Genomic DNA, 72,089 nt, shown 5'->3' with positions numbered 1-72,089 from the left:
TCATTTCAAAAAAAAACATGTATATAATATTATTGAGAGTTCATGGAATGTATTATAATATATTTTTTCTAAGGCCTCTAAATTATAAATTCTTGAATTGGTTGCTTTTAGACTATAGGAATTGGAAAACCCTATAAAATGTAGATTTTTCTATAAACTTTTTAATGTGATCAGCAATTCTAGCACAACACACCCTCTAGTACCACGTGTGCTAGGGAAAGATTGAACCTTGTGATGTTGCTCCTACAAGAGGAAGTTCACAATATTTGAATTGTTATCTTAGAAGAATACAACTAAATATTTTATATTAAAAAGTCAATTCTCTAATGTGACTTATCAAGGTAAATCTTAATATTTCAACATGAGGGCCTCTTTGAACTTAGCTTCAATTTATTGAAGAGTGGAGGGTTTATTCTTTGGTATCCCATTTGTTGTCACCTAATATCTTCCATGTGCTTTATAGTGACCCATTATTATGATTATGATCTTGTTATTCCACTTCACCTCTTGAACTTCAAATGCAATTTCGACAGTATGGACAACCTCATCTCCACCATATGCTCACAAAAATTCTCATTTTCCACCAATTAACACCAAATGCCTCCCACAGATTGATCCAAAGCCTAATTAGTGCACATTCACAAGCATGCAATGAAATTGGTAATGAAAGTCCTCCCCCCAAAAGAGATCAAAATAAATCTTTGCAAAGTCAATTTGTTTTAATTTGCCTAATGAACCTTAAGAAAATTGATGGATATATATTGATTTTGACTTTTGAACTTTAAGTCTAGTTATGATTTAGTTTGAGGATTTCATAAGTGAAGATAATAAATAATCATCCAAAGAATTTTTCCTTGTAAAGTTGCAGCATAAACAAGGTATATGAATTGCTATGAAAAATGTTACACAACTAGTTGTTGAACCATGCACCTCATTTGCAAGAAATAATCAAAATATGACAAGCCTTAAAAAAAAATAGTTAGTATTTTTCTTCTTTTCCTTGAAGATAGACATGACTTGCCACTAATAAACAAATTTCTCACAAACAAGGTAGACCATCTAATTTAAACTTTGTTTGCGGGTCATATGTACAAATAAAATAAGAAATGAAAAAAGAAACTACTCACTAAGGAAACTCCAAAATGAGTGCATTCTCACAATGTCTGAAAGATAGGGTGGGTCCCTTTCAGTGCGGTTGAATTGACTTTCTCAAAAAAATTGTATAAATAGAGGTTTTTGGCTTATTTTTTAATATACTTGTCGTGAGTGCATACCATTCCATTGTACAATATTCCCTGCATTTAACAATGATGATTACTAATTTAAAAAACACTTGGTGTTTTACTAATTTAAAAAACAGCCTGGGTTGGCCTAGTGGTGGATAACTTGTGCTCTTGAAAGAGAGGTCACAAGTTCAAATCTCACAAGGGGGTAAGGTATGTACGCTTCGTTTGTAGTGTGCAGTTAGGTACCTCCCACAAGGAGTACGAGGTAGTCCCATAGTGCTCTAACCCATCTGTGGACTCATACACAATGGTTGGCATCGTGGACTATAAAAGATTATTTCCTTTCCTTTTTCCTTATTCATGCCTACAAGAATGAATCTCCAACAAAAGATGAAACTTCCATGCTGAACCCTAAATCCTAGATGGGTATCTATGGCTTATCATTGTATAGTCATATGAAGAATAGAAGAGTTTAAACAATCATATAAACAGTTCAAAACCTTGGGTGAAGCCATAAAGAGCAGGCAAGTCCAATGGAGGAGGCCAGCAATATTAAATATGTAAATTACTTATGAAAAATAGCTATATTTCTGTTTAAAATCCCCATATAATATCTTAGATTTGAGTATGTATATTTTTCACTCGGGACTAAAGCAATTCGCCATGTAAATACTAGTTCGTGTGTAATGTAGTACAGACAAATAAAAAACAATCTGTAATAGCAATGGTCAATTGAACTTTTCATAAGGAGCTATCACAGACAGATCGAAAACATTCTTTTAAGGAGATCTCGTCAAACATCAATCGATTGAGTTTTTTAAAGATGTAAATTTGCTCATAATAGTCTCAGTTTTTAATTCTTTTAACCTATATATTTTTATAAACGGTTAAATGTGTCTGAGTTGAAGTAATATTAGAATGGGTGATTTCTAGAAAGGTTCAATATTTCATATTTTTGAACATCACCTAGATGAAATAAGTGCTAAGTGTTCCATTCATTCTCATAATAGATGGGTTCTTGTGAATCACTACTAATGTAACATGTGTTAATGAGTTAAATCTTGATAACAATATCACAATTGAACTTGCTTTGAAAAATATCTCCTACTTATCATATAAGTTTTTATTTTAATATTAATAAATGTTTAATACAATATTTTTAAATAATAGTTTAATATGATTTTCTTGTAAAAAATAATAAGAATATATTATACTAAAATGTTAACAAATTATTTTGTATTGAAAATCAAACTAAAAAAGTATAGTGTGAAAGAAAATTTATGCATAACAATATTATCGACAAATATAAGATAAAAACTTTATCAAGATTGTTGGTTCTTTTTAATTTAAAAGAAAAAACATAATAATTTTGTTATTTTTCTTAACATTTATTTTTGAAAAAAATGTAAAAACTTAATCATCTTCCTCAATAATTCATAAAAATGTTTCATGAAGAATACATAATAAATATAACCTTGGCACACTACAAACCTCCAAACTAAAGGGGAAATCTTCAAACTAAAACCATATGTAACATTCATATCATAATATTTATACATGAACCTGATTATTTTGGGAAAATGTTGAGACCCAATTAATTATATATAACAAATTTCTTTCAATTTAAAGGTACATAATGCATGCACACAAAAGAAATGAAATCATAAAAATAAACTAAATTTTGAATAAATAAAAGTGGGTATGAAAGAAATGAAATGCATAGTAAGATTAGGGGAATTATAGCTCATAAGCCTCATCATAATATAAAAAAAATTAGAAAATTCATAAACTTCATACCAAAATTATTACTGTTAAATGATGTGTGAGGGGTAAAAAATAAAAACTTGGTGATTAAGGTATTGGAAGACTTAAATACAATATACATTTGCACAATATTAAATAGAAAATGATAAGAATATTATTGAGAGTTGATGTGAGAATGTTTTTCAATATGGCTTTTATAAAGCCTTTCAAATATATTTTTTTGAACTAATATTGTTTGGGAATATAACTAATTATCTTTTTAAAATATAAACAAGTCACTAAGGTTACTTTATGAAAGCAAGCATTAATATTCCAACAACCCCCTTAAAGCTTACATTCTACATAACCAAGTATGTTGATTAAAACAAACAAACGCATATTCTTTAGAATCTTTTTCTTTAAGAAAACTAATCCTAAACCAAGTGTAACACTATCAAGCTACCATGTAACCCTTGAAAAGTTGTAGCTCTCAAGTTAGATTCCTATGTTCTTGGATTACCATCTTCTTAGACTCTTGAATCATAAATCTCCCAAATTGTAGGACAATAATCCATTACTCTATCAAGTTGTTTAATGGCCTTTTGAATGGTATAATTCTCCAAATTTATACTCTTGAACTACCTAGGCAATAATTCATATTGATTTCACTAGATTCCTACCTATCTTCAAAAAATAAACTTCAAATATGTGGATTTTTCAATTATGTCTGCATATTATTCTCTTACAAAGAGTTCTATCTCTAAGAAAGAAGTTGATTTGATATGATAAAAAAAAACTAACCTTAGATGCTTCCAACCTCCTATATGAACATGTTATACTTTATCTATTTAACTTTTCAAGTAATTATTTGGGGTTTTCATTAGGTGTAACAAAGATAGCCCTAAAAGTCTAAGCATTAGAATATATGATAAAACAATTATTTTCACTAGATGTGCTTTCATACATAAAACTCTTTTATAACTTAAAGTATAAAATAAATTAAATTTGTTTATCTTCAATTGTATTACACACATGACAATGACATTAATAATATAAATACTTCTTAATTGAAAATATTTTTCATTGTTGTTAAATTTTCTACCTTATATCTCCAAAACAATGCACATAAAGGACTAATCTTATATAAAAGAAAACTTAGCAATCATCTTTGTAACAAACTATATATTGGTTTTCTTTGTACTTAAAAAACACTGAACCACATTTTATCACCAACAATATTAGAATGAGTAAAACATATATTTTGACCCTTTTCTTTGGTTGCTTTAGAATCTAAAGATTATTATGAAAACTTTTTCCAAATAAAAAATTAATCAATCAAAAGTATTGACATGTTAGTCTAGTATATATTTATTCATTACAAATAATTATTAATCTTTGTATATAATTTTAAATGAATCTCTTGACAAATTTAGTGTTTGGAAATTTCTATTTTAGTTTGTATCTACTCGGGGGCTCAAGTTATATCTTTCATATCAGTCCCTTGTCTGCCTTTGTACATCATGTCAAACCCTAGGATTGAATTTCTCACTCCACACAACTATCACACATGGAAGCTCAAAATGGCCCAAATGTTGCAATCTCGAGGTCTTTGGCAAATGTTGGATCCTGACCAACCCGAATTCACTAAGGCATTTGAGCAGTTTGTTCATAGAAACAAAATGGATGAGGCAAAAGGACTCATCAATCTTCATGTGTCAGATAATTTGTTATTTCATATTGCTGAGTGTACAACACCTAAAGAAGTATGGGATAAGCTCGTTGAGTTGTATGGTAAGGTCAACCAATTATGAGTCTTGCAACTTAAAGCTAATGTCACTTCTCTCACTCTAGATGCATTTCCCTCTATTCAGGATTTTCTTGCACGGTTTAAGTCAATGTTGTCTCAGTTGAAAGGATGTGGTCATGCCAAACAAGATAAGGAGTGTATTTTCTTGATTTTGTCTAAGCTTAGAGGTCCTTTCCAAGTGTTTGTCTCGACCTTCTATTCTACTATGGATGCTATGGGAGATAACCATAAAATGCCTTCTTTTGAGGTTTTTTGTGATCATTCGACTAGGGAGCAAGCCAACTTTATTCAAATAGATGCTAATCCTAAGAGTCATGCTTTGATGGCTCAAACTCCTAAGGGCAAGGGTAAGTATAAGAAGAAGCTCAATACAGTTTCATATTCAAGTGGTGAGACTCCATCCACACCGAAGGTGAAGAATGATCAACAGACTAAACCTCCTCCTCCTCACTTAGAAGAATCATCTTCTAAGTATAAGAAGAAAATGGAGAATTATTCCTTTCGTGGAAAGCCCAGACATAATGATGCACAATATTCTGCAAGGCTAGTAGCATTGGAAGAATCTATGAGGAAGCACAATCTTGCCATGCCTAAGTCTTCTTCTTTGGGTAAAGGGAAAGCTCTCTCAACTAAGGCTTCATCCTCTACTAGTTCCAGTTGGATTCTTGATTTTGGTGCTTTTCACCATATGACTCACACTATCGATCTTCTTGATTCTCTTTCTAATAGTCCTACTTCACATATTGTTGTTGGGAACTCTTCTCAAATTCCAGTTTTGGGGACAAGCTTAGTTCAAATGCAAGATGGTATCATTGATGACGTTCTCCTTGTTCCTGATATTTGACAGAATATTCTTTCCATCTACCAAATTTGCAATCATGTTGATGGAAGGATCGTTGAGTTCTCTCCTATAGAGGTGATTATTCAAGAGATGCAAGATCCTAACAAAGTCATTGCTATAGGCATAGTTGATCATGCATCTCGTTTGTATAGCTTTGATGGATTTGAGTCTTCATCGGGATCATCCCCTATTTCTCATGGAGATTTTGTGAGAAAGCTTTGGCACAAATGGTTTGGGTACCTGAACTATAGATATCTTCAGCAAATGAGCAAAAAAAATTTGGTGATTGGTCTTCCACGGATCTCTTGTTTAGATGGAGTTTGTCAAGGTTGTGTCTTTGGAAAACATCATAGAGATCCCTTTCCTAAGGGTATGGCCACACGTGCTTCGGCACTCCTTGAGTTGGTGCATAGTGACCTTATTTCATTTCCCACTTCTTCATTTTTTAGGGGCTAAGTATGTGCTCACCTTTATTGATGACTTTTATAGGGGCACATGGGTATACTTTTTGAAGTACTAGGATGAGGTTCTTTGACATTTCATGACCTTCCTTGCATTTGTGGAGAAGTAGTCAGGACATTCCATTTTAAAGATTCGCACAGATAATTGGGGAGAGTATGACAATCAGGCATTCCAATAATTTTGTCGTGCTCGAGGTATTCTTCATCAACACACAGTTCCATACACTCATCAATAGAATGGTGTGGCTGAGTAGAAGAATAGACCCTTACGAGAGATGCACAATTGTATGATTCACTCTAGATCCATGGCTCTAGCTTTTTGTGCACAGATTGTTAATTGTGTCAATTACATTCAGAATCGTATGCCTCGCAAGGAATTTTTGAATATGACTCCCGAGAGGCTTGGTCTCATGTCTAGCCAAAGGTTTCCTCCTTTAGATTATTTGTCAATGATGTATGGACATTCTTTCGAGATGGTTGATGCAAAGCAATGGAGAAGAAGAGTCAGTGGTTCATCTTTGTTGTCTATTGTAAGGATGTGAAGGGTTATCGATTATTTAATCATGTCACTTGAGAGGTACATTTTCATCATGATGTTCACTTTGATGATTCCTTCACTTTGATGGATTTGCCATCACAAACCTCTCCCTCCCTTCTTCCTAGTTCTTATTTAGATGATGTTTTTCTTACAAAGGATGATGATGATGATGCTAACACTCTTGATGATGGTATTGATGTAGTTGTTGACATTACTCCTTCTTATCCTTCTCCTCCACCTACACCTAGTCAACCCTTATGGGCTTGTATAGTTGTTGAGGATGTTGGTTCTCTTGTAGGTGATTCCACAAATACTCGTTGCACTCGCTCCCAAACTTTAGGTATCAATCTATTGATCCATGCAATTTCTACTAATCCTCAAAAGTTTTCAAATGATTTTGGTATTCCAACATGGGATAGTGCTATGGCTGAGGAGTATTCTTCTTTAATGAAGAATCACACTTGGGATTTGGTTCCTCTTCCTAAGGGAAGAAAATTGGTTTAGTGCAAATGGGTGTATCATGTTCTAAATTTATAGTTGATGGTTCTATTGATAAGTATAAGGCTTGTCTAGTGGATAAGGGCTCTTCTCATTTTGAGGGTGTTGACTAATCTGAAACCTTTTCTCCTGTCACCAAGATGAATTCCATTTGTCTTGTACTTTCTATTTTTGCATCTAAGGGTTGGTCAATATATCAAATGGATGTGAAGAGTGCTTTCCTCCACAATGATCTTCAAGAGGAGATCTATATGGAGTAGCCACCAAGCTTTGTGCAAGACTCTTAACTTGTTTGCAACCTTCAACATTCATTATATAGTCTCAAACAAGCTCCTAGAGCTTGGTATGAGAAGATAGACAATTTTTTGCTTGCTTCTGGATTCCCAAGATGTCACTCTGATCCTACAATTTATATTTAGTGACATGGGGGGGGGATCTTCACATTCTTGTTAATTTTAATGTGGAGACTTGATTTTCACAGGGAGTTCTCCTACCGTGATTGAGGATATTCAGAAATCTTTGATGGAGCATTTTGATATGACTGATCTTGGTTTATTGCACTATTTTCTTGGTCTTCAAATTCATCAGTCGTCTGACGGTATCTCTATTTTCTAGCAGAAGTACGCTCTTAATTTTCTTCAAAGATTTGGGATGACTTATTGCAAGCCCACCCCTACTCCTTTTCAATCAGTTGGTCTTGTGTCTTGGTTCTCTCAAGATCCTCATGAAAGTCATTGGAAGGCAACCAAGAAAATCATGTGGTACATTCAAGGCACTACATAGTTTGGCATTCACCACGCATCAAGTGATACTACAATTGTGGGCTTCACTAACTTAGATTGGGTTGGTGATATTGATGATAAAAAATCTACCTCTGGATTTATTTTTTGTCTTGGTTTTGGTCTGGTTGCTTGGTCTTGCAAGAAGAAAATTGCTATTTCATTATCATCCACTGAGGCGGAGTATGGAGGAGTCATCTTGGCTAGTCAAGAGGTTATTTGGCATCGCCAATTAATGGTTGAGTTTGGCTTTCCTATTAATCATCCCACTACTCTTTGGTTTGATAATCAAAGTGCCATACATATTTCTTGCGACCCTATGGAGCATCAGTGCACGAAGCATATTGAGATCCACATGCATTTCATTCAATAACTCATTCAAGATGGTATATTTTCATTGGAGTATTTGCCTATGGAGCAACACCTTGTAGACATATTCATTAAACCTTTGGCATCTCCTCGCTATCTTCAGTTGTGACCAATGTTAGGGGTGAAGGAAGAAGTCCTTGGGGGGTCCTGAGGAGTTCTCCTTCCTTCCTTTCCTTTTTCCATTTAGCATTTCATTTCTCTCTTTTGGAGAGGATTTTTCTCCCACGGGGTTTTTCTCCTTTTCTTCGGTTATGAGAGATTGTATTTCATTGCATTATAGTTGTAAATGGGTACCCAATATGGCAATGTTGCCAAAACCCATAATGCATCTCTTACATATTTCTCCCTAAGTTGTACTTAAGGGGGGTGTTAGTGTACACATTCATAATGTGCAACCTCATTAACTAAACTTAGGTGAACATTTAATGTTTTTTTTTCTTTCGATAGCCACTCTAGCTGCTTTGTGTTGATCCTATATTGACATCGTGATCCCACACTCCCCTTTGGATACCATGCTCATTTATGTTAGAAATATAGGATATTGTGAGTGTAATCTCATCTCTTATTCAGCAATGTAAATCATTTTGTTTGGTTTGTGAAGGTGCATTCGCAGGTCAGGCTCCTGGCTTTTCTATCAATATCATATTGAAAAGATTATATAAATACTACATTTACATAGTATTAAATAGAAGATGACAGTAATATTATTGAGAGTTGATATGAGAATGTATTACAATATATATAAATATATAATAAAGCCTCTCAAATATAACTTCTTGAATTATTATCTTAGAAGAATATAAGTAATTATTTTATAAAATAAACAAACTAGTAATTTGGCCTATTAAGATAAACCTTAATACCTCAATATGAGATTAGCCTCTTTGAACATAGCTTCAATTTCTTGAAGATTGGAGAAGTTGCTCTTTCCTATCTTCATTAGTTGTCACTTTAATCTCTTAGGTGTGCTTTGTATGACTCATCATTATGATTGTGATTGTTACTCTATTTAACCACTTGAACTTTAAATTAAATTTCCAGAACAAGGACAACCTAATCTCCACACGTTCACCATATCCATGCTTGCAAAATTTCTATTTTCAAGTAATTGACACCAAATTGCTCCCACAAATTGAACTAGAACCTAATTAACACACATTCGCAAGTATGAAAAGAAATGAATCATGAAAGTCCTTCCCCCCCAAAAAAATGCCCAACAGTATAGAAGAGATCAAAATAAAGCATGGCAAGATCAATTTTTATAATTTTCCCTACAAAACTTGAGAAAATTAATGGATACATAGTGGTTTTGACTTTTTAACTTTGACTTTTGGTAAGATTTAGTTTGAGGATTTTACAAGAGAAAATAACAAATAACCATCCAAGGAATTTTGCTTTGTTAGGCATGTATGTAAAATACGACAACATAAACAAGGCACGTGAACTTCTTTGAAAAGTATCATGCAACTACTTGTTGAAGCATGCATCTTGTGGACCATTAAATTTATGCGCAGTTTGTGGGTTATCTGCACAAATAAAATAAGCAAAGAACAACAACTCACTAAGGAAACTCAGAAACCAGTACATTCCTTTGAGCGGCGGTCGAATTGACATTCTCGGAAACAGTTGTAAAATAGGAGATTCCTTTGCTCATTTTTTAATATGCTTGCCCCAAGTGCGCACCATTCCATCGTAGATTGGTCGCTGTTCAGCAACAAGCAGACAGATGCGTTAACATTCATGATTACTAAATTAAAAAATACTTGGTATTTAACTTTGCCTTTCATTCATGCCGACAACAAACAATCTCCCACAAAGCGAGCCATTTTAAATCCTCCATGCCTACCCATTTTAAGCCCAATGAGATTGTTGCAGGGTTGATCAAAATGAGTAGTTGTTGTTGTGTTGTCATTGATGTTAACATTCTTTGGTTGTCATTAGTGACGGTTTGGTATAATTGATATTGAGTTTCCCGTGCTGTTGTGCTGAGATATTTTTTCTACATATATTCTATAATGTACATCTATTCATGCAATTTGGGTATGTTTTTAAGAAGTGTTTAGAGATGCTAGATTTGAGATTTGGTCCTCCAAATTGGAGTGCTAAGGAATTTGTGTTCACTAGTGTATGTGACAGTGCTTGACAATGTTCTCATGTGAAATGTATGCTCCACATTTATCTGCGTTATGGTTTATAGTGTTCTAATTTTGGAGATGAGGTGATAATTTCCTTAGCTTAATTCTATTTAGTTGGCATGTGTTCTTGGGTTTCGAAAGCGTGGCTTCAAATTTCGATGGTGTTTTACTCTAGGTTTGGTAGACCTCGGGTGTTTATACTTCACATTATTGCTCTGATGATTATTGATTGTTATATAATGTGTTTGATGTTTATTTTGGTCTCAGTTAAGATCTATTGTGGTCCACTTTACATTCTTCTCCACTGCAGGAATGTTTAGTGCTGACCTAATTTGAATTGTGTTCAGTTAAAAATCTTACTCAATCTTGGGATATTTTGCATATGTGAGGATGGTATAAATAAAGGATAATTGGTTGAGTATGGTAATGCATGACAGAAGAGAGAAAATGTGTGTAGTGAAAGAAAGTTAAATGAGATGAAGGTGTGTGAAAGAGGATCTATCTCCTTGATCAGTTGATGAGTGTTGTTTGACTTGGTGAAAAGTGTTGAGCAGTGTGTACTTTCATATGTTAGCTACCATAACTAGTGAGCCAAAGGTATCTACAAATCTTACAATTGCATAGGTGCATCAATGATGGATTCTTTCTCTTTTATCCTTCATTTGGGCAGTGAGCCTTTCTTTCTTTCCTTCAGTCACTAAGTCTTTCTTTGTAAAAGTCACCTTAACTAGTGTCACCCTAACAATTGTTCATATATTAAGAATAGCATTCTCCATGCTTTTTTTTTCCTAACAAGGTTTATCATGTAAAATCTGGTGTTTCATTATGTATGGTGTGTATGCTTTTCATTTTCTTTCATGCTCATATCTTTCCGTGGATTAACTGATAAAGTTAAGTTGTTGAGGATTTGATTTAATGAAAAGATTTTAAGATTTGTTCTTACAATTGATTCTCCTCCCCCCTCTCAGTTGTATTATGTGTTAGAACAGTCAATAGGTATATCTCCAAGTTTTGAAATTGCGTCATTATAGAGATGTATGCACCAAAAAATACAAGATGGGCCAAACAACGCAACAATGTTTGTGTGATGCTAGTTATTTATTATTATATTTATTTATCTCTTGTAAGTGAAGGGAAACTAATCTTTGTAGCTTAACACATAGTTAGTAGTCAAATTTGACATGGAAAGAGCTCATACCGAGCTAACCCATGCATTATGGAAGCAATGATAACCTTCTTTATTAATCAAAGATTATACAGCATACTTGCCTTGCAAGCGCATAGTCCAACAAAAAGGACTTACAACCTTCTTATTCACCCATACACTATTACATTCCTCTTTCATGTGCTTTTTATATATTTTCTTAAATTACATAATTAGAGATGTGGTGATGTTATTTGAAGTTATTGAGAACGTTCGTTGATGAAATTATGGAATAAATGATATAAATTCTATCAATTAAAGCTTTGTTATATGGATAACTAGTATGGCAAAAAGATTACTAACTACCTTTGTATTTCTAAGTGGATGCAAGAGATTTTATCACCGCAAAGAAGGGAGGGAGAGTATCATCAAGGAGAGCCTGGACACAAACATGGGAAGAGGTCAAAGTTGTCACAGTTGCCAAGATCCTTGAGATAAGTAACCTTGTTAGGGTTTGATTGGTTACCCTAGAGTTGTAGGGTGAAGTTAGTAATATATGTGTGTGTGTGTGTGTGTGTGTGTGCGCGCGCGCGCGCGTGTGCATGCATTTATCAATTGGTTTGGATGAGATAAGGTCAATATAGGCTTAAAATGATTCAAAAGGAGACACAATAAAGCAAGGTCCCAAAAAGGAGTATGAAATTTTAATGGGATTCAATGTACAACACTACAAAATACAACATGTGGGATGGTATGGAGTAGAAAACTAGTCTATGAACTTATTTTCTCTTACCAAAAGAACTATATCAAAACTAAAAATTACCAAATCAAGCAACTCAACCCCACAAGTGGACCAAGGAAAGTATAACTTGTTAGACTAATAGGTCAATCGCCTAATTAAATACTTAATCATCTTTAAAATTAGGTAGATTCCATTTTACTTTATTCACTTTAGGTAAAATTATGATTTTTCTAAATTATTAGATTCAGCTAATTATTCATCATGGTTGATCATTGTAGAGGATGAGGACACTTATCATGGTCTAATTTAATCTGCACCTATGGTATTGGATCTAGGGTTAGAATAAATGCATGGAAATGGTATTCAAAAAGGGGATTTGGAGTGGCCATTTTATTGAATAAAATCACCTAAAACTAAACTTGGATGAGTAATTTGAGATTCATGCAATCAAAATTTGAGGGTACAAGAAAAAACAAGTGTTGTACTCTAAATCTAGTTTCTAAACTACTAAAGTTTTTCAAAAACAATCAAAGATTAAGAGGATGAAATGTTCCATAAACACAAAAGTGTTCCTTTTTTAATTTAAAATATAACACAATATTTGGTTGTTGCCCCTCTATTTTTTCTTTTGCATTTAGTATTTTGAAAAAATTCTTTACTGGAAATATATTTAAGAATAATTATTACAAGTTGTATTTTCTTTTATAATTTTTAATTGTACACATACACATACACATACACATACACATACACATACACGTACTTTATTGAAACATTCTTTCACTAATCTTCTGTCAAGCCACAATGCCTTGCTATAAGTGCAACATCCATAATGTCTTGGACAAGCTGAAAACACAATTGTAAAACTTTGATAGTGGAGCATTCTCTTGCCTCGTAAAATTACAAACTTCTTATGACATTCTCCACTATAAACAGAGGTTAATAACATGCCAATAAATTTCCATTTTCTTAACTTGTGAGCACATTTGTTTTTTTAATCTTCACAATGAGAATTAGAAAGATCAAAAGCTGGCTCGTGATTTGCAGTGAATAAAAAATTTAATCACTGTTTAAATTCTAAACCCTCCACTCAAGCATGAGTACGAATGCATTTCACTAGTACAAAAATTACTTCTTGACAGGCAGGGTGAACCATTAAAATTAAGCCCAGTTTGTGGGTCATCTGCACAAATAAAATAAACAATGGAAAATCAACAACTCACTAAGGGAGTGCATTCTGACAATGTCGGAAAGAAGAGGGCGAGGCCCTTTCATCGGCGGTCGAATTGACATTCTCGGAAGCAGTTGTAAAATAGGAGATTCCTTTGCTCATTTTTTAATATGCTTGTCATGAGTGCGCACCATTGTTCAGCCATGAGCAAATAGATAGGAACAATATTCCTTGCATTTAACATTCATACTTTACTCATGATTGATAAATTAAAAAATACTTGGTGTTCTCTGTTGTTCACCAAATCTGGTTAACCCAAGTACACCTGCATTCCTTCTATGAAATGGCCAATTTCGATCTATGAAACACATCAGGGCTTGGACAACATAACATAGGACCCTAATTGATCCTCCTACACTTCAGGTTCTGCTAGACCTAGGGGGGATACCCTTTTGATGCACTGAATCAAACTCATTTGCTCACCATGACAGCATCAATGAAGCAGATAAACCATTCCACAAGCTCAACAAACTAGATAACACATACAGATTGGCTAGATCTGTATAAACCACTGATGAAAACAAAGCTTGGAATGAAAATAACACACCCCTAAACATAAAGGGAAATAGATTTGTCTTTATATTTGAATTAATCTGAAACTATCCCCAAATCTTTCAAAGACCAGTGCCTTGTTCATTGGGCAATAGAGCCACACAAAGAATTGCAAATGTGCATCCTAGTTACAAATTGGTTTTCCTTACAAGATATCCCTGCATTAATACTTTATACTAATGCATTACTCAATTTATTCACAAAATTATCAGATCTGGGACACATTCCATTGTTTATGACTGATTATGGAATTTAAACTCTTCACGAAAGAATGCCTACAAACAATCATACAATCTCCTTGAGATGACAAATTATAGCCTCCTTGAGGATTCAATTCATAACAATGAAATACATGCACAGAGACAATATTATGGGAAATTTACTCATGCCTGACACAAGTAAATCCTGCAACTAAAAAACCACATCTACAACACTGCACTGTAACCTCTATACCCTGAAAAGATCCATAGAATTCTACAAATTAGGGTCAAGAAATTCAGAATTGGAAGCCAATAAAACTGGAGCACTTACTCCAAAATTCTGGAACCCTTACAATGAGAAGAAAATGAGAATAAGAAGGAGAGGGAAAAAGATTTGGTCTGCAACCGAAATTGCCAAGTGTCTTTTCTTCTAACTAAATTTCACTTCCTTCATCTTTCCCATGGAAACCACTCCAAAAATACCCAAAAAAAATTAAACATTAACCACATGATTGGATTCCTTATCTCGAGAGCTTTCTGATAATATATAATACTTGCCATTTTGAGTAAAAATAGACCTTTGGGCAAATTAATTCTTCATATGCCTCCATCATTTTAATTTTTTAATTTTTTAACTTTGATTTTTGGTCTGATTTTTCCCTAATGCCCTGCCACGTGGCAGCCTCTGATTGGATGATGGAGTCCACTGGATGCCACTTGGGATGACACCTCATCACCACCATGTGTACACCACCTGACTACCACTTGTCGGCCACTTGGCGACACGTCATCACCACCTCAGCGTCATGTCATCGGGACCCGCGAGCTGTCTATCTACTTGGACCCACGACCAGCGATCATCTTTCCTTCACGAAGTCGCGACATTCGTTGGATCTCCTGAACTTGCAGGGTCTTTAACTTTCGCCATTTGAGCACGTGCTTTTCGCTATTTCGTGATAGTTATTTGGCGTGCATCTTCCCTTCACGAATCCACACGCACCATAGATCTTCGACAACCTGCTCACTAGTTAATCCGCTCTTTCTCTACAAAATTTGTCTTCCCCGAGATCTGTGCATGTGTGGGGTCCACCTGGTTGCCACTTGTCGGCCTCCTTAGTCACCTTGAGAAGTACACCCACGCGCGTGGGGTCCACTTGGGCACCCAACCGGCACTATGGTAGTGTGAAGCTTTGCTTATAAACATCAAAAAGTTCCATCCCCTAGCCAATGTGGGATAATGCGTTTAGCCTAGAACTTGAAAGTTTTTCTGAGTGGTTGCTAATGGAGGAACTAGCAATACACTCAGCTACTACATTTTCTTGAAGGGGCTTCATCGCCCTCCATCTTCAACTTTCATTGCCAAATTCCTCTCAAGTTCATGATAAAGACATCCCTTAATTTTTCTACTTATCACATGTTTCCCCTCACGCCCCACAAATGGTGAAGTATTAATTGAAAATGCCATTTTCACAATAGGTTCTTCAATTTTAATCCTAGGCAAAGCTGAGCCATCAAATTTATCTTTATCTCCATACCTCTTTGCACAGAAGGGAGGAGCTGCTAATTGCATTTGGGCTTCATCGGTTTCCATGTGAGGAGAGGATTTGCTATGTTTTGAAGATTTTCTACATTTTAATAGCATACCACATGCCACGTGAGGGAGGGAGGACTGTTGTTGACTTTGCCATTTGCATTTGGTTTCAATGCTGCCCTCTTAACTCCACGCAGGGGCTGAATTGGTGTTTGCTATTTGAAGTTCATTGCCTCTTCAACTCTACATTGCCTACTGCTAATTGCATTTTGCTCAGAATTTTATATTGTAATCCTTTTCAAACACCATGTGCCTGGAGGAGGGACGCTCTATTAAATTGCATTTTGTTGAGAAGTTTCATTGGTTTTTTTTTTACTGCTGATGGAATTTGCTACAACTCATATGCCTAGTCTGCCACGCAAGGAGGAGAAGATATGTTTTACACTGGTATCATTACATTAGATTTGGTTAAATGTTGTCTCTTTACATTTCTTTGCACCATACTCCATACACCATGTAGGAGATTAAACATTGGCTTTACCACTGCCAATGCATTTGGTTCTTGTTTCAATGGCCAAACCACCATGCCACGTTGCCTTTTCTGAAAGTCTCCAACGCTGCATCTAAACTCCACGACAGAGGGGAAATTTGCTATGGTTGCCAATTTTAGTTTGCCTGGAGAGACTTCAGTCTTCACACCACACCCTACCAAATTGCAATTGCTTAAAACGTGATTTTAATTATCCTCTACCAACTGAATTACATTTGCTTAGATTTCATTGCACTCTGCTCAACCACGTGAGGGGGGGGGACTTGTTTTGAACCTACACCATTACATTTGTTTGCGGATTCGCTGCACTCCCCAAACACCACGCACAGCAAGGAATGGGTGTTGGTTGGGCTTCACACATTTATCAATTTAAATTTTCTTGAAATCTTGATGGCCACGCTCCAACTCACGCACAATAGGGACTGAAGATTGATTGTTGGTAGCAATTAGATGATCTGTGCTTTTCCCTTTTCAATAGCCAATGCATAAGCTTGATTCTGAAAATCGTCTATTACCGGAGTATAAAAGGACTTCTCTATTCTCCAAAATTATACTCTTTTCCATATTGGGAATTGTCTCATTGACCATGTCAATCTCTTCCTCTTCCATACCAGGACTAGGATATTTAACAAGAAATTATAGTAACATTAATACGCAATCCCATATCTTTATGCATCATGAAGTCATGTATTAAGGACATTTTCGCCATAAAAATAAATGCACAGGCATGAGCTAGGTCGGGCCCCAAAGCGGGTCCGACTAAAAAAAATTTTGTTTTCATGCAACTGACCTCTGAAATGCCTCACAGACCTTAAACATACCTCTGGAAACGATCGGCACCATTTTCGGATCATCAAACTGAGTTTTACAACTTTCAGGCACTTATGCCACATTTTCGCATTTAATCAGGAAGACATAATTTTCAAACCTGTCAAAACACCTTTCTGGACCTTGCCATCTAACAGGCGTGTACTCTGATATACAAGCATGAACTCTACCAAACGGTTTCTGAAGATGAATCTCGAGCGAAGAGATATTAATGGTCAAAAATGACTAAGTGGCTTTGTCGGCACTGCGGACCTGATGAAGTCAATGCTCAGGCAACTCATGATGCCTTTCTTAAAAATATCAAACGACCTTTGTAGACCCTCAAATCTGAGACATAGGTACCTTGAAGTACATATTAAAACTTAGAATTCTTAGTTCAACCAAAAGTCTCACTGGGTACAAATAGTGGGCTCATGAAAATAGCAACTTTAACTAATATGGCAATGAAAGTACGGATCACTGAAAACGATGGCTCGAGGAACCCTCTTGAAAACCGATCAAACAGATTAGCAGGAGCTTGAAACTAGAAACATAGCTTGTCATTTATACCAACAATAGCCTAGAATAAACATTCTGGCATGACATTTACTGAGGAAACTTTTACACTTATGCAAAACAGGGCTCCGACTAGCTGTCGAAATAGGGACTTGTCAAGCCATACAAACTACAAACGGATTTAGCTTTGAAAACTGAGCAAATGGATTCATAAAGACTTGAAAATTTGCATGTTGACTCACATTTATGTATAGAATTGAATCCATTTTTAATTTTACCATGGCTATCAATAGGGAAAAAGATATAAGAACTCAAAGTAGGCTACTTAGTAAAATCTGCATTTGTGCCTAAAATGCACTTTCAACTCACCCCTCGAAATGGGTACCTGGTAAACTTATCCAAACTGAATTCTGAAAGTTGCAACACATTGAATAGGCCAAATGAAAGGTGTAGGAAACATTTTCCAAGCCTTACCCTTTGAAAATCAATTGGCTCCATTTTACCCTCTCTAACTAGGCCATTCAAATCGACTCCTTTGGAAATGCAAAGCAAAATTTTGAAATGGACCTCTAAACTTGACTCAATTTTAATGAGTCCCAACAGTGGCTCTGACTGGGGATGGTTGATTTGCAAGATCAACACAAGAATCCAGATATCTTTGGTTGAGCAGACCACCCAAAAACAGAACACTTCTCTCTTCTCTTCTCAAAAACAAGGGCTCCTTATTCAACCCAAACAACAGGGCACTTTATTGAAAACCACACAACTGAAGCAAAGCAACTGTACAAAATATACAAGCATACTGACAACTAAATAAAAACTGCTCCACTTTCCTCGATATTTACCTCTATCAAAAATTTGATTCTCATCACCTGATATCATGATCCAAACAAAGGAACCTTTCAATAACAACTAAGCATAATCCTTATAATCAGCCCCTTTTGTCTCATTACTATAACAACTGGTGGTGTGCACGCCTTCGGCCTGATTTTGAACTTTGTAATCACACACTACTTCAACAAAAGTAAAATCATGAGACAAAACACTGTAGAGGCCTTCCCACAAACTGCAATACATTTCACTATCCCAATCAATTCTATCATTTGAAAAGGCATCCTCATGTTGAACTTCAAAAATAAAGCATTCATTCTCAACATTGTAATTTTCATCAGCACTTGCTTTGTTATCATTTAGAATCATAGAATGAGGGGCATTACTATCCAATTGAAGCAAACAAGGAACATAAATATTTTGATCCAGATGTGATACTTCACCATGCTGATCACACTCTATACCATCCTTGTTCATCCAGCTCAACACATCAACATCCTCAATATCCCATTCATCGAAAAGAATGCATACCTCTGGCTGAAGCAAATCCTCAGCTGAATCTTCTTCATTCAGGTTTACATCCACTTGAAAAACTTCCATTTGTGGTCTGAAATAATCATCACACAACCCATGCCTCTTATCTTCATCATGAAGTAAAATTTTACAACCCATGCTACTGCTGTTCGAAACTACATCAGCATTACAAATTTGTTCAAAACAAGGGAAAACTTCAGCATTTTCATCAATGAAATCAGCACCATGAACATTAGTATCAAAAGCAAAGAACTCCATATCCGGCTCAAGCATACTATCAACATTCACATTCTCTTCATGGTACTTGAAATTTTGAAAGCATTCAAATATAGGTTCACTTAAATCTAAAACTAGAACATTATTAGCACTTCCACATATGTTCTTATCTTCAAAGATACTTTTATTTTCAGATTCATGACTAAGATATACAGCTTGGTCTCCTCTTATATCATCTTCATAAGATGAATAATAAGAATTTTCATAACCATCATCAGCTGCATGACTGGCATTCATTTGCTGATCATAAGAAAATGAAAAACTCGGGTCAAGATCATTCCTATTCTGAAATTTCTCTTCACTGTTCATTTGCATGCCTTCAAGGTGCTGGAAATCAAACTCAGTGTCTTCATAATCAGCAGCACCACTCCATTCTGAAACACATTCATCATTGGGTATACTTGCATTGAAAGCACTATTAGCATCATCCACAATTTCATTTTTAGATTTATCAGATTTAAACAAAATCTGATTTACATCATATTGCACATTTTCATTTACATAATCAGCAACATTTGGTGATCCTTTAGTATTTGGTATTGCAACATTAAACACATTAGTAGCATGTAAAGACCAATGGTCATCACCATCATTGTTTTCATTTTCATTATCCTTGAGAGATGCATGATTAACTTTAGAGTTTGCAGTCACATAAACAACATAACTGGCATACAAATCAAATGGTACATATCCCTTATATATGTCTATCTCTGTATCAGCATTATCACAACAATTCCCACTGATCATTCCATCATCACTGTGAGAGACAACCAACATTAACAACAGAGATTCTTGACTCTCATTTAACTTTGATTCACATGCATCAACAAAGCCATTTAGAATAGCAGAGCTTAACCTATTTGGACAAGGAACGATTTGTTCAACCTCACACGATATCTCACCATTGAAGGTTCTTTGACAAGAAACAATAGCGGACACAAACCTCTTGGATATCCCAAATTTCAAATTATTCTCAATGTCCCTAGTTGTATTAAAAGCTTCATACAAGGTTTCGGGTTCTTTGTCTCTCAATAAGAAACCCATCTTCTCGTCAAATGCACTCATATAAATCTCCAAACATACTTTATCATCAAACTTATACTTACTGAAAATTTTGGACAATGTTTGTGAAAACCTGATATTAAATGTTGGTACTAATTCATCTTCCCTGATTTGTATGTACGTGAACTCTTTCAGCAAATCACAATCACTCACTTTTTCATCAAATTGGTCTATAAAATCTGAAATCAATTCCTCCCATGAGGAAATAAATCTTCCGGCAAGAAAGAGAACCAATCCCTTGCATCCTCTTTCAATGACTGAACAAATAACTTCATACACACATCTTCTTGACAAATTTCAAACTCTCCCATCAAATCTGAAAATCTCTTCAAATGTTGACATGTTGATTCTGATTTCTTCCCACTGAATATTGGCAAATACTTTTTAATTTTTGTGGGTATGGGATTTGGGTAAACTGGAATATCTTTAAAGCTCAGAGTGGCATAATACTTCATACTGAAAATTTTCCTAATACATGGTTGTGACACTTCACTAGGCATGGTCATATGTGGTCCATGCCATTTTCTACAATTGTAAACTTTTTGCCATTTTCAAGAACCGACAATTGTCTCTTGTTTGAGGAATAAGTTGAAAAAGGCGAGACATAATCAAACAAAGATATCATAGAAGCATCTGTAAACAGCTACACTGATTTTGTCTTTACTAAGTCTTCTTAAAGAGCTAAGCTAAACATCAGCTAGCTTTTTTAGGAGATTTGGTCAAACATCAATTGATTTAGCCTTTTTAAAGAGTAAATTTGCTCATAACATTCTCATCAACCTCATGCATAATAGGACTAGGATAATTATAGACCATAAACCTCATCAAAATATAAAAATTCTATAAAAATCTGAACTTCATTAAAAAAAATGTAGGAGAGATAAAAAAATAAAAACCTGGTGATTAAGATATTGGAAAACTTAAATATAATATACACATTTGCATAATATTAAATAGAAAATGATAAGAAATTAATAGAAATATTAACTGCTATCTTATGGAAATATAATTCTCAAATAGAATATAAACAAGTCACTAAGGTTACTTTATCAAAGTAAGCATTAATACTTCAACAACCCCCTTAAGGTTTACATTCCAGGTAATCAATTATGTTGCATATTCTTTAGAATTTTTGAACCTTCAAGAAAACTAATCTTGAACCAAGATTAACACTATCAAGCTTCCTTGTAACCCTTGGAAAGGTGTAGCTCTCAAGTTGGTTTCATTTTGTTCTTGGATTACCATCTTCTTAATCTCTTTAATCATAAACCTCCTAAATTATTGGACATTAATTCATTACTCTATCAAGTTGTTTCATAAACTTTGAAATGGTATAATTCTCCAAATCTATAGACACTTTAACTACCCAGGCAATAATCAATATTGATTTCACTCTAGATCCCTACCTATCTTCAGAAAACAAAGCTTTAAATATGTGCATTCTTCAATTATGTCTGCATCAAAAAAGGAAAAAAAAATAATAATATATGCTTCTCTTACAAAGAACTATCTCTAAGAAAGAAGTTGAATTGAGATGATAAAAATCCTCCAACATTTGATGCCCCCAACCTCGTATGTGAATATGCTACACTTTATATACTTATTGTTTCAAGTATTTCTTCAGAGTTTTCATTAAATGTAGCAAAGATAGCCCTAAAAGTCTAAACATAAGATAACATGATAAAAAAATCATTTTCACTAAAAGTGCATCGATACATAAAACTTTCTTATAACTCCAATTATAGAGTAAATTAAATTTATTTCTCTCCAACCATATTACACATGTGGCAATGACATTAATAATCGTAATACTTCTTGATTGAAAATATTTTTTATGTTGTAAATTTCTCTACCCTATATCTTTGAAATACTTCATATAGCAAACTACATATTGGTTTCCTTTGTACTAAAAAATACCCAAACCACAATTTATCACCAACATTAGAATGAATAAAAACATATATTTTGACCATTTTCTTTCGTTGCATTAGAATCTAGATATTGCTCTTAAGAATTTTTTTAAATAAAAAATTAATCAATTGAAAGTGTCAACATGCTAGTCTAGTATATATTTCTTCACTGTGAATAAATATTAATCTTTGTGCATTTAAATGAATCTCTTTAAAAAAAACTACAAAGGAAATTAATATCATGCAGATCATGCAATCATTTTAAAGGAGTAGTCTTCTATTAATTACATAGTGATAGGATTTTACATATTTTTAGAAATAGTCTTCTACCTATTCTTTCGATGTTTCTCATCTTCCTTTCCTACAAGCTCTTGCCTCTACACTAGCATGGCTAATAATATCTTGAAAATAACAACTTATTTATACCAACTAAATTGACTTCTCACTAGCAAATCCAATGCCCTGGTAACTCTTTTAAGAAATCTTTCATCTTTTGCACTTGGAGAAATTCATCCTCAATGGTTTGAAAAGGTGATTTTTCAAACATAGAAGAAATTATGTTAAGGTTTAAATTATTGGATGTAATATATTATTGCAAATCATTTGATGTTATTATTAAGAGTTAATATGGGAAAGCATTACAATATATTTTAATAAAGACTCTTGAGCAAAACTTCTCAAATTGTTTTTTTATTAAGATAAGGTGGGCTTTTTTATAGGGCACAAATCTTGGAACAAAACAAGGATATTACCAAAGGGGTAACTAGTAATAGAGAAAAATAATTGGACGATTGAAATAGCATACCAACCAATTTCCAGAGCAGCATTCCTACAATAAAAACAAAACAACTAACTATATCTAGGAAACAAACTTCTAAAATCAATTAAAATGTGAGTTGGAACCCAACTTTACCCTAAAAGGAACTACCAGAGAGAGAGAGAGAGAGAGAGAGAGAGAGAGAGAGAGAGAGAGAGAGAGAGAGAGAGAGAGAGAGAGAGAGAGAGAGAGAGAGAGAGAGAGAGAGAGAGAGAGAGAGAGAGAGAGGAGAGAGAGAGAGAGAGAGAGAGAGAAAGAGAGAGAGAGAGAGAGAGAGAGAGAGAGAGAGAACTTCAAAGAATGACTTGTCTTCTTACATTCAAACTTGTCCTCTATTTTCCACCTTTGCCAAACTTAATTTTGTGTGTCTTAGTCTACTCTTCCTAAATCTATAATAGTGCCTCTGGATCCTATCACTTGAACACACAAAGGAGGAAAATATTTTTGCTGATAGGGATTTGCCTAGGTCAAACCTCGAGTTTGAAATTAACTCTATAATTAAATTGAAGACTCTAAAGTAAAATGTTGAATATTACACCTCAAGCTTGTTGAAGTTGTTGAAGGTTGATTATGTTATGCTCTTTGAATGTGATTCACAACTATTGATGCAATAAAATGACATGACATTCAACAATAAATAAACAAATCGATCATTTAAATGCATGCTTGCATGAGGATTGTTGTAATGTACTACTCCATAATGCCTAGACTTGAAGAATTCTTGCAAGATACATTGGGATGAAATATCACCTTGATGCTTGATGGATGTGAGTGAATGATAACGAATGTGGATGATGGATGGATGTGGTGAAATAAATTTAAACTATTCTCTTATATAGCAATCTCAAGGTATTTTGTAAGTTGAGCCAAACTTTAATGATCATATTGAGGCATCATGATTGGGAACCAACTTGTGGAAAGTGGGCACCAACATGTTCAAATTTCGGCCCAATTTTGAGGGACAAGGACACCCTAGGCACCCTTGTCTAAGTTAAGGGTGACCCAAATGCCCTTGTCCACCCAAAATAAGGTGAAAAAGCTAAGGATGAGGTGCACTCAGCTCGAGACAAGGGTTAATATCACCATACAGACATATGACATCAATTTTGTAGTATAAAGGCCAAAAATAGGCTTAAGTAAGAGCTAAGAGAAAACGCACTAAGGAAAGGGCACAAAAAGTGTTGTAAATTGTATAAGGTTATAATTTACAATGTTATACATGCATTTCCTTCTCAATCATCCTCCATTTTTCAACAATGTCAACAATCTTTTTCATCAACTCCTAGACACCCTTATGGAGAGATTACTTTGGCCAATCTTGAGCCTTCTAAAAAACCAGCATCTCTAAGGTATAAATCTTCTTCTTGACAAAATCCATTTAGGTCAACTGCCACTTTGATTTCTCCATGTGAGTATTAAATTCTTTGCAAAGGTCCTCCATCTTTTCTTGAGGTTTAATACATAAAATGCACTCAATGTGGATAGGCCTAAAAATTGGCACCTCTTCCTATTTATTGGAGTGACCCTTTGGGTAGGAAAAAGGTGGGGAATCTATGCGCGATTCTAATTGGAAAAATCTAAATAGAAATTGGAGTTGGTTTTGAATCCCAACATAGAATCAAAGCCTAGGTCAATGCTAGGAGTAATGGAAACCTTTCGTTGGTCTAGAAACCACACTTTTTTGTCCTTAGATGTCTTGGGAGAAATATCCACCTTGATGACCTAAGCATAAAGGATATACTTGAAGGCCCAAATGGATAAATTTTAATAGGGTTGGAAGTGGAGGCTAAAGGGGTTGACAAGGAAGCAGTACCCAAGGTAGGTAAATTGTAGCTAACATGTTGCACCAAGTTAGACCTGGGTTACCAATTCTAGGATGAGGGATTATTATCTTAGAAGAATAAAACTAATTAGTTTATAAAAATTAAACAAGTCACTAACATGGCTTATTAAGCTAGTTTTCTAGGTTTTGATTATTGTGTTGGATGCTTGCTAGATTTTGTTCCTTTTTGGCAATAGGCATTTTGTTCTTGGGCCCTTACTCCTCATGAGCCCTTGGTTTATGTCGCTTACTGGTTTTGTGGTTATATAAAGGTTTGGGCCTCTCCCAGTTTAATCTATTTAGAAAATGGCTTATTAAGGTAAACCCTAATATTTAACATGAGGTTAACCTCTTTGAACTTGCTTCAATTTCTTGAAGAGGGAAGGGCTTATTCTTATCTATCGCCATTGATCGTATCCTTAATCTCTTCCATGTGCTTTAAAGTGACCCATTATTATGATTATGATTGTTATTCCACTTCACCACTTGAACTTCAAATGCAAGTTCTCTAGCATGGACAACCTCATCTCCACCCATATCCACCATATACACACTTGCAAAAATTTGTATTTTCAACCAATTCACACCATATGCCTCCCAAAAATTGAATCAAAGCCTAATTAGTGCACATTCACAAGAATGTAAAGAAATGGGTCATGAAAGTCCTTCCCAAAAAAAATCCAAATAGTAAAGAAGGGATAAAAATAAAATTTTGCGAGATTTGGTTTCTTTTCAATTTTCCTTGAGAAATTTGAGAAAATTAATGGATATGTTGATTTTGACTTTTTAACTCTAACTCTATCTAAAATTTAGTTTGAGGATTTTACACAAGAAGAAAATAAATAATCATCTAAGGATGTTTTCCTCGTTAGACATGTTTGTAAAATATGGAAACATAAACAAGGCACATGAATTGCTTTGAATGATGTTGTGCAACCAATTGTGAACCATGTACCTTATTTGCAAGAAACAACCAAAATATTACAAACCTTTTAAAAAAAAAGGTATTATTTTTCTTTTTTTTAATAGATAGGAAAAAAAATCTAATAAACATCATAGATCAATTAGAACAAATTGAATTTTTTTTTTTAAATTCAACCAAATGTGCAAAACTTAATAGTAATATATAATTTTTTGCTTCAAAATTATTTCTAATACATCACTATTGTCAATTTGATTAGATAAAAATATTAATCTCTTCTTATGTATGTGTATGTGTATGTGTATGTGTATGTGTATGTGTATGTGTATGTGTATGTGTATGTGTATGTGTATGTGTATGTGTATGTGTATGTGTATGTGTATGTGTATGTGTATGTGTATGTGTATATGTATATGTATATGTATATGTATATGCATAATAAAATCTAAATTTGATAATCATATAATCATATTTTAAAAAGAATTTTATAAATAAAGTTTCCAGTTTTCTACAAGATTATTCTTGTGTATTCTCTTTGAAAAATATGGGCTAAGTTGTAGCCTAGTTCATGTTGAGTGCTAGCAAGGCATTTTTGGATTTAGAAAGGGATTATTCAAACATGTTGAAAGATGGAAGAATTGCACGCTAAGTGACATAAGGAACTAGTCCAACAAGTATGTGAAAAGAGAAATACAATAATTGGCACCAACATCGCATCTATATGATCTAATCAATACATTCAAATAATCCCAATATAGTATGAAGTGAATGGAATGAAAATTGAAAATAAATATCGTGTGCTATGACGAGGCAAGGAAATCCTTTAACCACATTGGTTACATAATGTCATTTTTGCCTAAGATGGGTTTACAATTAATTAAGTCCTTGTCCCTCCCATTACTTCCAAATGATTTTCTTTTTTCTCTTATTTTACAATTCTCGCAAAATAAAATATTGCATCTAACAGATCTTGATGAGCCCATGGTTGGATTTTTCAAGAAGTGAGAAATCATAGACATAATTCTCAATGATTGCTTACAATATATATTTATTTTATAACCACTTCATTCTTTGTTTATAAACAAAATTTTAGAGTCATAATTGAGCAATAATAGTCATAGTCAAGTAGTACTAGCTTATTTTTGTCATAATTTATTGAAAGAATTTCTTTGAAACCATTTCTAATTTCACATGGTATCAGTCAACAAAAATAAATTGTTTAACACTTTGATCACATATATATATTCTATAATCCTTCCTTATTGAATTATTCTTTCAGCGGGAGCAGAAGTGTCACATCATGTCAAGCCACAATACCTTGCTGCAAGTGTTGTAAATTAAAAATGAGCAGAGAAAATAATAATAAAAGAACACAAAATAGTATAAACTAAAATACTAAGACAAATACACAAAGACACGAATTTACAGTGGTTCGTGTCATAAAAGGCTACGTTCACTCTCAAGCAAGGATAACTTGTATTAATCGATACACTAATACATCAATACATGGACTTCACACATATATGTATGCATTCATATTCAGCTATGAATCAAACAGTTGAGAAGGAAAATGGTCATGTGATCATCGCGCTTCACATTCCCAACAATCTCCCCCATGAAGGCCAACTGGTACAGCCACACACTGTGACATCCTTGTTTCCATTTCAAATCTCATATTGCGATCAATTTGCAAGATTTTAGCTTTGCGAATTCTTGTTCATGGACATTGCGATCTAACATTGTCCATGCCAAATCAGAGTTAAAAACTCTTTCAAACACAAACTCACCCATTATGCTAAAATCAGAAGCACCAATCTTTTTGTCTAATATGAACCCTTCCTCCAAAAATGAATCCTTAAATGAATTCTCCACATTTCCATAATTATCCTCATTCTCTGCAGCCTCATCTTTACTTTGTTTCAAAAGTTCATTCAATAGTCCGTTCCACTTCTCCACAAGTCGCTCAAACACATTAGACCTGAATATTTGAGACATTTCAATCACATTTCCATCACCTCCTTCTACCAAATTTAACATCTCAACCACCTGGCTCATGGAAATCTTCTCATCCTTGTCCTCGTCAATGCATAGCAACGCTATTTTCAATACCCTCTCTATTTCTGCCATTGATTTCCATTTAATGTTCTTGTTTCTATCCATAGATGAATACTTGAGCAACCTAACATTCTTGAGTGCATGCTCATGTAATCTAGAAACCCTAAGTCTGCCAAAGTGGGGCAATCTACCACGAGGGCTCCGACGAAAACTAAATCCACATCCCTAAGCCCACTCAACCACCTTAGCTTCAGGCAACACAAGACCACAACTCTAATTGCATCACTGGTAATGTGTTTGCACAAATTTGGGCCCAACTACAAGACCTCCAACATTTTGTGCCTCGCCGCTAGCATGGTTTGCTCCACCTCTTTGGCTTCATGCCCAATCTCAGGGTTGTTGCCTCCACCAATTTAATATGTAGAAGCCTTTCAATATCTTCCAAACAATCTTCCTTTGCAAAGGTATCTAAAAGTTTGGGATAATGTCTTATGTTGGCTTCAAATGAATCCTTGTTAAGAGCAAATTCTGCCATGACTTTCACTTCAACGTTTCTAGGCGCAAACCAATCCTCCACCTTGAGCATGAGTTGTTCCTCAATGGGTTCAACCTCCTTAGATCTATCTGCCTCTTCTAGTTTAGATTCAAGCTTGTTATCATTGAGTTGTAATCCATTTATGCAAACCACCATTTTCTCAATAGAGGTGATTGCTTTAACTGACGATTTATTTAAATTAATAACAACTTGCAGCTCAACTTCCTCAACAAATTCTGAACAATCACCATCTGCCTCAACTTCTTCATGCTCTTGTACTTTTGATTGTGAGCCACTGAAATCCCCCTGCACCACAAGGATAGCATCAATTTCCCAGTCAAAATTATTGATATATGCCTCAAGAGTCGAGAAGGAAACATACCCAACATCCTCCTTGTTTTCAGCTGAAACCTCCTCTTTTTTTCAGTCATCCCACCAACGTACATGGTAGATTGTTTCATCTTTTGCTTGCACAACATCACTCTCTATGGAGTCTAAATTGCCAAGAAATTCTTCGAAGACAGAATCAACCTCATCTGCCAAAATCTCACACAAAGGCAAATCAAAGGTAGGATAAACAACTCCCATTTAATCATGAAATTCTCCAGAGCCATAGGACCAAGACATGAGAGCTCAACAACACTCTTCCTAGTTGATTCTCTCTTCTCTATCACATTCTTGCATCTCTACTCAATCTAACCAAACTCTGATAACAATTGTATATTAAAAAAGAGTAGAGAAAATAATAATAAAACAACACAAAACAGTAGAAACTAAAATACTGAGACAAAAACACAAAGACACAAATTTATAGTTGTTCACTATAAAAGGCTACGTCCACTCTCAAGCAGGGATAACTTGTATTAATCAATACACCAATACATCAGTATATGGATTGCACACATCTATTTATGCATTCATATTCAACTATGAATCGAAGAGTTGAAAAAACGAATGATCATGTGACCATTGGACTTCACATTCCCAACAAATGCAACATCTGAAAAAATGAAAACATTGTCTTAAACTTTGAGAATGGAATGTTCTCTTACCTCTTGAAATTACAAACCTCTTCTGGCATTCTGGAACTATAAACAGATGCCAATAACATGCCAATAAGTTTCTATTTACTTGAAACTTATTACTTGTGGGCACATTTTGCAATGAAAAATCAACAATTCACTAAGGAAACTCAGAAACGAATGCATTATGACAATGTCGGAAAGAAGAGGATGGGTCCATATTGACTTTCTCCGAAACAAACTGCAAACGGAGATTCCTCTGCTCTTTTTTTAATATTCTTGTCAAGAGTGCGTATTATTGTATCACAGATGAGTCATTGTTCAGCGACAAGGAGATAGGTGGGAATAATATTCCCTGCGTTTAACATTCATTGTTATGAGTCATCATTGCTAAATTAAAAACTGCTTGGTGTTCTCCTTTGCCTCCCATTCATGCCGACAACAAACAATCTCTCACAAAGCGAACCATCTGTAATGTACGAACGTGTTCAGTGGTAGACAAGCTGTACGGCGGAGAGATGGAATGCAACTTCCTCGAGGTTTCCAATGGATCTATCAAAAATCTTATAACATGCTATAAAAGGTAAAACATTGTTCATTTATTTTTCATTGGGTCTCTTAGACTACATCCAATTCCAATTCAGAGCTCAACACAAACCCACGCTGTTGGGCGCTACAATTTTTGAGGTTGGAAAGGGCAGGCATGGGCAATGCAGGAAGCTGGCAACTGTAAATATGTAAAGTACTTCTGAATAGATCTATATTTCTGTTTAAAATCCCCATTTAATAACTTTTTATTTGGTTATACTAATTTTTCGCTCAGAACTGAAGCAATTGGCCATGTAAATATTAGTCTGTATGTAAAGTAGTCCAGAGAGATGCAGAACAATCTGTAACAGCAATGCTCAATTTGCTTTTTCCTAAAGAGCTTTGTCACACTGCACACAGTCACACTCATTGGTTGTTCTTCGGGTATAACGGACAATTGTGTTTTGTTTGAGAGAAAGGCGAGACAGAATCTAAGAAAGATATCACGAAATTATCTGTAAACAGCTATGTTGATTTTGTCTTTTCTAAAAGTCTTCTGAAATAGCTGAGCTAAACATCAGTTGGCATTGTTTTACATGAGAAAATGCCAAACAATCTTTATTAATTTGTCCTTTTAAAAGGCTATCAAAATCTTTTAAAGAGATTTCCTTCAACATTAATCGATTTAATTTAATTTGAATGGATTATTTCATATTGAAATCTTATGTTTAATCGATTAAATGTGTCTATGTTATATTGGTCTACTACTTATCAAGACAATTCAATATTCATACCTAATAAAGCCCATATCAAACAATGGAGACCAGGTCTGTAATTTGACGGTCTTCTTTTTTTAACTTTTAGATCGTATATGACAATTAATAAAATTACTAGATCGTATGCTGCATTATTTTTTTCAAAAACTGTATATATGACACTTCAAATTATTAATAAACCTTAAAAATTAACAATAGGTAATATGTATTATATACTATTCTAATTTATAATATTGATATATATTATTTTAGAAAGTTTATTATTAAAATATAAATTTATTTATAATATTTTAAATTTATATTATTTTTATATGAATTTCTAGTATGTTTTTTCTTATATAAATTTAGAAACTTTTTCAATTTAATTTTTAATATTGTTTATAAGATTGTCAGTTTAGAAACTTACAATAACTGAAATGATAAGATATAATCATTTCTAATTTTTAGAATATTGTAAAAAAAAAATTTAGAATAGTTTCTATTTCAATTATAAACAAGTTTTTTGGGTGAGAATTTACAAGCTTAGTGAATTTAAGATTTTTGAGTGTATTGCTAATTTATCATTGTTTTTCAAATTTTTATATTCTTTTTATCTATATAAGATATTATGAATAATAAAAGCACATGGATTTTCTTTTCTTTTCACAGCAATTGAATTTAACTCTAGGTATTTATTTTGTAAGTTCATTCAGTTATATAGTATTTATTTTATTGGTTTATTTTATTTTATTGTAGCTTCAATTTGTGAAATTTAAAGATATTTATTTTGTACTTTTACTTTTTTGATGCAGGTGACCAACTCTCTTTAATTATCATATTTTCTTGAATTATTTTACTCTTGCAAGAAAAGCTTCTTCTTTATTTTGCATCTACAATTTTTGTAAGTCTTATCTTTTTGTTTGTGCTCTTGTTTGTCTCCCTTGTTTTAATTAAATATTAGTTGCAATCACTTGCATCATCTTCCTAGTTTTCATAATCTGTTGAGAATATGAATATATTATTCATCATTTTTTTATTTAAAAATTCAGTCCATGTTTTTTTTCAAAACTTTGTAAATTTGTAATATATAATAATCTAAAATTATAATTATAATCTTTATTATAATTATAATTTACTTGTTTTCTTTGTTAGTGATATTTTAAAATTATAATCTCTATTAAAAATAATTGGCTAATTTCAATAATATATAATAATATATTTTAAATTAATAACTAAATTATTTGCACATTGATTTATTAAAAATAGAAATATTTTTGGTATTCGATATGTATTATTTATTAAATTGATAAAAATGTTTAAAAATTAAAATAATATATATATTAAATTATTCACATTTAAAAAAAAAAATTAAGCCTAATAATTTTCTTAAATCGTAAAATAAAAGGCATTAAAATCACTAAACTGTCATTAAAAAATCATATAACAGGGAGGGGTGGCCATCAAATTCCAGACCTAATGGAGACTATGTCCCTCTCGGAGTACATATATCCTTGTATTTGAAAAGGATGTGTAACTGATACAATAGGATATTTATGGGATACTCTACTCATGCATGTCCAAAAAATCTTGATTTCTAGGCTATGTTGAATACAATGTGATTTGATTTTTGAAAAAAACTGACATAAATCTTCCTAAATTTAATTTAGGAAAAAAAATATTCATGCAATTTTTTTTTTTAAATCAAATAAACAAAACTTATATCAATTGAGAAAGACAAATGAAATGTTTTTGTTCTCCACAACCCTATTTTTTAGATTATCTTCCAATGCAATTCTATTGTTTTTGTATATTGTAAATTGTTAAATGAACTTATAATTATTTATGTAGCACTTATGTTCCTATTTTTGCTTTTGAATTAATGAAAACCTCCTCAAATAACTTCAAAAAAGTATCAAATATATGTTTATGTGTGTTTTATGAATATCATATGCAATTATATCCATATCAAGGGTCTTAAAAATGGTCGTATCCATATCCCCATATTTGTATTTATATATGTGTCCATGCAACTTTGATAATATATATAAAAAGTGAGATTTTATGTCAAGATAATATATATAATAAGTGAGATTTTACTAGGGGTTAAGAAACGGTTTATTACACATGTGAACAATCACAAGCATTAAGTGAGAAAGTTGCCTGGTGATCTATGTAGTGGTAATCTTTGTTAGTTATCCAATAGTTGGTATTAGAAAATTTACTTTTAGTAAATATAATAAATGGTTAGAAGACCAAATCATCAAGAATTTATGATTTATGAGTCAAATGTATATTAAATCATCATCAAACTATTTATGAAGTATTTATATTAATATTTTTATCACAATAAACAATATATGTGTAATGGGCAGTGAGCTAGAATTTTGGAGGAATGTTTAAATTAAATTAAAACATGGATTGATGAAAAAACTCATGAAATGAGCTTTGAGGAAAACATGCTCAATCATTCAAAACTTTAACATTTTCCTTAATTACTTAGCTAAATTAAACTAGCAACTTTATTTCCAAACCTGAGCTTCTTCACCTATCTTGTCTTCTCCTTGTGTATTCTTTTTTACCATAATTGCCACAAAATATCAAATCATAAATGAATTAAAAAAATATTTATTGATAACAAATACAGAAAACTACACTAATCCTAATATGAACCCTAAGTCTAATTAAACATTAATCCTAATTGAGTTCTATCCCAAACACTAACCCTAATTAAACTTGAATCCTAATTTAACCCTAATCATAATATGAATGAATCGTAACCCTAATTGAACTCCAATACTAACCCTAACTATAATTAAAACCTTACCATAGTAAATTTGTAACCTTGACAATATCCCTAATCTAGATGTGATTGAACTCTAACCCTAATTGAACCTATATGCTAATATAATCATAACCCTAATTAAACCTTATCGATAACCTTAAAAGTAAAGATTTATTATATAATCCTAATCCTCACACCATTCTTTATCCTAATCACAGCCATGATATAAACCATAATCTTGAACTCCAACCCTAATAATAAGCATAATCATAACCCTAACCCTAAAACCTAACCCTAACAATAATCCTTAGTCCTAACCCTAAAACCTAACCCTAACCCTAAACATAAACATAACCTAAAACCTATCCCTAACCCTAACCATGATGTAGACCCTAATCCTAGAACCATAATCCTAACCTTGACACTAAACCTTACCCTCAAACCTAACCCTAACATTAACTCTAAGCATGATGTAAACCTATCCCTAACTATATCCTTTCTATGTCATAACCCTAACCATAATCCTAACCCTAGCCCTTAACCCCCAACACTAACCCTAACCATGATGAAAACCCTAGCCCTAGCCACAATCCTAACCATAACCCTAAACTTTAACCCTAACCATAATTCTAACCCTAATCCTAACTATAAACCTTACCATAATTCTAACCATACCCCTAAACCTTAACCATGATCATATTCCTAACGCTAACCCTAGCCTAACCATAACCCTAAACCCTAACCCTAACAATAATGCCTAGCCTTAACAATAATATTAAATACATAGATATAATATTTATTTATTTATATAAAATAATATTACACTTTAACAAGCATAAAATCACATGTAATTGTAACCCAACTCCCAAACCTCACCATGATGTAAACACTAACCCTAGCTATAATCATAAACCCCAACCCTAACCACAATATTAACCCTAACTCTTAAACATAATGTCAACCCTAAACCTAATCATGATGTAAACCCTAACACCAACCATAATCCTAACCATAACATGAAACCCTAAGCCTAACCATAAACCTAGCACTAACCCTAACAATAATTCTTAGCTCTAACCTTAAAACTTAACTTTAACCATGACACTAAACCTTAACCCTAACCATAACCTAAAACCTATCCCAAACCCTAACCTTAACCATTATGTAGACCCTAAACCTAACCGTAATCTTAACCTTAGCACTAAACCCTAATCCTAAAACCTAACCCTAACATTAACTATAAGAATGATGTAAACCCTAACTCTAGCCATAATCCTAACCATAACCCTAAACCTTAAGCCTAATTGTCATGCATGCAAAATTCATCTTTGAAATATATCAATTAGAATCAAAGGGAAATCCTGAATCCCTATCTAATCAAAGAATTCAAACAAACAGATAATGAAATAACACAGAAGCAAGAAATAGGAATTATAAATTAAATCAATCAAAAACTCCCTATTTCATGACTACGTATAACTTTCATTGCCCTTCTCCTCTCTGTGGTATGATGGCTCTCAAATATTGCGTTGGAAACCTACAATTGACACAAAGATTCAAAGTTCGTGATTGTTGAAAATGGAGATTGAATGCTCAATTTATAGATTATTGGATAAGATTGATTGAAAGGTGGAACAGATTGATCAAGAGGTGGAACTCAGGTGAGCTCACATAAAAATTGATAGTTAAACTGTTGATTTAGAGGTGAAACTGAATAGATTGAATAGATTAATTGAGTCAATTGATTGAGAAAAAGTTAACTGAAGGAAGAAAAAGAATGATTGGAGGAAATTAATTGATGACAAAGAAAGCTTTATTTAGAAAAAGCTAACTAAAAGATGGAAATAGAGATTGGAGAGATAATTGAATTAATTAATTAATTGATTGAATTAATTAATTTAGCATGTGCTTGCATTTTAACTTAGATTTTCAATTTAATGTTTGCATGAGATTTATTCAAATAATTGAATTTATTTTAAATTCAATTTAGTATTTGAATATATTTAGAACTTGACTTTGATTTTGAATTTGATTTTTGAAATCATGCACATGTATTTGAATTTAGAAGAAATTAGAGGAATTTGAAATTAAATGAAATTAGAATTTGGGGAACTAGAAGAATTAATTAGTTAATTAAATAATTTAAAGAAACTATTTAATTATTTTAGAAATAGAATTTAATTAAATAATAAAGATTATTTAATTTAAAGGATTAAATCACAATTAATTAAATAGCAAATATTTAATTAATATTTAGAAAAGGGTTGAATGATTAAATGATGAAAGAATAAGAAATAGAATGATTAGTAAGATTATGAGGAAATATGAAACTAGAAGAATAAGATTAATTAATTTAATTAAATAATTAAAGAATTATTTAATCAATTAGAGGAATAATTAGTACATGATCAATGAGACATTTTTAGGTGTCTACATTTGCCCCTCTTTGAGACAATGTCGAAACGACGTTGTTTCAAAGAAAACGAAATATTTTGCCCCAGTATGCCTTGGTACAATTCTATAGTGTAAATATGCCCCCTCGAAAAAGGTGGTCGAAAAATTCAAAAATTGAGACCATATTTTTTATATCAGTATAATGAGAAATTGTGTGAAGTTTCATGCAATTTCGAGATCGTTTGAGTAGGCTACAAGTTGTTTGAAGCTAGCAGGGACCTCGAGCATCAAGGTGTCAAAAAACCCTAATTTTGAGCTATAAATAGAGATTTTAGGTTTTCATTTGCTCATTTGCAATTTGGTAAGCTCTTGGTTTTCTTTGCAAATTTTGTGCTTGTGTGCAAGTATTTGATCATCATGGCTGGCTATAGAGCTCAATTGCACCTATCTAACCGAGTATGATCATATCAGAGACCTCCTGGTATGGACGGCATGGTATTTTTTTAAATTTTTGCTTTATTTTTTGCCTGTTTTTGCTATTTTTCCAAAAAAAATTGCGATGTCCAATTTTTCCTTGCGTCACGCATTAGTCTGTCGATTTTTACTCATTCGTGCTAAACATACCGCATTCGCTTTAAGTGTAATGCATACACTTTAAATGTTACGCATTAGCTAGTTTCTTCACACATTGGTGTTTAATGTTACGCATGTTCTCATTTCATTACGTATTCATTGTAAATGTCACGCATAAGCATTTATTGTACTGCATACATTGTAAATGTACCGCATTGTTGTTTAATGTCACGCATTCGTTGTATGTAAAGGTTTTTGTCATGCGTCTGATAATTTTTTATTTTCTTGTGATCCGATATTTGATATTTTAAACATTTTCTCTTTGAAGGAGAACATTGGGGTGCTATAGGGTAAAAGCATAAACCTGTGTCACACTTTTACAAAGGAAAAGGTTAACACAACAATAACTATTCAATTTTGTCATCATAAGTGTGTCATATGCATTTTGAATTTGAAGATGATGTAAATTAATGAAATGTGTAATATGCATTTTGAATTTGAAGATGATTTAAATTCATGAAATGTGTAAAATTTGTTGAAGATTAAGTCTACTATTTTTTAAAAAAATTGTCAATAATTTATATATATTTTTTAGCTTTAAAGTCCATTTTTTTATTGCTGAAAAACGTTGAAAATAAGGGGGTTTAGTTCCCACCACAAAAGAAAATGTAAATCAACTTATTTTTTTCCGATTTTGATATCCATTATAGATGACATATATATATAGTGCACGAAAAAAATAAAAATTGGATGTATATTTTCTTTGTTATAGCATTTGGAAGTCGAATACGCCAGAATTTGATGGTTTTTGCCTCCCACCACAATTTGTCTATGCAGTTTATGATAATCAAAAAACTAAAAATACCTTTTTGGAGAAGACTCTCTCTTCTAGTGAGCCACATTTTTTTCAATTTTTTTGAATTGATTCGATATTTTTTTCTGTTTTTCAAACCAGCTTGTTATAGAACAAAAGAATACCTAGTCGTAGTATTTTTAATTTTTTATATATTAAATATAATCAAAACATTATAAAAATTATATGAGTAGAATCATGACTTCGATCTCTACAAAAGGGTATTTTTATTTTTTCTAATAAGTTTAATTTACCTACTGAATTTTACTACAGAAGTGACAAGTTTCAAAAAATCATCATTTTTGTTGATGTGGCTACCACTTGGCATTCCACATAGACAGTTCCGACTGGAACCGTTCCGATCGGAAGGGTTCTGGTTGGAACTATTCAAAATATTTATGATTTTCTATAGTGCAATGTATTGAAAGGATGGAAACGTTCCAGTCGGAAATCCATTGCCACGCGAGTGCTACGTGGCCGCGAAGTCAGTTCGGTCGGAAGGGTTCCAGCCGGAACAGGTACTGTTAGCCTAAAGTGCGACACAGATCTGTACAACTACCCTATACTACCGACAGAGCAAACCCCATGGACTTGATCTTCGTGCCGATGTACTTGATGAGGAGATTGAGCATATCCGACAGCTTGGTTTGTACTACGTGTTACACTTGCCAGAGGTTACGGCCAACAGGGTCTTGATTACAACTTTGATAGAGCGGTGACATTCTGAGACATGTTCATTCCATCTTCCTACTGGTGAGGCATCCATTACCTTAGAGGATGTATGGTGTATACTGCGTATTCTGATTCATGGTGAGAGAGTTGTGTATGACCATGAAGACGGCATTGCTAGATTATGTGCCCTTTTTGAGTGTGAGATATAGGATTTGTAGATCAGTGGTCTGTATGATATCCCTTGGACTCAATTAGATTACGATGATCTGACTATTGTACTATGCAGTGTTGTTAGTGGTTTGTTGATACCTGACAGATGAGGTCATGGATTTCCATGGATGGGATAAAGTGCTCCATGATATGATTGTACATTGACAAGTATATGTGTTGGGTCTCTGTCTTCTAGCCACGGTGTATTATCAGATGCACGACATTGTATACCTTGAATACCAGTCTATCAGTTGCGGTGTGACATTGCTCCAGACGTGGGCATGGGAGCACATTTCTATTGCGAGACCTGTTATTCATGTTGACTTGCAGCCTGGTGAACCTTATGCTTATAGGTACACATCGGGTATTAGACACAGGGGTTCAAGTAACAACTTGTATTGGAGACATCAGCTTGAAATTCTATAGCATTTTATTTGGAGACCATACTTAGATTGCCCCGGTTAGGCAAATGATGCAATGCACTTACCTTTCTATCGATAGTAGAGATATCTTATTGGTAGGACATTCGAGACGCATCAGATTATTGAGATGTCTCTTCCAGGATGGGTACTGAGACAGCTCGAGGAGGTACAAGTTACACTAGTGGCTACTACTTATTTTGCTCGTGTATCTCAGGAGGTATCTTATTGGGGGGTATGTATACAGCTAAATGTTGCTTCTGCTGAGTTTGATTCTCTTCAGCCATTACTTTGGGATTGGGGTAGAGATGCAGCATATCCAGGGACTACACCAGAGTATGATGCATGGTGGGCCAAACATAGGCCTATTCCACTTACTGATCCTATTGTTCCAATTACAACATAACAGATTCAACATCCTAGACAACGCCTGAGGATAGACAGGGAGGAGAGAGTCGGAGGAGGAGAGGAGGGTGGATTAGCTGAGGGGGGAGATGCGGGAGATGGAGGAGTTGAGGGGGGAGAGGAGGAGGGAGGAGATGAGGACATAGACATCGGTGGAGACACCGAGTCTACTAGCAGTGGAGATGACGATGATTCTTCAAGGTCATCGAGCAGTGAGGATGGTGATGATGATGATGATATTGATATGTCAGAGTTGGAGGACATGCCTACTACAGAGGGTGGAGGAGGACAGGTGGGTGATAGGGATGATGATGATCCGTAGATTCTCAGAGCATGGATTCAGAGTCTAGAGGACAAGGTCACCAGACTAGATGTCGAGTGAGAGGCCTACCGTATAGACTACAGTGCACTAGAGACCAAGAGGGATTGTCTCCAGAGGGAGAGAGATGAGGCAATCAGATGATCACAAATGATCCAGGTTGCCTATGATCAGCACTTTGCTCCAAGTAGTGATGCACGGAGTCAATCTGACAGACTTTATTATGCTGCACAGGAGACTTTTTTATTATCGACAGCTTTAATATGACATTGTACCTGAGGGACAGAGAGCTCCTATTTTTAGTGTTGTTAGAGGTCATTCTAGTTCTAGTAAGACTTCCACATGGAGGACGAGTAATGGTGGTGTTATGGGACCACCTCGACATCCTGGGGCAGGATCTAGTGGGCAAGACCCACCTGCTAACAGAGGCAGTGTCAGTTGAGACATTTTGATCATGTTATCTGAACCTTTGGGCTTGTTTATTGTATTCACACACATTATCATTTTTGAGTTATATATATGATATGCAATTTTTTGGCGGCGATCTATTATGCTTTTCTTTCTATGTTTGTTAAATGATGCTATGAGTTATATGATGTATGTGTATGTGATCCATCAATGCTTTTATGAATGTTTTATGAATGCAGTGGTTTCTATATGATTTTATGTGAAATATGAATGTTATGAATGCAATGGTTTAATGCAATTTAAAACTATATGGATGCATTTTTGTTTTATATGGATGCACTTTGAAACTATATGGATGCATTTTTGTTTTTTGTATGATAATGTCAGAATATACCTTGAGGAAATGTTAGTAAGATGAAAGAAAGAAGAGATTGATGAAAGAATAATATTAGAAAAGAATATGATTTAGATAGAAGATGGGAAATCAAAAAACTATCAAGAAACATATGAGATGAGAATGAAATTGAATGAATCGCAACCCTGTGTCATTTATTTTATTGCGCAATATATATTCATCACTGAGCCTTATTATTGAACAATGAAGCTTAGCACATCATGGTATAAGGAACCAAGATGTAAAGATATATCATTGAAGAAATAAACACATAGCAGACAAGGAGTGAACCCCTCCATTGTGGGAAATACACTAGGGGTCGAGGTATGTGTGGAATTCAATAGCTGAATGCTCCTATCACAGACACCCACTAGAGCAATTTCCCTAGAACTTCATTGGTTCACACCACAAACAACAAACAAAGAAAAAGATAATGCCCATCATGGCTCCTCTAGTCACTTGTGGACATCCTTGAGTAGCATAGGAACATAATCTGTCGCCAAATGATAAAAGATAAAGACTGACCCAGACAAAATTCAGCAGCTATACTGACCTTGTGCCTTCGTTCTTAGTTGCTTGATGTGATGGATGATAATGTCTGATCTGAGAAAGTTGCAGACCCCATTTAAGACTGATATGTCTGATTTCGAGTGTATCCTCTTTTGTTTAAGACAAGATAATGATCACTTGATATGGATATGATACGATTGATAAGATAGTTCGATCAGTTGATTGCAGATGTTTGATTGGGTAGTCATATCCTTTGTTAACTTCGTGCGAAGCGTTTGTTGGATATCTACTAGGGTATTTGTTTCTTGCAAGACATTTGATTGCAAGTTTTTTTATTGATTTTGATTGTTTAGTTCTTTTTCAAGAGCTTTTTTGATGTTTTTGGATTATATGGATCGATATTTGAATGTTTTGTATTTTTTCAGGATATTTTCCAGATGTTTTTGGTACTTTCACTACTCTTTCCAATGCTTTTTGGTATTTTTTAGTTTTCACATATTTGAAAGTTTTTCATTGATTTTTTCAAGACTTTTTACAGATGTTTTTGGTATTTTCAATTTTTCCACTGTTTTGAATTTTATGTTTTTCATTGTTTTTGGATTTTTAAGTTTTTCACTGTTTTTGGATTTTTTCAAAGGACGTTATATGATTTTGTTTGGATTTTTTCAGTTATGCCCTAGTGTGCAGACCTGTATGACATGATGATCTGTGAAATGCATGCAAAGACAATGAATTTTTTACATGACCTATGTTAATGCAAGATGCAAGATGAAGATTCCTTTCCTATTTGAACAAGGTTGACTGTGTTTGTTTGGCATTTTGTAATACACCAATTGAAATTGGAGGTACAAAACATTTCATAGATAAGAGGTCAATCGATCCCTAAGGTCCCTTGGAACATACAAATCAACACACTTAGTGACTAGGATTTACAAATGGAGACGCAGAAAACTTCTCCATTGGTTCTTGAAACTTTGATCTTCTTTTGTACCCATGTGTGTGTAGATGAGTTAATTCCCTCTCTTGTATTCACTAAAGATCCTTAGCATCCTATATGACTAGCTACATGGATTATCCTAACTTCAAAAGCATCCTGAATAAAGCCTCGCTGGCAGCAAGATTTTAGAGCTCCGACAAGGTTATAGACTGTAATTTCTAAAATATTGCTCCACTGCCAGGAGGCATTCATAGCCATGATGGAGTTACTTGCATGTTCCCATAGTCCAGCTTTTTGTCGCACTTTGAATTTCTCTTTTTCCTTGAGATGGATATTTGGCATAGCTCTTTTTCTTTTTATTTTCTCGCCTTGACTTGTAAGTAATGAAACCTACTTGGGTGTGATAATTACAGCGACGCTGAAGTAGAATTTTAGATTTTTTCGCTAGTCATGTGATCAACTAGGTGCCTCAAATGAATTAGAGATTTTTTATTATGTTTGAGATATAGCAATTGATAGATTTTGGGTAAACAAGTCTCAAATAGTGAAATCACTACCCAACCATAAGTAAAGCATTGTCACAGGGTAATGTTGAAAATGAATGACCTTAGGACCTCAAAGACTTCATGTCCGAATATCTAAGAAAGGAAATGACCCTTTTTTCTCTTAAATGTAAACGAATGAAAAACTTGGATAGATGTCTTGTTTTATTGGTGCTGCTATATGAAATTAAATATGATGTGCTTAGAGAAAAATTATATGTAATGCAATGCTTTGAATAAAATGATATGCAATGCGAAAAGTAAAACCTAAACTAACCCAAGGTAGCCAAATTGTATGCTCCATTGCCTATAACCCTTGTTATGATGAAAGGACCTAGCCAGTTAGGTTCAAACTTCCCTGGCTTTTCTCATTCTGCTAGGTTCCTTTGGTTCTCTTTGAGAACTAGATCTCCCACTTCAAAATTTTGTGGGCGGACTCGTTTATTATAACTTCGTCTTAGTCTTTTTTGATAACCTTGTAGATGATTCAAAGAATTTTGTCTCTTTTCATCAAGCATTTATAGCTCTTTTAATCTTGCTACCTGATAGTCTTCCTCTGATATGATGTTTTGTAAAGAGACTCTTAGAGACGGTATTTCTATTTCAATGGGGAGTATTGCTTATGTATCATAGACCAAGGAATATGGTGTTGCTCCTGTAGGGGTGCGTACTCTTGTTCTGTAAAGAGGGGGATTTAACTGGATATTTTAGTCTCATCTTGTGTCAGTGACAAATTTCTTAAGGATCTTCAATATTGTCTTATTGGTTGCCTCTACTTGTCCATTGCTTTGTGGATAATATGGTGTTGCAAATCTCTGTTGTATTTGAAATTGGTCACACAATTTTTTCACTTCTTGATTTTTGAATGGACGTCCATTATCTGTTACGAAGCACATTGGAATCTCATATCTACAAATAATGTAATTGAGCATGAACTTTGCTATTTTCTTTCCAGTGGTGTATGTAAGAGGAATTGCCTCGACCCATTTGGTAAAGTACTCAGTAGCTATTAAGATGAACTTATGCTTGTTGGAAGAAGTAGGATTGATTTTACCCACTAAATCTAATCCCCATTGTGAAAATGGCCATGGTGATGTAATAGGTTGAAGATCTCATGTTGGTGCATGAATGAGATCTCCATGCATTTGACATTGCTTGCATTTCTGCACATATTTATAGGCATCTTTTTCCATAGTTGGCTAGTAATAACTTGTTCTTAGCAATTTCTTTGACAATGGTGGACCACTTTGATGCACCCCACAAATTCCATCATGGACTTCCTTTAGAGCAAGTTGTGCTTCATTTTCATCTAGACATTGGAGAAGAGTTCCATCGAATCCCTTTCTATACAATGTATCAGCTATAATAGTGTGTCTAGATGCCTAACGAATAAGAGTCTTTTTTTTATTTCTAGATAGATCCGGTTACATGTATTGGGTGTGTAAATATGCATATATCTCATTGTACCAAGGGGATTTTGGACCCACAAATGCACATACATATTCTGTTGAGGGAGTCTCATATGTCGGTATCATCAACGGTTCTATAATAAACTCAAACTGAGTTTCATTAGTAGGCATATTTAGAAGAGAACCTACTATAGCCATGGCATCAACTGCCTTGTTTTGTATCCTTGGAATTTGTTCGAAAGTGATTTTGCTGAAATGCTGTTTGTAATATTCTACCATTTTCTTATAAGGCAGGAGTTTATCATCTTTCGTATTGTAGTCATCATTGACTTGGTTTACAATCAGTTGAGAGTCACCATAGACTTGTAATTCTTTTATTCTCCACTGCACAGTTGTACGAAGTCCTATGAGGAGAGCTTCATATTTGGGTATATTGTTCGTACATGTAAAATTTATCCTAAATGACTTAGGGATAGAATCACCCTGAGGGGTGATGAACAGAATCCCAGCTTCAGATCCATGACTTGTATATGACCCATCAAAGTATAATTTCCACATCATAGATGTTGTCAATATAAATACTGATTCATCTAGAAAGTCTATGAGCAATGGTTGACTATCTTGCAATGGAGCCTCTGCTAACTGATCTGCTATAAATTTTTCCTTTGATGGCCTTTATGTCCATGTACTCTATATCAAGCTCACTCAGGATCATGACCCACTTAGCCAATCTCTTGGTCAATGTTTCTCTACTCAATAGGTACTTGAGTGGATCAAAGCATGTAATGAGTTGCACCTTATGTCTCAGCATGTAATGTCTAAGATTTTGAGATGTGAAGATTACAGCTAAGCATGCTCATTCTATAGGAGTGTAATTAAGCTCATAACTGATCAAGGTTCTACTTATATATTAAATAGCTCTTTCTTTTCCTTGTTCATCATGTTGTGCCAACAAAGCTCCTAGAGCTGGGTTTGTCGCTGACATATATAGTAACAAAGGTTTTCCTGGAGTAGGTGGTGCTAACACTGGTGTGTTTAGAAGATAATCTTTCAGATCTCGGAAAGCTTCTTGGCATTGTTATGTCCATTTAAAAGTGACTCCTTTCCTAAGTAAATGCTGGAACGAATTACATTTATCTGCCAGTTGTGCTATGAATCTCCTTATGGATTGCAGTCGTCCTTGTAACCCTCTTAATTGTTTAAGTGTTGACAAAGGTTGCTTTGACCTTTGCAGGGTCTACTTAAATTCCTCTGTTTGACATGATAAACCCTAATAGTTTTCCTGTTGTTACACCAAACACACACTTCTTTGGGTTTAGCCTAACATTGTACTGCTCCAACCGATCAAATATTTGTGCAAGGATCGCAAGGTGACCTTCTCTTGTCTATGATTTAGCCAGTAAGTCATCTACATAATCTTCCATTATGTTGGGGATCATGTCATGAAATAGCGTTGTCATGGCCCTTTGGTATGTTGCTCCTACGTTTTTGAGACCGAATGGCATCACATTCCAACAATATGTTCCCCATGGGCAAGTAAAGGTCATTTTATGTTGATCTTCCGGTGCAATTTTATCTGGTTGTAACTTGAGAAACCATCCATTAATGATAGCATTTCATTCCCAGTTGTTAATTCAACTATCATATCGATATTGGGTAGTGGAAAATCATCCTTAGGACAAGCTTTATTTAAATCTCATAAACTAGTACAAATTCTTATGCCTCCTGTGGGCTTAGTCACAAGTACTAGGTTGGATATCCATTTCGCATAGTCGATAGGTCGAATGAAACCTACATCCATCAACTTTTTGAGTTTTATTTTAACCAATAATGCAATTTGTGGATGCATTTTTCTCAATTTTTGCTTGTAAGGCTTAACTCCTGGTAGCAAAGGTAAATGATGTAACACCATCTTCAGATCTAAGCCAGGCATATCTATATAGGACCAGGTGAATTTGATAGGACGTTGTTTGAAAAAATGAATGAACTTGTCATTTTCTTCTTTGTTTAATGATTTTTCCAAGTGGATGTTATGCACAACCTCTCCTTTTGCTATATTTGCCTCTTCAGTTTCTTCTATAAGCAGTGCTGAATTTTCTCTTTTGATAGGGAGGCTACCTAACTCGCTCTTGCCATTATGGTTATTTTGATCTGTATCTTCTGTAATAGAGGTACTTGCCTCTCCAAAGTATGACATCCTATCCAGGTCTATAGCAAATCATGCCTTGTGATCACTTTGTGGAAATCCCTCTCTGACTCTGACGAATTCTACTATGGCTTCATCATTTTCAAACCAATCCAGAGTTGGTTTTCCTTCTTGCCCCCAATCAATCAAATGTGAGTGTATAAGGGGTAAGTCATTACTCCCTTCTGTCATAACAGATTCTGATAACATGAAGACTTGATTGTTTGAGTGACTTGGTACATTTTCATATTTTGTAGGCTTTATTTGATACCTTAGTATGACACTTGTTCATGGGCTAGAATCATGGAGTGATAAGAACTCATAGTTGTGAGAGTCTGTCTCACTTTCAATGTATGTTTCATCGTCTAAGGTATTATCACTTATCTCCTCTTGTTCTTGCCTCTGATCTTGTTGTAGATTGGTTGGTCTTCTTTGCATAGTAGTTACCCTTCTTAAGCTTGGTATAAGTCGTTGCAATCTTTCTTCATCTGATTCATTAGGTTGAGCTTGAGTCATTTCCCATGGTAGAAGTATTGATAATAACCAGGGGTTAGGTTCATCTGCTTGTGGTAAACCTGTGTCTGTTGCAACATTTTCTTGTGTTTTTGTGTCAAGAACCATATCATTTTTGACTCGATGCTAGGCTCTTACAGGAGTTGTCTCATGTCTCCCCCTTCTGATTCCGCACTAGGTGATATTGGTACTTGATTGCTTGTTTGAGATGAAGAGGGAAGCACACACATGGACAAGTCCCTTTGAGATATGTAGTCTGACGGTTTCATCAGTCTATTTAGTATATCTAGGGTGCATTGTCTTGCCTCTATGATATGCGGTACATGCTTATATCCTAACCCTTGATTCCTTGGATTGTCGTTAGGAACAATAGGTTCTAGTCTTCCTTGTTTCTGTAACCCCAGGCCTGTGGTACCATCACATCCATGTCTCTAGAGCATTTTGAATCCATTCTCATACTGATCTAGGGGTATTCTGGGTATTGTCATATGGTCCTCTTCTCTATATATCCAATGGTTGACATCTTCATTTCCTGTAAGTCACCCCATCTAATGAAAGAGCATGAGTCTGTGTATCTAACAATATCTTTTCCTTTGTCTTGTTTATGTATTGCATTTTGAGGTTTCCCAAAAGACTTAGGAGATAGAGATAATTATTTTCCACTTGAAGCATTTCAAATAGAATACTCTCCACAACCCATATCTTATATCTGTAAAGAAGATGTTGTAGGCATATTCTTCTTTGTTTTTGTGATTGTTAATGCATCTAGTTGTGTAGTGAGAGGTGCTACTTGATTAATTGGTACCTAATTATCCACACTTTCTTTCAAGTAATTGCAGTGTTGGAAGGGATTTGGATCACCTTTTATGGTGATTTCAATACCATTATATGGGAATTTGACACACTGATGAAATGTGGATGGTACTGCTTGCATGGTATGGATCCATGGGTGGCCCAATAACATGTTATATCCCAGTTCTTTGTCCAAGACTTGAAAAGCGACCTCTGTTGTTATAGGTCCCACTTGTATAGGTAGTGTTACAATGCCTTTTGAGGGATGTTCTTCATCATCATATGCCTTGATATTTATCCTCTTGGATGAATCAATGTGAAGTTCAGAATATCCCAGTGTCTTAACCAGTTTTAAAGTACAAATGTTGAGACCGACTCCTCCATCTATGAGTACTCTTTGGATTCTTCTTTTATGTATGTAAGCTTCTAAGTGTAGCGAGTCATTATGGAGTAGTTTGTCACTAGGTATGTCTCATTCTGTGAATGGAATGCGAGTGCCTTGCGCTAAATTCCCTACCATGGACTGGAAGGCATTTTCATCTATATCTCTGTCCACTACCGAATCTTGAAGTTCTTTGTCCAGAATGGCTTTATGAGTGGATGAAATACATAGTAGTTCAAATAGTGATATATGTGATGGGGTTTTCTTAAGTTGTTCAACAACATTATAAGTCCCTATTGCTGGTGGTTGGTTTGGTGGTACTCCTTGTAAAGTTACCTTTGATCTGCGAGTAACTACTACACAGTCTCTGTCTCTAGGAGTTATTGTAATTGTAGCAATCGTATCATCTCTTTTGCAAGAATTGTCGATGTCATATGTTGTGTTGTCAAGGTTTATGTTAAATCCCTCCTCATAGTTTTCATGTGTATGTTTCACATCCATGATTTGTTCTATAATTTCATCTTCAAACCATCCTGAATGAAATGGTTCATCATGCCCCTAGTCCTTGAGACAGAGTTTTTTGTCTTCATCGTATTTTGGTCCCTCTAACAACATACAAATTTGGTTATCATTTGGGTGAGTCCCTAGATATTGCTCATCTTGATCACATGTTTCTTGTGAATCATTGTTTACCACATCTCCTAAGCTAATGGCATGAATAGTGTAGTCATATAAGATCTTTGTGTAGTTAGTTGTATTATCTTGAGTTCCTAATGTAGTAGCCTTCCCTTTGTCATGCTTAACAATGGATCGTTAAAGATTGTGTGATTTGTGTTTGCTGAGGTTTTATCAGTAATGATTGTGATGTCGCCTTGGTCTATCATATCTTGGACCAAGTTTTTCAACTTATAGCAATTCATTGTTTTGTGACCTTTAGTCTGATGATAATCACAGAAATCATTATCATTCCACCATGTGGGTTTGAAAGGACCTAGTTCATATACTCTTATTTCTGGTAACATGATCATGTTTGTCTATATTAACTTTTTGAGCACAGAATCTATAGGTTCTCCTAGAGGTGTGTAATTCCTTCTCGAAGCATTTACCCTGGGATACTTTGTGTTCATTTTTTGCGTAGCATTTACGTTTGTTGAGGTAGTGTTATTCTTTGTATGTGGATTTGATGACTGACTCATGCCTAAAGATAAAATCGGTTGAGTTCTATTTACTGTTCAAGCATCTACAATACCATCATTGGTCACATTCTTGTTTTTCAACCAAAACTTGGATTTGTCATTATTGTTGGTGTTGCCATACTTAATAAGACCTTGTTCCACTAGCCTTTTCTCACACTTTAGATATTTTTCCGTGATTTGTTTAAACGTGGTTAAACATTGCATTTGTATCAAATATTTAATATTAGAGATCAAGTTTTTTGTGAACATATCCACTTGCTCTGTTTCTGGAATAATTATTTTACACCTCCTATAAAGAGCCCTTCATCGTTGTATGAAGGATGCAAATGTTTCATTCTTGTATTGTTTCACGGAACACAAGTCCATTAAAGTGACCGGGGTTTTATTGTTATGTGAAAAGTTTGCAATAAAGTGTTCAGCTAATTCTCCCCATGATGTGATGGTTGGTGGTAAATGTGAAAACCACTCTAAGGCTGAGCCTCCCAGACTTTTAGGGAACAGACACATTAGGTAAGTGTCTTCTATTGCAACCTCTATAAATGCTATAAAAAACTCTCTGATGTGGTCTCTAGGATCACCTTTCCCTCGATATCCGTCGAATTTTGGTGTTTCAAAATGTGGTGGGAAAGGTGGCATGTATAATGTGTGATCAAAAGGATAAGGACATAAGTCCTGCATTGTGTAGCTCTTTTTATCGTTACCAGTCTGCATAGTCGTCACTTGTTGTTGCAATTTTTGTAATTGTTTTGTCAGAATATCTGTTTGGGTCAAAGGTATACCTTGTGTCTGTGTATGTCCCACAAAAGCATTCATGGTAGCATAACTAGGGGGTTGTTGGAAGGTACCATGATTATAATTTTGTGTGTTGTACGTTCCACTAGGTACCGTGAAATAAGTGATATGTGAACCCATATTTGGCTGAGTTGTACTTGTTGTATTGGTAAGACCTAGATTTGTATTTTGAGGACTATATGTTGATCATATAGAATAGGAAACCGGAGGTTGGGTTGCACTTGTTGTATGAGGATTCTGTGTTTGAACAGGTGTTGATATACTTGATATTATCGGTATGGTTTGTGTTGGTGCGCTAACATTTATTGTTGAAGATGATGCACTTGGCTGAGAGTTCGCGTTTGAACTGACATTTGTTTGTATAGGTGCATTTTGAGGAAAAATGGAGGTCATTGTTTGCATTTGTGTTATATGCAGTATTTGACTATTATATTGACCTAGAGTATTTCCTAGTGGTAAGATTTTTGTGACATCAAAATCTTCAGGTAGTTTCGCCCCATTTTGTAATAACAACGAGAGATATTTGTCCCTATCACTATGTATAAGTTCATCTAAGATCATAAGGACGTGTGGGTCTTTTTGAGCTGATTCAATCTCTTCTCATGTTAAATGTTGTTGTAGTTCATGTATTGTGGGCATTGCCTAAGAATTTCATTGTTGACTAGTTGATATGTCCATATTCCAAGTTGGGTTTACAGACTGGTCGTTGTTTGGGTCCATTATACCTTTTTCCTTTTGTGACCTTGTGATGGGCATTTAAGACTTCTATATGAGGGTGGTTCTAGAACTTTATGCAAGATGACAACTAATGCTAGACTCTAGACCTAAGTATGGGATATGCAAGACCAAACTAGACTTTCTATTGAGGATTTGGATGTGAGACCTTTTAAGCGTTTTGAAATTTCTGCAACGCAAGTTTTTCAAGTTCTTCTCTTAGAAATTCTACAACAATTTCTCTATCAATCCTACGGGCAGTTTTATACTCGATATTTATCTCATAATCGACTCCTATATACTAGGGTGCATTTCTCCTTGATTCCCAAGCTAAGTTATCTAGACCATCAATAATTTCTCACTGACCACTATTTGACACTAGAATAGGTTGCTCGAAGGGGAGCAAACTGTCACCTGGGAGACCCATTAAGACACATGCTATGACTTTGTAGGATGATTATGAAAATGATGATGGACTAACACAAACGTATATGAGGTCTAGACAAGGACTTATATGAGGACAATAATGAGGACTGAGGATGATAATAAGGACATAAATGAGGACTATGCAAGGACTTAGCACGATAGTAAGGACATAAATGAGGACTATGCAAGGACTAAGGACGATAGTTGTAAAGACGTCAATCCAGGATCTAACCCTAAACTACGCTTTATTCATAAATAAACTTAAAATTTCAATCTCTAAGCATATTTTATACAAGATATAAGCAAACATTGAATATATCATAATAATGCACATGAATAATACAATATCCAATACAAAGAAGTTCTTATTTTCTACTTAGGCTTCCAAATTGCCTTAAGAATATACAAGAAGATGCATCCGTCGATCTTTAGTCTGAGTCGCTTCCTTCTATCTTTTTAATGCAGACAAGAACAAGAATCAGGCACTTTTTCTGCCCAACCTTGAAGCTTATGCTTCCCCGAAATTCTTGGTCAATCAAGAATACCCGACCCTACACGAATTGGTTTAACCAAAGAATTTGAAAGCAAGAGGAATCTGGTGCATGCCTAGATAATATATGCATTTTCATTTTTCCTAGTTCATTCTAAGAAACAAGCATTCGCTATCATACTAGGATGTGGTAGAGAGCATAAATAAGGAATTTCCATCTTTTTCTACGGATAATTCAAACAATAACTCAGCTGAGTATATGCCATGCACGGCAAAATAATAGTTGGAAAAAGCAACTATTCTCCCTAAAGCATCCACATTCGACACCCATCCCGAAAGGTAAATTTTTCCAACTCAAGCTTAACCTTAGCTTGATTCCCTCAAACACAAATTCTTTTGAGAATACAATCTTTCTTTTAAAATAAAAATAGAGATATCATTTTTGTTTCTTACTAATCATTACTTGTCTAATATATCTTTCGAAGACAATCTTTCATAAAAATGATAAATTTTTATAAGCAATAATCTTAAAATCAATCCTTTGACCAAAATAAAGTACATACAATAGAAGGTGTTAAACTTGTATGAAATTAATCTCATATGTAAACAAAAGTATGCAAACACATTCTAAAATAGAATTAAAACTAATTATTTTTGTGCAAAATACGATATTAACAACCTCTTTTCTCTAAATTCTTTTCTTTTATTCCATAATGGTTTATAAAGCATTTCAAATACAATATTAATAATTGATACCCATTTGGACGTACATATCTATTATCTAAACTTCCTTTTCTACACATTTTATACCAAATTTAACAATTAAAAATGAAATGAAAAACAAAGGATTCTAACCTCTTGGAAACTTAGAGTGGATTGTAAGCTTTTGACCTTGTCGTTCTTCGTCAAATGATTCGACTCCTTGATCACAAGTCTCTCTTTCTCTCCAACTATTCTTATCTCTATCCAACTATCTCTCTATCACTCAAGCTCCACGATATTATCCAACTATTCTTCCTCTACATCCAACTATTCTTCCTCTATCTCAAACTATTCTTCTTCTCTATCAAACTATTCTAACTCTCTATCGAACTATTCTTACTTTCCCTTCAAGAAATTATCGCTCTTCTAATCTCGTGTGAGAAAGAATGAAAGAATGGGTGTGTGCATATGTCTATTTATTCTAATATGTGGCTATGTTTGCTACTATCCTCTGGGTCTTATTTACTGTTCCACTATGTGGTTGTAACTATCATCTCCATGTAGTTTTATGGATTAAATATCATCCTTGTTAAGTGGCAAGTTCAAGTCTTTTTGTTTAAAACTTCCAACCATTTCAGTTGAAGCTTGATTGCTGCATGAAATCTGTCAACTTCTTATCCACCGTGGAGTCACGTTGCATACCAAGTCTAATTCAATTTAAGTTCTGATTATATGTGTCAATTAATGCAGATATCGTGGCTTATGTGTTTTGCACGTTATTTATGTTTGGATAGTGGTAGTGGTAGTATCTCCTTAAGCTACGCCTACCTTAAACATCTTACCTTATTGCCTCCCACCGCATCTGACCTACGTTAAAGGCTTTAACAGCATCTACCATGGGTGGAGGAAGACTGTTACAAACCTATCAAAGCGGCTACCATGTGTGGAGGAGTCTGTTTACACCGACCAAAGCGGCTCTTGCTTCAAACGGTCGATCACCTTTTTCAACCCGCCACCTTTATTAACATGTTTAATAAAGTGATATATAATATTATATGTGTAATATGGTTTATTTTATAATTTATTTATAAATGACTTTTCATTAAACATTAAACTTTGTTTTTTTTAATATATTCTTTGATAAACCTTTTCTTTTTCAAATATATATATATATATATATCAGATTTTCATTTCCTAATTTAAATTTCATAAATACATATTCAATATTTACAAATAGATTATTTTGAATAGTTATGATCATAAAATAAGAAAATAATTACTTAAGCATAATTAAATATTCAATATATAAATGTATATATATATATATATATATATATATATATATATATATATATATATATATATATATATATTATGGATTATTATAAAATGGTTTAATTCCTCAAACCTATATTTGATAATTACACTCTTATCTATAAGTCTGTGATCGAATTATCATTAGAATTCATATACACATAATGTGTATATATTTTTTATCTCAAATGATTACGTATATGTATAAACAGAAGTCTTGACGAAATCAAATTTCACTATAATTGGATATTGATATATGTATATGATTGAATAAATTTCTCATATATATATATTAGACTATTATTCAGTTTACAAAATTTAAAATCGTAAGTACTCTTTTCATACATTTACATACCTAAACAAGAAGGACATAAAAACCTAGGGTCGATATTCGTTTTCGAATCATCTACACATTTTATCTCTTTTAACCATAAAGCTTAATATTTCACCATTACTCATGCAACTAAAATTTAATTCAATCGCCACTCACATCATGCAATCAATACACATGTATAATTATTTAAATCAATCTACTACTCATTCCAATTTCATCATTTCAATTTGAACAAACACTCAAATAAGGTCATTTAAATCATCCACACTTTCAAGATGCAAATTATAAATCCTAATGTGGTGTGTGAAAGATTCCCTTTTCTATCGAAGTCGTTTAGTTAAAAGCAATTCTACCTGATTCTTGTTCTCGCCTTCGACCTCCTTCACCTCATCCTGCATTACTTGCACTCAAAATTTTATCAACATTGACAAACCCAAAAGAATATTGAATTTCATATCATTTGCAGGAGTAAAAAGCATATTATATTTCCTCATACTAGATTATGAATGATCTAATCTATTTTGAATTTCAAAATCACATTACATCTTTAAATTGCACAATATTAAATAAAACGATTCGTGACAATAGTAAGGACATAAATGAGGACTATGCAAGGACTTAGGATGATAGTAAGGACGTAAATGAGGACTATGCAAGGGCTTAGGATGATAGTAAGGACGTAAATGAGGACTATGCAAGGACTTAGGACGATAGTAAGGACGTAAATGAGGACTATGCAAGGACTAAGGATGATAGTAAGGATGTAAATGAGGACTATGCAAGGACTTCCTAGGGTCACAAGTGTGTATAGCTTTGATTTTTTATGTTTCAAAAATTGACTTTGTTTTTCAGTAATTCTGTGTATAGGACAAGTTTCATGGTTTCTTCAAGTCTGAGAATAATTGTTTTGTTGTAAATATAGCTGACTGAACTGGTTTTTCAAACAATCTCAGAGAATTCAGAGATGTGTGGGATAGGACCTGAAATAGCCCAAATGACTGACTCAATATTGGTCTAATACAACAATACATATAAAGACACAGAAGACAAGCTTAGGCTAGAAATTGGAAACCATTCAAATGAGGCCCTTACGAAATACCAAAACAAAACAAACAGATAGAGAGTCTGGCAGCACTGGCTCCACTCCACGGCACACACTTCTCAGGCATGTCAATCTCTCTTACTCTGAAGATCGAAAAATCTTATAACTGAGGGATTTATGTATCATAATGCAAGGTACATGAAGGGTATCTATGGGGTACGATATGCACTCCCAGAATCACTGAAAGTAGGGTTTTGGGCTACTAAGTTGGTTCTTATTGTAAAATTTCAAGGGGTCCGATCCAACGACAGATTTTTAGAGCAAGCCACTTAAGACTTTAGTTGAGATTATCGATGCAATGAAGGCCCCCACATATGTTGAATTCACTCAACACTCTAGCCACCTAACCAGTATATTTATATAGCGGCTTGAAAAACCCACTCGAGAGTACGCTGGGAGAGATGATATCCCCAACGCATCCCAATTCGAAGTACCTCTATGGGGTGATGAAATCCCTAGTCAAAGATACCCCTCTCTACGTGAAATAAAATAAAATTGAGTGTTGTTGTCACCTCCTTCCTTTCTCCCAAGACCCTGAAGGCGGGTGGAAAGTTAGTTAATGCAACAGTAGGTCCACCCCAAACACGGTAAAAGTTATTTTCCTTAAGAAAATCAAATGTGAGTTAATCTATATGCAGCTTGATTCACGTTCATTTTAAAGCCCAAATTGAGGTGTTGAATATGCATGTGCATGTCAATTTTATACACCAAACTGAAATATGAAGGCATGCATGTCAATTTTAACCATTGTTGATTTTAAGCCCAAACTAAAGTGTTATACATGCATGTCAATTTTAACCAATGTTAATTTTAAGCCCAAACTGAAGTGTGGGAGCATGAGTGCAATTGATCTAATACTAATCCGATCCTTTCTATAAATTCACCACAGAATGCAAACAAATGATTAGCAGTAAAATCAAATCAACAAAAAACAAAGAACTCAAAATTAACAGAAACGAATGTGTGATGATACATGCGCGATTGCGTGACCCTGAATAGATGATTGTGTGATACTATCAGATTGATTGTGAGATCCTGGTAGTGCAAATACATTATTCTAATAGGTCGATTATGCGATGATAACAAGGCGATCGCGTGACCCACATGCAGATAACATAAAAAAATAAAAATTGAAACTAAATGTGATCAGAAACCTACAAAACAAATTGTGAGGCCCTAGCTAGATCTCTCATCATCCATTCAATGTTAATCAAATCATATTTCACCCGATATGAGATAAATAAGTTGTTGTATCTACCAATGGCTGGTTGATCTTCCCAATCTTGTATCTGCTTTGCTTCTTTGAGAATTCTCTAATAGCTTCCGTCCTGCCTTCTTTGTTCCTTTGTCCTTCTGGCACCTGAAATCCTGAATTGTACCTTACGTGCCATAAACTGTTATAACAAAAACATGAAATAAAAATAATTTATTTCCATATTTACTCAATTTCATGCAGAATTACACAGATCAAAGAATAGAAAGGAAATGAGAATAAAAAATAACAGAATAGCAATTTCCTAGCGAATGTGTGATCTTGAAAGGGTGTTTGTGTGACCCTGAAAGGTCGATTGTGTGACCTTGAAAGGTTGATTGCGTAGTTTTGTCTATACGATTGCATGATGATGCAATAGCGAATGCATGATGAAGAGATCTTTTTTTGAAATTCGTGCAACCTACAAAAAAAGAAAAAATTCATACAATCTGCAAAAATAACACAGAAAACAAAGAAGGTTAATTAGTTGTTGTTCATGTCAGGTTCACCAAAATGTAATGCATGTAAAATTCATCTTTGAAATATATCAATTAGAATCAAAGGGAAATCACGAATCCCTATCTAATCAAAGAATTTAAACAAACAGACAATGAAATAACACAGAAGCAAGAAATAGGAATTATAAATTAAATCACTCAAAAACTCCCTATTCTGTGACTACGTATAACTTTCATTGCTCTTCTCCTCTCTGTGATATGATGGCTCTCAGATATTGCGCTGGCAACCTGCAATTGACACAAAGATTCAAAGTTCGTGATTGTTGAAAATGGAGATTGAATGCTCAATTTATAGATTATTGAAGAAGATTGATTGAAACGTGGAACAGATTGATCAAGAGGTGAAACTCAGGTGAGCTCACATGAAAATTGATAGTTGAACTGTTGATTTAGAGGTGAAACTGAATAGATTGAATAGATTAATTGAGTCAATTGAGTGAGAAAAAACCAACTGAAGGAAGAAAAAGAATGATTGGAGGAAATTAATTGATGACAAAGAAATCTTTATTTAGAAAAAGCTAATTAAAAGATGGAAATAGAGATTGGAGAGATAATTGAATTAATTAATTAATTGATTGAATTAATTAATTTAGCATGTGCTTGCATTTTAACTTAGATTTTCAATTTAATCTTTGCATGAGATATATTCAAATAATCCCTATCTAATCAAAGAATTCAAACAAACAGACAATGAAATAACACAGAAGCAAGAAATGGGAATTATAAATTAAATTAATCAAAAACTCCCTATTCCATGACTGCATATAACTTCCATTGCTCTTCTCTTCTTTGTAGTATGACAACTCTCAGATATTGTGCTAGCAACCTGCAATTGACACAAAGATTCAAAGTTCGTGATTGTTGAAAATGGAGATTGAATGCTCAATTTATAGATTATTGGAGAAGATTGATTGAAAGTTGGAACAGATTGATCAAGAGGTGGAACTAAGGTGAGATCACATAAAAATTGATCTGTTGAACTACTGATTTAGAGGTGAAATTGAATAGATTGAATAGATTGATTGAGTCAACTGATTGAGAAAAAGCTAACTGAACGAAGAAAAAGAATGATTGGAGGAAATTAATTGATGACAAAGAAAGATTTATTTTAAAAAATCTAACTAAAAGATGGAAATAGAGATTGGAAAGATAATTGAATTAATTAATTAATTAATGGAATTAATTAATTTAGCATGTGCTTGCATTTTAACTTAAATTTTCAATTTAATCTTTGCATGAGATTTATTCAAATAATTGAATTTATTTTAACTTCAATTTAGTATTTGAATATATTTAGAACTTGACTTTGATTTTGAATTTGATTTTTGAAATCATGCACATGTATTTGAATTTAGAAGAAATTAGAAGAATTTGAAATGAAATGAAATTAGAATTTGGGGAACTAGAAGAATTAATTAGTTAATTAAATAATTTAAAGAAACTATTTAATTATTTTAGAAATAGAAGTTAATTATTATGGGGGCTTTCTTCCTCGCTCTGACTTGTTGGATAATGGGAGGTGTAGGGAATTATTGTTTGAGTTGAGAATGGGTTTATTGTGTGACAGATTGGAGGATACTTTGAAATCATTTGAAATCTTACTAGATTGGGTTCCTTCATAGCTTGTGGATAAGGCATTGGTTGTGCTTATGGGATTACATTCTTTGCTCTCTTTTGGTTTTTTGGCTTCAGCTCCTCCACGACTGGAATTCCCCTTGCAAATTATCCCTCCTTCGAGTGTGGATAGAAAGCCTCCTATTGAGAGCTCAATTTCTTGGTTTCTAATTTAACTACTTTATGTAGGTATCTGTTGGTTGATATCTTTTTGATGCAGGTTTTTGAACTGTTGATATGCTTGAATTTTTTGCGAGCCTGAGAAGCTTTGATGCTATGAGTCTGCTTCTACAGATCATATCTCATGGGCTGGGTGGTTCTCTTTCATTTTTTGATGGTCATATGGACATTTATTTGTATATCTTTGAAATCCATGTAATGGGAGGGTGATTACAATCTGATTATGTAATTGGGATTTTCGGGTATTTACTTTTTTTGCTTTTTTGGGCCACAACCGAAGGTTTTCTTGCAGATTCTTTCCTGCAGGTATGCCCTTTGAACCTATTGTAATCAAAAAGATTTTTCAAAATTAATAAAATATAGTTTAGTGGCATGCCCACTTTTATCAAAAAAAAATAAAATTAAAGGATTAAATCACAATTAATTAAATAACAAATATTTAATTAATATTTGAAAAGGGTTGAATGATTAGTAAGATTATGAGGAAATATGAAATTAGAAGAATAAGATTAATTAATTTAATTAAATAATTAAATAATTATTTAATCAATTAGAGGAATAATTAGTACATGATCAATGAGACATTTTTAGGTGTCTACACTAATAATAATCTCAACCCTGACCCTAACCCCAACCATGATGTAAACTATAACCCTAACAATAATGTCTAGCCCTAACAATAATATAAAATACTTTTATATAATATTTATTTATTTGTATAAAATAATATTACACTTTAATAAGCATAAAATAACATGAAACCAACTTGTATATATTCAATTTAATAATATATAATAATTTTATATGTATAAAAATAATATTATATATTTAGAAAGGGATTGGTCCAATATAATATATATAAAATATTGTTCAGGTTATTATATATTTAAAAATAATATATAATATATATTTTGTACTTAAATAAACATAAAATAATATTACAATTTAATTAACATAAAATATTATTATATATTAACTTATTTAATGTCTTTCATGTTGTGTCATGACTACTACTAGGTTATATATATTAATACTATATATGTAGAATACATTGAGAGATGTCCTTCTTGAGGTACCTATTTCTAGTCAATTTTACATCCAAAAGTCAAATAGGTGCCTCAAGAAGGATATCTCTAAGTGTACTTTAATATTAATATATATAAGCTAGTCTAAATACATTCTGGAAACTTCAACAAAGTGAATCTGCATAACAGGTCATGTAAATTTTCATTTAAAGGAATTTAAAATGTATAAATTGTAAAGTGTCATTATTTTATTGTCAAATATAATAATTTATTTTTTATTTATTTTATTATAAAATTCCTAAATAGTCTACAATGCCAAAAGTCCAAACTTCTATCATTTGATACTTCTTGATCTAGTTGTCAAAATAAGAATTTTGGATTTAATGTATAATAGCACCCATAGAACCAAAGGTGAGATGCATGCACAATGAATATAATATGTTAATATGGTCATTGGCAATTGATAGGGTTAAAATTTAATTAATGTGAATTAATTTTATTTTTATTTTTTATATATAGAAAATGGGTTACTCTAATTTTTAGTTTTTATTTTATCCATGATTTTGTAATTATATTATTTCAAAAAAAGTGAATTTAGAATTATTTTATTAATTTTACTCACATTTTTTTAAATTAGATTTTGCTAAAGAAAAGTGAATTTACAATTTTTTGTTTCTCATTTTTTCTTAAAATAAAATTGTATGTGACATATCAATTTGAGTCTTTGACAATAAATAATTTATTATATTTGTAGAAAATGAAATCATTTTGAAGGTTAACATAACTTAAGCTTATCTATATGTGTTTGAAAAATATAAATAAGAAATTATAAAGCATCGAAGTAGGGTAATGATTATGGTTAATCAATTAATAATATAGTATTGTAATATAGAAAAATGAATATAATAATTATATTATTATAATGTAAATAATAATATTTTATTATATTATAATATTAAAATACTAATGTTAATAATAAATAGTTTGAATAATTTAATAAGAATATAATATAAAAATAATAAGAATAATATAATATTAATATTAATGATAAAATGTAAATATGATAATAAATATATAAAAATAAAATGGCATAATATTATAGTATAATAATAATAGAATAATAATAATAATATATTAAGTATTCTTATTTTATCTTAACCTTAAACATAAGTGAGCATTAAACCTATTAAATAACACCCCTAATTGAACCATGATTTGAACAAGTAAGGAATATCATTAGATTTACAATTACATTCGAGCTTTGTAAGTTTTATGGTTTCATTAGTGTTCATTTATGGTTATAGTTAAATTAGGGTTAGGTTTGGTTATGATCCTAGGATAATATATCGAATTAGGGTTATGAATAGGGTTATGGTGTCTATGTGCTTATGCAATGGCAACATAAAAGATCATTTCTTAGTAGATAAGAGGGACACGTATATGTGTGACCATTACCCCCCAAAAAAAAAAATCACTTGTGAGTTAAAGCACCAATATACATATGGTGACATCATTTACATTGATTGAATTACTATAGCAATAACTCGAGAGAAAACCAATTGACAATATTTTGATGCTACTTACATGCCTTTTTCACGGGGGCTTCACTAGCTAGACAATATTATATCACTTGCATTCATATTGGGGGATTTAATATCCAAAAATGAGGGTACAATATATTGCCTATCAATGAAAATAGGGGGTTTTTTAATTCAGGTTATGAAAAAATGCAATATTTGGTAAAAATAGGAGGGCTTTTAATTCAACCTGTGTATTGGGAGGGGGTGACAAAAAAAAAGAATTTAAGACAATATTTTTTGAAAATAAGAATTCTATTAGAACACAACTCATCTCTCCAACAAGAATTCAGTCTGATCTCTATTCCTTTGACAGTACAGAACAATCATGTCCCTGCGTTCTCTCAGTTTTATCATCGCTTTTGGAGAGAGTTGTGGGCAGGAATGATAGACTGACTGTGTCAAACACCCCAGCTAAGTACGAGGTGCTCAATGGAGTGGAGATGCCAGACATTAGCATTCGACACTATTTGGAGAGGATTTTCAGATACATTCACTGCAGTCCTTCGGTATTTGTGGTGGCAAACGCTTACATCGACCGTCTAGTCCAATTCCATCCACAATTCAAAATAACCTCTCGGAATATCCATAGACTTCTCATTGTCACTGTCATGGTCGCCTCCAAGTTCGTCGAAAACATGTAAGTCTTTTAACCGCTTTATTTGGAAGAGCTTAAATATTTTGTTAGCTTTCTAGGTTATTTACTAATGTTGTTCTTGTCAATGCTTATATACAGTAACTATAAGAACTCGTACTATGCCAAAGTTGGAGGGTTCGGTACAGATGAAATGAATAGATTAGAGATGGAGTTTCTTTTTCTTCTTGGTGACTGTAAATGTTTTCGAAAGCTATTGCTGCCACCTGGAGAGGGAAGTTGCAATGGGAGGAGGATTCCAAATCGAGAGGAGTCTTCGGTTATCTTGTGCAAAAGATGAAACATGTGGGCCAAATTCTAAATTCCGGATGAGTGTATATGGCATATCTTCGTATAGTCATATAAAGAAAATAAGAGCATAAACAGTCGATAAATTGTATGCACACCTTTTGACTTAGAAGGCGCAGATGAAAACCTTGCGTGAAGCCATAAAGGGCAGGCATGTCCAATAAAGGAAGCCGGCAACTGTAAATATGTTAAACACTTCTGAATAAATCTATATTTCTGTTTAAAATCACCATTTAATAACTTTGATTTGGGTATACTTATTTTTCGCTCAGAACTGAAGCAATTGGCCATGTAAATATTAGTCTGTATGTAAAGTAGTCCAAAGAGATCAAAAACAATCTGTAACAGCAATGCTGAATTTGCTTTGTCACACAGTCACACTCATTGCTAGTTCTTCCGGTATAATTGGTAATTGTGAAAGAAATATAAAATTGGAATACAAATAAACTATTTTAATGATTCAAAAGATTACATGAGCTTCTTCAAGGATCAGACTAACTGATAGAGAATGAGTTACAACTGAGAGGTTTTAGATACATCTAGATATTGGAAACTTGTATTATTGGAAATAAAGCAAAAAACTAAAACTTAAAAACTAAAACAACTTTTATGCATAGTCATCCCAAACAAAACTAAAAAAATTAAAAACATAAAACTATGCAACTGGGAGGAATTAATAAACAATATTCCTACAATCTCCCCCTTAATTTCAACCACTAATCGATTTAACACAAAAAATAATTGTATGTTCATCCGACTTCAACGGGCTCAACTCCTACCAATTTCCATCATGCAGTGATCTCTATTTAGACTTTTAACTCCTTCAAGCCTTTTCTAAGACTTGGATCTGACTTCCTTACATGATTGCATATCGGTGGGCTTAAAATAATTTCTTCATCTTTCACAAAACTTGTGATCTTCTCTCCTATCGTAGAAGATTTCTCTTCTTTTTTTTTTTGACAAAAAACACTATGGCCTCTTCAAAGACCATGATTGGACCTCCTCACACAACTTCATGCTGGTGGCTAAGATCCACGATTTTCTTCATACAAATCAATATTTTTAATGATTTGTGATAGTTGTCTTTTTCTCCTTGAACAATATTATAAATGAAGGGCTTCACCTTTTTGGTGGTGGTTTTAAACTTATGCCAAATTGCAATCTCCTCTTTCAAGGGTTGACTTCACCTTATTGAGGAGGTGGTTGCTTCATTGAAAGTATGCTTGACATTGTTGGCTTCAAAAATACTTCACCCTCTTGAACATGGGTGGCTTGCTAATGGAAAAATATCATGAAAATGGTTTGTATCTTCACCGATCTCTTTTGGCAGCTTCTTATGGATTACTTATTTTGTCTTCAACTATGACTGGATTTAGTAATTTCTTCAGTGCTTCGACTGTTTCTTCAGAATCTTCAACCTCCCATGATCTTTCTTGAATCAGAATACATTCCCAAACCTGCTCTGATACCAAGTGAAAGAAATATAAAATTGGAACACAAATAAACTATTATGTTGATTTAAGAGATTACATGAGCTCCTTGATCAACTAATCAAGGAGCTCATGTAATCTCTTCAAGGAGCTCATGTAATTTCTTGAATCAATAGAATAGTTTATTTGTGTTCCAATTTTATATTTCTTTCAACTCATTGGTAGTTCTTTGGGTATAATCGGCAATTGTCTTTTGTTTGAGAGAAAGGCAAGATAGAAAACAGCTATTCTGATTTTGTTCTTTGGGTAAAAGATATCACGACATTGTCTGTTAATAGATATGCTGATTTTGTCTTTTCTAAAAGTCTTCCTAAACATTAGTTGGATTTGTTTTATAAGAGAAAATGCCAAACAATCTTTATTAATTTATCCTTTTAAAAGGCTATCAAAATCTTTTAAAGATACATCCTTCAACATAATCGATTTATTTTTATTTGAATGGATTATTTCATATTAAGTCTTATGTTTAATCGATTAATTATGTCTATGTTATATTGGTCTACCAATTATCAAATCAATTAAATATTCATATCTAATAAAGCTCTCAATTTTTTTAAGGGAGGTTAAGAGAAAGGAGGTCAAAACATGGAGATTTTACATAAAGACAATATATAGAGTAGCCATATATTCTTATGTCCATCTCCGGGTGCACGTATCCCCATATTTGGAACAGATATGTATCTGATACGACCTGGATATACATTAGATTATGTACTCACATGTGCCCAAAAAGCCTTGATTTTCTAGTTGTGTCAGATACAATGTGATTTGACATAAATCTTCTTAAATGTAATTTAAAAAAAAAACTTATTAATTCAATTGTAAAAAAAAATGAATAAACAAAACCTACATCAATTGAGAAAGACAAATGAAATGTTTTTGTATTCCACCAACACAATTTTTAGGTTATCTTGAAATGCAACTCTACTATTTTTGCATAATGTGAATTGTTAAATCAACTTATAATTATTTATGTAGAACTTATTAATCTATATTTCTTTTGAAGTAATGAAAATTTCCTCTAATAGATTAAAAAATTGTGTTAAATATATGTTTATATGTTTTTATGAATGTCATATCCAACCATATCCATATTGGGGGTCTTAAAAATGGTTGTACCCATATCCTCATATTTGTATCCATATTTATGTCCATGCAACTTTGATAATATATATAAAAAAGTGAGATTTTATGTCTATATATATATATATATATATATATATATATATATATATATATATATATTGTAATGGTGGAAAAATGGTGAATGATAGATCAAGAGGAACTACCCTTTCCCTCAAAGAGAGATGAGAGTTTCAATATTGATTACTCTTTAAACACTTTTCACCAAGTTACATTTGGAAGAGGAGAGGAAATTCACTAGATTCAACCTTCAAGGATGAAAATTGAATTTTGAATGAAATAGGAATGATAAGTTGATCCCCTCTTCCTTATTTGAAATGGAAAGGAATTGATTGAATTATGTAGTGCAAAAGTGACAAAGAACTGATTATAACTTGAGATCAGAATATGGGATGAAGTTGTGCACCTAGAACTAGCAGTAATATGTCAAGACAAAGTCGCCCTACAAATTTGAGGAAAAGTTGCCCAGACCGTGACGGGAATGTTCACAGTCCTCCAAAAAATCCGCAAAATGAAAAGGGTTTTCTGCCTCTGCAAATGAAGCCCAAATCCAAAAGTACAGTTATGCACCTGCAACCTACACACAGAAAAGAGGAAAATGGGTTGGCATTGGGGGTTTGCCTTTAGGTCAAACCCTAGTTTTGGAATTAACCAAGTAATGAAAGAAAGTACTTGCAAGTAGATGTAAATGAAAGACTGAATTGTAAATCACCTCAAGGGAGGTTGTGGTAGCAATGTTGATAGAAATGCTTGTGTGGAATTGAATGTTGAAATCAATCTCCTCTTCAATGGTTGAATCCTTGACTTGAATGCAACACCTAGCCTTGAAGGCAGACTTGAGAATGCTCAATGCTAGAAAAGAATGCTTGAATGCTTGATTGCTTGTACAACTTGAATTTGTCCAACTTCAACCTATCCAACTTATGCAAATGAGAGGACAAATGCCCCTTAAATACATGTTAGTGGATTTCATTTTCGTCACAGGCTGACATCGAGGGAGTTTCTCGCCCACTGCACAACCAACAATGCAACCCTAGGAAAGGTCCTGCCCCAAAATAGGGCAAGGACAAGGGCTCCATGCCCCTATTGTAGGGGGGACAGTGGCGCCACACCCCTGTCCTACCCCTTTATCCAAGGCAGAGTGTGGACAAGGTGATGCAAAGACTAAGAAAGAAGTTATTTTCTGAGGGCTAAACAATCTTCGGTCTCCGATCAGGCTAGAGGATTCGAACCCGCATGCGTGAGGACCCTAATGCAATCAAAAATTGCTAGAGTCGTAATTTTATGACACTACATGTATATATAGTAAGATTTAGGAGAGGTTAAGAAATGGTTTATTACAAATGTGAACAAACTCAAGCATTAAATGAGGGGGTTGGCTTCTGATTTTTGTAGTGGTGAATCTTTGTTAGTCGACCAATAGTTGGTATTAGACAATTTTCTTTTAGTAAATAATAAATGGTTACAAGATCAAATCCTTAAGAATTTATAATTTATGACTCAAATGTATATCAATTCAATATCAAATAATTTATGAAGCATTTATATTAATATTTTCACCACTATAAACTATATGTGTAATGGGGAGTGACTTAGAATTTTGAAGGAATGTTTTAATTGAAAGAAAGCATGGATCAATGGAGAAACTCATAAAATGAGCTCTGAGGAATACATGCTCAACAATTCAAAACGTTAACATTTTCTTTAATTACCTCACTAAATCAAACCACCAATTTATTTCCAAACCTGAGCTTCTTCACCTATCTTGTCTTCTCCTTGTGTATTCCTTTTTACCAACCCCCAAAATATCAAATCATAAATGAATAATAAAAAATGAATTCTTGATAATAAATACAAAAACTACACTAATCCTAATTGAAATTTAGTCCAAACACTAAGCCTAATTCAACTCCAGTACTAACCCTAACTATAATTAAAACCTTACCATAGTCAAACTCGTAACCTTAACAATATCCCTAATCTAGACCTAATTAAACCTATATGCTAAAATAATCATAGCCCTAATTAAACCTCGTCCATAACCTTAAAATTCAAGCTTTATTATATAATGCTAACCCTCACACCATGCTTTATCTTTGTCACAATAATGATGTAAACCATAACCCTAAATCCTAACCCTAATAATAAGCATAAACCTAACCCTAACACAACCATTACCCTAAACCCTAATCCTTAGCAATAATCCTTAGTTGTAACCCTAAAACCTTAACCCTAATAATAAGCATTGACCTAACTGTAACACAACTGTTACCCTAAACCCTAACCGTAGCAATAATCCTTAGTTGTAACCCTAAAACCTATCCCTAACCCCAACCATGATGTAGACCCTAATCCTAACCCTAACTGTCAAACCTAACCCTAGCATTAACTCTAAGAATGATGTAAACCTAGCCCTAATCTCACACTTAACCATAATCCTATCCTAACCATTACCCTAACCCTAACCATGATATAAATCGTAACCATAATCCTAACCCTAACCCTTAACCCTCAACACTAACTCTAACTATGATGTAAACCCTAGCCCTAGACACAATCTTAACCATAACCCTAAACCCTAAGCCTAACCATAATTCTAACACTAACCCTAACCCCAACCATGATGTAAACCATAACCCTTACCATACTCGTAACCATAACCCTAAACCTTAACCCTAATCATATTCATAACTTTAACCCTAACCCTAACAATAATGTCTAGCCCTAGCAATAACATAAAATACATAAATATAATATTTATATACTTGTATAAAACAATATTACACTTTAATAAGCATAAAATCATATGAAATCATAACCCAACCCCTAACCCTCACCATGGCGTAAACCCTAACCCCAGCTATAATCTTAATCCCTAACCCTAGTCATAATCCTAATCCCTAATCCTATGTTGGCATTTTGGCATTAAGTTGTCATTGATGTCAACCGGTTTGGCAAGGTCACCGGTAAGAAAGAAGAAGTGACCGATATGATGGAAATTCACATGAGAGTGAGCAGACAGAATGAAGGCTTACTGATAAGGCATAAACCGAGAACCGGTCTAGAGGTTGGCTGCCTATTTTTGATGAAGAGGCAGAATGTTAAAGTTATCACAAACCATCGGAGGTGAAGATGTGTTACCGATGTAGTGTTCACTGTCGGTTAGCAGAAGAAGAATGTCTCATCGGTAAAGGGATGTACCGGTATAATTTTGCTGAATATTCAAGTATGAATCGACTGTGTGTCGGTGAACTAAGTGATGGACAGTTGTGATGCCATGTGGAGTTGAGGTGGAAAACATGTTGAGGTCGGTGAAGCCTCCATCGACATGGTTGTTGAAACAGCCACAAATCACGGGATTGTAACTGACTGATGCAGTTCGAGGAAGAAAGGATGACAAAGGAAGATCAAGGAATAGTTGGCACCCGAATCAATGCAAAGGAAATTCTTTTTCAAGAAGACCTTGAAAAGGAAATAGTTGAGTGTTTTATGAGTTGACAAATTTCAAGGTAGGAAATCTTGTACATGATTTCTATCTTTAGAAAGTATGCATTGGATAATGGGAAACGTGTATAGATGTATCCCTGGGGTATAGGTGATCAATCCAAGACAGACTAGATCGGATCTCATGAAGATTGTGTCGGGTAAAGGAAACCCTAACCGCTCAGTGTTTGAATGCATTCTTGGCGGGAAATCATGATGTTAAATATATGAGCTCAAGATAGAGCAAGATGATGTTGCAGAGAAGAAAAAGAGTGAAGAGAGATTAAGTGCAGAGAAGAATTTTGGCCTTATAATTTCTTCTAAGAAAGTTATAGAGTAAGTGAGCAAGAAAATCGGCGAGAGGGTTTAACCGAAAGTAATTGGGTACCGGTATAATTGTAGTCCAACAGTTAAGCAAACTAGTGAGGTGTGGCAGAGAAAGACAACATCCAAGTGTGACATAGTGTGTTGTGAGACTGTGAGAAAAAGATATAATAGAAGCCAAGAATAAGAGAGTAATCTCACAATCGGTAATGTGAGATTCAGTGGAGGAGAAAAGACAGTCAACCAGCAGCAAGATATTTGATCAAAAGTTGTAGAATTCATTTGCAACAAGAAGCCTTAATTGTATCTAAATTGTATTTCAATATACATCACCAAGTCAGAGCTTGGTGTAGGAGTTGGTGCTCCTTGGGTTGGTTCCCTAAATCTTTGTAACCCAATGTTTTACTTGTGAGGCTGGATTGGAGCAGTAGTCTCCAGCAGCTTTTCTCACCGAGGTTTTCCATATTGGGTCTTCCTCCTACATCTGGTGTTGTGGGTTGCATTTGTGTGATTGACCTCTTTGGATTTCCTTTTTGCTACACTGGATTTATTGTTTAGTGCTTAAGATATCAACCGGTATTCTGAAGTTGCTTTGAAAGGTCAAAAAGTTTAGCAACCATTGATTCACCCCCCTCTCAATGGTACTCTGTGTTCAACACCCTAATCACAACCCTAACCCTAACCTCACCATGATGTAAACCCTAACACTAACCATAATCTTAACCATAACACTAAAACCTAAGCCTAACAATAAACCTAACAATAATTCTTAGCTCTTTAACCCTAACCATAACCCTTAAAATTAACCCTAGCCATAACCCTAAACCTTTACTCTAACCATAACATAAAACCTATCCCAAACCCTAACACTAACCCTAACCATTATGTATACCCTAAAACTAACCATAATCCTAACCCCAATACTAAACCTTAACCATAAAACCTAACTCTAATTCTAACTATAAGAATGTTGTAAACCAAACCCTAATCATAATAATAAGCCCTAACCCTAACCATAATCCTAACCCTTGCCATGATATAAACCCTAACTCTAGCCACAATCCTAACCATAAGCCTAAACCCTAACTCTAATCATATTCCTAACCCAAACCCTAACCCTAACAATCATATAAAATACTTAAATATAATATTTATTTATTTGTATAAAATAATATTACATTTTAATAAGCATAAAATCATATCAAACTAGCTTGTATAGATTTAGTTTAATAATATATAATAAGTATATGTAAGCATAAAATTAATGTTATATATTTAGAGGAGGATTGGTGCAATAAAATATATATTAAATATTGTTCACGGTATTGTATCTTTTAACAGAATATATAATATATATTGTGTACTTTAATAAATATAAAATAATATTACAATTTTATTAGCATAAAATATTATTATATATTAACTTATTTAATGTCTTTCATGATGCATTGTGACTATTAATAGCTTATATATATATATATATATATATATATATATATATATATATATATATATATAAAGCATGTGGAGAGATGTCCTTCTCAAGTCAATTTTACAACCAGAATTCAAATAGGTGGCTTCAGAAGAATATTCTTGGTATACATTATATATAATATTAATATATATAAGCTAGTTTAAGTGCATTCTTAAAAATTTGGCAAAGCAGATTTGCATGACAAGGCATGTAAAATTTCATTTTAAGAATTAAAAAGTATAAATAGTATAGTGTCATTCTGGTATATATAATATTTTATGTTTTATTTATTTTATTTATAAAATTCCTACATAGTCTGTAATGCCAAAAGTCCAAACTTGTCTACCATTTGATTCCTCTCCATCTAGCTGCAAAAAATAGGATTGTGGGTTTAATGTATAAGAGAGGCACCACCAGAGGTGAGATGCATGAATAATGAATATGATATGTTAACATGGTCATTGGCAATGGGTAGGGTTAAAATTTCACTAATGTGAATTAATTTTATTTTTTCTTTTTATATGTAGAAAAATAGGTTACATTAATTTTTAGTTTTTATTTTATCCCCAATTTTGTAATTGGATTTTTCTAAAGAAAAGTGAATTTAGAATTATTTTTTTAATTATACCTATAATTTTGGTAATTATATTTTACCAAAGAAAAGTGAATTTACAATTTTTTGTTTCCTAATTTTCCTTAAAATAAAATTCTATGTGGCTTATTATTACTTTTTAAGTCTTTGAAAAATAAATAATTTATTATATTTGCAAAAACAAAATCATTTTGAAGGTTAAAATAACTTAGGCTTATTTACATATGTTTGAAAAATATAAATAGGATATTTATAAAGCATCAAAGTAGGATAATGATTATTGTTAAATTGTGTGTGTGTGTGTGTGTGTGTGTGTGTGTGTGTGTGTGTGTGTGTGTGTGTGTGTGTGTGTGTGTGTGTGTGTGTGTGTGTGTGTGTGTGTGTGTGTGAGAGAGAGAGAGAGAGAGAGAGAGATCAATTAATAATATATCAATAATATAGTATTGTAATATAGGAAAATTAATATAATATTTTTATTTTTAGTAATGCAAATAATAAAATTTTACTATATTATAATATTAGTTATTTTTATACTAATATCAACCATAAAATATAGAAAAGATAATAAATATATAAAAATAAAATAACATAATATTATAGTATAATAATAATACAATAATAATAATATATTATTTATTCTTATTTTACCTTAACCTTAAACATACATTAGCATTAAACCTATTAAATACCATCTCTAATTGCACTATGATTTGAACAAGGAATATCATTAGATTTACAATCACAATTAAGCTTTGTAAGTTTTATGGTTTCATTAGTGTTCATTTATTGTTCTAGTTAAATTAGGGTTAGGTTTGATTATCATTGTAGGATAATACATCAGATTACATGTATGGTTAGGGTTATGGTGCCTATGTGCTTATGCAATGGCAACATAAAAGATAATTTCTTAGTGGATAAGAGGGACACATGTCAGACCATTCCCAAAAAAATAAAAAAAATTACTTGTGAGGTAAAGCACCAATATATGGTGGCATCCTTTAAATTGATTGAATTATTATAGCAATGACTCCAAAGGGAAAACCAATTGACAATACTTCAACGTTACCTGCATGTCTTTTTTTGTATCCAAAGTTGGCATCTATGCCCCAAGAAAAAATTGGCACAAAAATTGAAGATATTGAACACAATACTAAAACTTAATATTTATTGTATTAAAAGTAAAATTGAAAGTCAATAAAAGGTCTAAATTCTTGAACTTAAACTTGAAGTGATTGTTTTTTATGTATCTAATCTCTAGAGGATTGACCACCTATGTACGAAGCACAACAACAACCGCGTCAGCTACAATGTATAGTGAAGGATCCTAGGGGACTTACGAAAAGGTTCCAAACTATTGATTTATATTTATTATGGCATGCTTCACTTATACTATATTTTTTGCAAGCACATTTATTTATAATGATTGTAATAGTATGTATATATTTATTTGCATGTATACATATATGCATAATGCACTTCTTTTAAAATTGCAAGCTTCACTAATATTGTGTTGATGTCATGCACACTTGTTTTAATACCTTTATTGTTTGCTTATTATTAATTTAGCCTAATATTTCCAATTGTATAGATGACAAACTCCTACATAGGAAACAATCAAGTGACCTGTGCAACAACTAGAGATCATAAGACAACATAACCAAAAAAGAAATCGAGCTTACTATAAGGTAGCCATAAAGAAGAGATAGCTACTCGAAGGTGACTTAAAATAATATAGAAAATTTAAACTAACCCACAACAAATAGAATTCCAAAGGCTACAACATTGTGAGAGAAGTTGAGATTACTATGCTCATCATAAAGAGGAAATAATTATAGAAAAATGTATCAGATGTTTAGAGAAACAAACATGGAAATGTCAACATATGCAAACACAATAATACACAAAACATGGAGCATCATTCAACAAAAATGCTAACTTCATGACTACAAAAAATATTTTGACAAAT

General features: G+C 33.4%; 1 pseudogene; it reads left to right on the top strand.

Moving 5' to 3' along the window:
• Positions 1–36,398: 36,398 nt before the first annotated feature.
• On the top strand, positions 36,399–61,691 carry LOC131876680 (cyclin-U2-1-like; annotated as a pseudogene).
• The last annotated feature ends 10,398 nt before the right edge of the window (positions 61,692–72,089 follow it).

Source organism: Cryptomeria japonica, chromosome 6 (genome assembly GCF_030272615.1).
Source record: "Cryptomeria japonica chromosome 6, Sugi_1.0, whole genome shotgun sequence".
Lineage (NCBI taxonomy): Eukaryota > Viridiplantae > Streptophyta > Pinopsida > Cupressales > Cupressaceae > Cryptomeria > Cryptomeria japonica.
Note: the sequence above shows the minus strand (reverse complement) of the source record. Positions and strands in the feature narration are given on the sequence as shown.